The 71,564-nt window shown below is 43.8% G+C and overlaps 3 protein-coding genes and 1 long non-coding RNA gene across 7 annotated transcripts; all 4 read right to left on the bottom strand.

The window, feature by feature from the left end:
* Positions 1-16,903: 16,903 nt before the first annotated feature.
* On the bottom strand, positions 16,904-19,443 carry LOC124653337 (metal tolerance protein C2). The gene is made up of 9 exons (XM_047192405.1): positions 19,019-19,443; positions 18,892-18,931; positions 18,530-18,606; positions 18,077-18,165; positions 17,890-17,959; positions 17,736-17,774; positions 17,487-17,637; positions 17,307-17,396; positions 16,904-17,218 (listed from the first exon to the last, which is right to left on the bottom strand). Exons 1-9 carry the CDS (start codon positions 19,441-19,443, stop codon positions 17,117-17,119), a joined length of 1,083 nt encoding a protein of 360 aa, XP_047048361.1. The 3' UTR covers positions 16,904-17,116.
* Positions 19,444-30,663: 11,220 nt separating this feature from the next.
* Positions 30,664-31,634, bottom strand: LOC124658473. The gene is made up of 3 exons (XR_006989206.1): positions 31,400-31,634; positions 30,987-31,082; positions 30,664-30,883 (listed from the first exon to the last, which is right to left on the bottom strand). It is a non-coding gene; the product is annotated as an uncharacterized LOC124658473 (long non-coding RNA).
* A 455-nt stretch (positions 31,635-32,089) lies between these two features.
* Positions 32,090-37,522, bottom strand: LOC124658145 (L10-interacting MYB domain-containing protein-like). 4 transcript variants are annotated; one of them, XR_006989030.1, is made up of 6 exons: positions 37,290-37,522; positions 37,050-37,189; positions 33,988-34,307; positions 33,843-33,915; positions 33,223-33,758; positions 32,090-32,399 (listed from the first exon to the last, which is right to left on the bottom strand). XR_006989030.1 is itself a non-coding variant. In XM_047196566.1 (6 exons), exons 3-5 carry the CDS (start codon positions 34,303-34,305, stop codon positions 33,224-33,226), a joined length of 912 nt encoding a protein of 303 aa, XP_047052522.1. In that variant the 5' UTR covers positions 34,306-34,307; positions 37,050-37,189; positions 37,290-37,522; the 3' UTR covers positions 32,090-32,399; position 33,223. The 4 variants fall into 4 exon arrangements, 2 of the variants coding, with proteins under 2 accessions (XP_047052522.1, XP_047052523.1); XM_047196566.1 differs by having other exon boundaries at positions 33,223-33,744; XM_047196567.1 differs by having other exon boundaries at positions 32,090-32,395; positions 33,223-33,744.
* An 8,180-nt stretch (positions 37,523-45,702) lies between these two features.
* LOC124656107 (E3 ubiquitin-protein ligase WAV3-like) lies at positions 45,703-47,454 on the bottom strand. The gene has a single exon (XM_047194911.1). It carries the CDS (start codon positions 47,452-47,454, stop codon positions 45,703-45,705), a length of 1,752 nt encoding a protein of 583 aa, XP_047050867.1.
* Between the last annotated feature and the right edge of the window lie 24,110 nt (positions 47,455-71,564).

Genomic DNA, 71,564 nt, shown 5'->3' with positions numbered 1-71,564 from the left:
CTATTCAAATAAAATATAAAACAAAAATGTGTGTCAAAATAAAAATTCACTTATTTTTATCTTTATTAATTATGTCTTTCTAATTGTTTAAAACACAATTTGAATTAAATAATTAGTGAAGTTTAAAAATTAAATTTTAACTATTCAGTAACTAAGTAAAATGTTAAGATTAATTTTCTTTATCATAATTGCATCCACTTAAATATTAGTGGTATTTCATAAACCCTAATTTGCAAATTACTATCTTTCAATTGCTTTAATTGATAATTAAGTAAGAAAATACTAAAGGCTAATATTGTTTTGGTAATTGAAAAATTGTTTATTTAAACATCTTTAGTTACCAAGTTAAGTATTTAAAAAACCTAATAACAATTGTTAAACCCTAGTTTTTAATTAAACCCTAAATAGTGATTATCTGAATTAGTGAATCTTTAAAATTAATAAAATTCTAATATCATTATTAATTATGTTTAAAAGTAATTAGTGATCACACCTCCATTGTTAATTATTAGTTTAGGAGTTGTACCATGATTTAGAAACCCTAGTTTCAAATTGAGTAAGACCTGGATCCCATTATTTCATGTGATCATTCCACCTTAGAACCAACTCTAAAACCCTAGATATGTGTCACATATGATCATGGGAGATTTACTTGACATATAGAACCCTAATTAGCAACAATTGAATACATGCTTAGGATCCACTAGCATAAAACCAAGTCACATGAGATTATCATTTCATGTTCCTATTCTTAATTAAAACCTATATGATTCACTAGTATCACCTAGGTATAAACCCTAACTTGTTACCACATGTTAGCACCATTGATCATCAATCCTATATATCACACCATTAGGATCAACCTCAACCATCAAACCCTAGTAGAACCATAATGATAAACCCTAGTACCAATCTTGTGTAGCAAATCACATCACATGTTCCTATCCAACTAAACCTTACTTAGGAGATGATAAACCACTTAGCTTAGAAACTATTAGAGATTATTTGGTAAAGCAAATATGAAGTCATAGTAAACCCTAACTCATAGCAACACCTTGATAACCATCCTTTGATATGACGCTTAGGAGAAACCATAGTAATAAACCTACTAATACTTGCTATATGTAGATCACTTCTACTTAAGCACCAACCAGTCCTATTAATAAACCCTAATAGCACTTAGCTCCTATTTAAAGTAGTTCATATTCTTATTTTAACCTGTTCTTCAAAAGTTATTCTTTTGAAGTACAAATGTCAATCAAACCTTAGAAGCCCTATCCTTCTTTGAAGTACTTATTAATTCTTAATTAACATGTTCTTCAAAAGTTATTCTTTTGAAGTATAGTATAAGTAATCATCAACCATGTTCCGAAGAACTTAAAATTGAAAATTGTTCTTTACATATTATTCCACCACTATTATTTATGTGTATAATTATTATGATGTCTTATATCACTTGGATATGATGCTAATATAACCAAACCCTAATAAGAACCTTGTTTGAGAACCATTCTAAAAGTGCAACCAACCCTAAAGAAATCTTTACAACTCATACATCCTAAATCATCGAGGTTAGGTTACGCTCGGGACGATTGCATCTCATATTATGCATTATAGCATCTTTGCCAGTTCTTTAAACATTGTCCTTACCGGACGATGATGGTATTTCAGAATTTGGAGTTCTCACGTATCGAAGCTTTTGCCCGCATAATCTTGCAGTCAAGAAAGGCAAGTTCATCGCTTGCTCATGTCATTTGATTATTTGTATCAAACTATATGCAAAGTACTATACTTATCACTCATGCATTGAAAAGCAAAGTATTATTTTACAATTATGAATATGACTATGTGGTGGGCAATGGAACCATGGTATGTGTTGATATGGTGGAGGTTCCATTGCATGGGTACTACTCATCTAGGACTAAGTACCAATGCCGTCCAGTTGATTCTAGCGCCGTACATATCGCGTTATCCATAAGATCTATAATGGCCTGCGGGAAGTCAGCTGTATCTTTTCCCTTCGCACGCCAACGGATTGGTAGAGCCGGTGGGGTGCTGGAGGCACTCGCCGCAATAGGTTGGGATAGCCTTTTAAATCCCCATCCATTAGTGATGATAAGCTCTACGATCTATGATGGATTGTCCGGAGTACACCATGAGTAAAGCCGTATTATCGGGGAAGTCTACCGGAGGTGTACGGTTGGACAAAAGGGTGGGTTTGCGGGGTCGCGGAGAAGGCGGTGATTGGCTTGGATCTTATACTCGGGCCTCACACCAAAGGAAGTGTGGACGGGGACATACTCTCGGCCGGCAACATGGTTAAGATCTCTTGTGGGGTAAAGTAACGCACCTCTGCAGAGGGTATCAAGAATTGTGACCGTCACTCCCTGTTCCGGGAAGGGAACTGCGAACGCGGCAGGAAAGGAACTCCACGAAGTTCTAGTCAACCTGTGAAGACTGACGGGCATAGTTTTCAGAATAAAATAAACCTTTTGAAGAAATGTTTATTAAAAACTTGCATTGGCCTATGACTTTATGGTCTATGGCTGTAGCTAGTGCATGATACACATATTTCCTAATATGAACTTGCTAAGTACGCTCGTACTCATTCTATCCCATTTGAACCCCCTTCTTAGATCAAGGCATAGAAGGAGAAACTACCGTGGAACTCGAAGACAGAGGAGTCAACTGCAACAAGAAGAAGAATCCAATCAAAGAAGTCAATGGAGTCAACTTCTGCATCTGTTATAATGGAAACCTAGACTAGTAATAGAAGGGAACCTTTCCCTAATCCTAGCACCTAAGTAGCTAGATTTCTATAGCAAGCCAATTAGCTCTTAAGCTTGAGTTAGCAATAAGATAGACTACGAGTCGTTCTTCTGGAGCTTTATTTGAAGTTTTACCTCACTGTAAAGTAGGAGGTTGTGTTGATCTTATGTAAACAGATTGTGTATCCTTCTATAGACATACCTTGGACTCGCATATGTTTCTGTTGTACCACTCTGATAGATGTAATATGAGTGGAACGGTGTTTCACTTGTGTTATGTCAACGACTTGTGTACTACACCATGCAGTGGTACACTGGGTCACCGCACACAGGACCCCCAGACTAGTCGAGAACCTGGACCATGAATTTCGACGGGTCCAAGAGAGTAGAAGGAGCTGGCGCAGGAGTAGTACTTATATCACCTGAAGGCGACAAGTTGAAGTACATCCTTCGGATGACGTTCCCTAACGCATCTAACAATGAAGCGAGAATATGAAGCCCTCATACACGGGATGAAGATGGCGAAAGCTTGCGGTGCAACTCGACTAAAAATCTTTGGCGACTCACAATTGGTGGCTCAGCAAGTTATGAACCAATGTGATGCGATCAATGATAGCATGGTAGCATACAAGGAGGTGTATAATGAACTCGAGAAGCTATTTGATGGATGCGAGGTAAATCACATCGATAGATTGAGCAACGATGAAGCCGACGTCCTCGCAAACATCGGGTCGCAATGCCTCCCAATCCCGCCGGGAGTATTTTGGGAAGAAATAGCGGAGAGATCTACGAAGCCAAAAAAGGGGCAGAAAAAGCAAAAGAAGAGAAAACTTCGACACCCCTCAAGAAACCACGGAGGATGAAGAGGAACAAGAGCTTGTGATGATGGTACAGGTTCCTTGGATGCAAGCATATATATCATACATCCTCAGGAAAGAAATACCCAATGATCCAGTTGAGGCAAGGCGAGTAATTCGACGCTCTAAAGCCTTCACGGTGATCAAAGGAGAATTGTACAAGCGAAGTATTTCAGGCGTCCTGCAAAGGTATGTCACACCCGAAGAAGGAAGAATAATTCTGAAGGATGTACACGAAGGAATATGCGGCCACCACGCGAGTAGTCGAGCCATTGCAGCCAAGGTTTTTCGGGCAGGATTCTACCGGTTGACAGCAATCGAGGACGCCAAAGAAATAGTAAGGACTTGCGATGCGTGTCAAAGGTTTGCCGCAAAACCTCACTCTCCAGCAGCCAGAACTAACACCAATACCATTGTCGTGGCCCTTTGCACAATGGGGACTCGATATGGTGGGCAAGTTACACAAATCATGGCCAGGAGGAAAGGAATACATGCTAGTAGTCAGTCGACAAATTTACAAAGTGGATAGAAGCGAAGCCGATAAATTCACCAGACGGAGCATCCGCAGTAAAATTCATAAAAGGCCTCGTCTTCAGATTTGGAGTGCCCCACAGCATCGTCACGGACAATGGCAGTAACTTCACCTCCCACGAATTCAAATATTATTGCGAAGAAGTGGGTATCAAGCTGCACTTTGCGTCAGTTGCACATCCTCAAACCAATGGGCAAGTCGAGAAAGCCAATGGCATCATCTGCAATGGCATCAAGAAACGCTTGTTAGGACCACTGGAGAAAGCTCGATATACCTGGCCAGAAGAACTACCAAGTGTGTTGTGGAGCATCCGAACAACACCAAATACAGCGACACAGGAGACCCCGTTTTTCCTGGTCCATGGAGCAGAGGCAGTATTACCAATAGAAATAGAGCACGACTCCCCCGGAGTCACAGAGTATAATGAAGAAACTTCCAGGATAGCATTGGAAGACGACGTAGACGCACTCGACGAAGCTCGAGATGAAGTATTATCAAGGGTAACCAAATACCAACAGGACTTGAAGAATTATCACAGTCGACGTTAGCGGCCAAGATCTTTTCAGGTGGGAGACCTAGTTCTTCGGCTCACGCAAAAAAGTCATGAAAAACTCGAGTCACCATGGCTTGGCCCTTACATTGTCACGGAAGTAATCGGAGGAGGAGCATACAGGATAAAGGACAAGAAGACAGGGGTAGAGGAGCAAAACCCCTGGAACGTGGCGCAACTCAGGCGGTTCTACGCCTAGAGCTAAAACATAGTCCTTGTAAAACTTCAATGTACTGAAACGCCCGCGAGTTTTCAGACGCACTCTTTTCCTTTTTCGGGTCACCGAGTGGGGCCGGGAAAGGTTTTTAATGAGGCGGGCTCGCGGTGCTGCAATATAATAAAGATAGTGTCAATATAACTTTTCTTTATCGACATGCTCAAAATCCCCAACCCGACGAATTTCAATATAGTTCCTCGAAAAAAGAAAAGCCTTGCCTTGGTATTAAAATACCTCGTGAGTCAATAAAAATACAAAATAGTACTCAACAAAGAAGCTCGGGGGCTGATATTCGCCAAAACTACATATTGAATAAATGCCTTGGTTCAAAACCTCGCATTATACAAATACAGTGAATAGCCACCGAAAACACTCGGGGGCTAGACAAATATAGAAATATGATGTTTGCTTCACAATATAATCACAATCATGATTTACAAGGAAGAATTGTCTACCAAAGGAAAATAATTAGTCATGATTCAATATATCATCAAGGGTAATTCTGTTTTCTTCAGGAGCAGCGCCAAGAAAATCAGCATAATGACCATCTGCAAAAAAGTCGGCATCCATCCGAAGAAGGTCTTCAATCATTTCTTCGGCTATAGGCAAAACCTTTGTGTTAATACGATCGACACCAACTCTTCGGCGCCGTACCTTCTCGTGAACTTTCGCAACAACTTGGGTCAGGTCAAGCTTTGAGTGGCAGATCTGAAGCATGATAAGGGCAAATCTGGCGCCAGCTACCGGTTGAGCTTTGACAAAGTCATGGATCCTGTGGGCATCCTTAAATTTCTCCATTAACTCGGGAAGAGTTTTTGGTTGAACGTTCCGAGGAAACATGGAGTTATAAACCATAGACAGGGTCTTGGTACAGAAGTCAAGGAAGTCGCGAGTTTGAGAGGCACGATCCTGAAATCTGACAATCTGGCGGGTCCTCTCTGGGGTGGCCCAAAACAGAGAACCATGATCAAGGGAAAGGTTAACAAGGAGGTTTGTCCTAGTATTTACCCTTTCCTCTTCGGCAACAGCATCAGTAAAGGAACCTATTAAAACAAAGGAGCAGAAAACTTTAAGAGACGTAGCATGAAGACGGAAGATAGTGAGGATGAAACCAGCATACCCGACATATCCGCACTGGCTTCATTCATTAACTCGAGCATGAAATTTTCTCGAGTAGTCGCCTTTTCAGCCTCGGAAGCAGCAATTTCCCTAGCAGCCACGGCCTCGTGAGCTTGCTGAAGTGCAATTTTTTTGGCTTCAAGTGACTTACGAGAATTTTCCATCATCACAAGTGTTTGCTTCTTCGCATACTGAAGTTGCTGCCGAAGTTCATCCAATTCTTGCGGCAAGGTATCTTCGACAGGTGTAGTATCAGCAAGAGCTCTCCTTAAGCGAGAAGAAGAAGGCGAAATATTGGAAGGAGCGGAAGATGGAGTATAGTTATCAAATACCAACTGAAATTTAGTAAAACAAGACAATATCAATCAACAAGCAAAGATAGAGTTTTCATTAATCTTTCGGGATAGTTACAAAGACCTTACAGTGGAGCTAAAGAAGTACGTATCGCCAAATAATTACTTTGGCGACAAGAGCAAAAGAAACAGAGAAAGAAAAAACAAGAAGGCATGCAACTAGACCTCCGGCCTCGATGAGCTAGGAGTCGAAGCTGGCTTGATCCCGAGATATGCCAAGATTTTCTTCTTGTTGGGCTTGGCTGCCTTAATCAGCGACTTCCATTTCGTTTGCTCTATTTGATCGGTGTCGCCAACTTTCATCCAATCAACAGTCTGTTGGCTATCAGCAACCAGGGAAACAGTGCTTTCGACAGCAATCTTCATGTTTTCCTGACGCATCTTTAGTCCAAGGTCTTCCGATGAATTGAAGCTCTTGGCAAGGGCAAGGAAAGACGGGGGCTCCTCTTTCTTCGGGAAGAAGTAGGGGAATAGCGTCAACAATCCTGCACTAGCATTTGCCACGCCTTCACGAATTTCGGACCCATGAAGCTCCAGATAAGAAAGTGCGTCAAGGAGAGGGTCATTGTCGGGATTCTCCAGATCAAAACCTTGGTTTGTTTGGGCTGCCACAGAAAACAAAACATTAATCAAAAAACAAGAAACAGGAAGTCCACTAAAAAAGAGAAAGGATCGATAATATTACTTTCAGTACGTCGACTTTGTGATTTCAGACGCTTGAGGATCCCCTGCTCACGAGCAGCTTGTGCAGCTTTATGCTCGTTTAAAGCAGATTCAGCATCCTTAAGTCTTTTCTGCAGTTCCTCGACACTAGCAGCTTTTGCTCGGCTTCATCAGCCTCGGCTTTAGCTTCGCTAGCAACAAGTTCGGCTTTCTTGCGAGCCGCCTCACTTTGCTCCAGCTTTTGAGCAAGTGCGTCGGCACGTTTATTGGCCTCTACAAGTTTCTCTGTCGAGATAAAAAAAGGAGGAAAGATCAAAAAATTGCGACAAACAACAGGAGCAAAAAGTCAGAAAGAACGGCAAGTATAAAGGTTGTTACCTTCAGTTCTGCTGGCATACTCACGGTACCCAATGAATTGGGATCCGATGCGGATAAGATCTTTGATCATGGGCTGTCAAAGAAGAACAAAGCAAGAGAAACATCGGCATGAAAAAAGAGTGAAGGCGTGAAAAAGCAAAATAGAGGAAATATAGATATCGAAAAACTTACATCATCCAAGAGCAAGGTCGAAGAGCTGCCCAATTGAGGGACAGATTCAAGACTTGTTTCAATCCTTGTCCTTTTTGGTGAAGGAGCAAGGGGGCTTGATGGTGGAGTAGTGGTGACGACGTTTTGTTGAGGATGCGAGGATTCTTCTCCTTCAACTAGCGTGTCTGAGGCAAGTACAGTATGTGACGTGCTTGTCCGAGGAGCCACATCAACAGTTGGTACTTCTTCCTCGTCATCACTGTTGATTAAAAATCGACAGCATAAAAAGCAAGACAAGATAAACATTTCGAGTACAAAAATACGGAGAAGTAAAAATGACTTACGAGCTGACGAGGGATGCGAGATATGGATCATAAGTTGCCTTTTGCTGTGAAGGATCAACTTCTTCGGCTTTGGAAGTGCCGGAATCTTCGGCGTTACTCCTCTTCCTTTTCCTTTTTGGAGAAACAGCGGGAGGAGGAGATTGGACCGACGTAGTGTCCTCGGAAGATCCCGCAGACTTTCGAGAATCCACGGGATCATTCACAAAAGACGGAGCTTCTTGATTGTCATCAGTGACAATGCCCCTTTCTTCGACTTCTCCATCCTCGGGAAGAGGAGGAAGGGAAGCCATAGTAGGATGGTTCTGCAGGAAAATAGCGACAAAAGAAAAATTAGAGAGATATCAATACAATGAGATGCAGGAAAGCTCGGAACAAGATAAAAATTCGAGAAGACAAAATACCTCGGGGAGAGGATTGGCGGAGCTCGTATGGTTCCACGCGGCAAGAGGAGGGAATAGGATCCTTCTTGTTCGGCGAGGAAATTCTTCGAATCAGCTTCTCCAAGTCCTTCACGTAAAGATCATTGGAGAGCCTATTGGCGTCATTTTTACCAAGATACGTCCAAAGGGGATTTTTGCGAGCCCGAAGAGGCTGCACTCTAATCCTAAGAAAGTAGGCAGTGATTTGAACACCGGACAGCCTCTTTGCCTCGAGTATTTTGAAGTCGATGAATACGAGACATAAGTGCTTCGTCGCCTTTTTCTCTTCTTCGGAAGCTTCAAGCATCCCGGGAGCGGCGGCGTTGAATTTTGGCACTTCCGTCGAAAGGGATTATGTTGTGTTCCACAGAATTGGCACTTTCTTCGTGTATGTAGAGCCACCTTTTGCGCCATCCTTGAACAGAATCAGGAAATTTGACGTCGAAGTAATCAACGTCAGTTCGGACACAGATAACAACGCCGCCTATGTTATAGGTGGCGTTGTGGGAGCCATTGCGGCGGAGGCAGAAAATGCGTTTCCACAGAGCCCAGTTAGGAGGGATTCCAAGGAAGCATTCACACATCATGATAAAAATGGAAATATGGAGGATGGAATTGGGGGTCAGCTGGTGCAGTTGAATCCCATAAACAAAAAGAAGGCCGCGGAGGAAATCGTGCATTGGGGTAGAAAGGCCGCGGATGAGGTGATCAACGAAACTAACCCGGTACTCCATTGGAGGGTTTGGGTAGCTTTCTTCGCTGGGAAAGCGGATGGCGTCCTCTTTCTTCATCAGGCCAAGCCTCTTCAGCATGTTGACGTCTTGGTTGGAGATTTTAGATCTCTGCCACTCAAGATCTTCAGCGGCCATATTGGACTCCGGAGTACTGTGGCGAGTGAGTCGCGTGCGCGGTGGCATCAACGGCACTGGAAAAGCAACGTTCGTGCGTGCGGAAGATCAAAGAGAGTTGGGCGCAGGGGAAGTTTTTGCAAAGAGGAACAGATGTGCGGCGCAAGCGAAGGAGTGAACCGAGGTTGAAGAAAGGTTTATATAGGAATCGGGCGAAGCAATGCACCGTTGGATGAAGAAATCGTGTGGTGAAAAAAGATCTTATAGGTAAAAGGGTAAAAAGGTATTTTTACTGAGATGGAATAGAACAGGCTTTACCGTACGTGCGCCAGAAAAGCGGAGGACGTGTGTCCCCCACTTGCACGACGTGTCAACGTGGTGGAAACAATGGACCCACAAGGCAGAAAAATCCCGACTATTAATAGAGATGAAGTGAATTTGACTAAGGGAAGCGTGCCGACAAGAAAAATAAAAGAAGATTGGCGACAGGAGAAGTTATTTGAATACTTCGGGAGCCTTTGGTTAAATACAAGTTTTTGCCCAAATGCTCGGGGGCTACTTCGATAAAAGTAAAATTTCGAGTATGGCAATATAGAAATTGTGGGAGCCTACAACCAAGCACAAGTTCTTGGCTGTAGCCTCGGGGGCTACTCCCATCGGGAGCGCTGTTCGCGCACCCGAGAGATGAAAAGAAGATCATATCGGGAAATAATGACAATATAGCTACAAGATGGACTAAAATGTTGAGCCTACAACCAAGCACAAGTTCTTGGCTGTAGCCTCGGGGGCTACTCCCATCGGGAACGCTGTTCGCGTGCCCGATGAAATTAAAAAAGAAAAAAAGAAAGAAAAGCAAGAGAGTATATTTCGAGTTAAAATTAACTCCACATATACTCCCATCGGGAGAGCAATATAAGTCATATTTGACTCGATAAAATGTGCCATTCCAACAGCCGGAAAAGCACTCGACAATATATTCTCGTAACGCCAAAGTTGCGATCAATTTCCGAATGCCGCAAATTTGCGAAGGTAAGACCCCGCATCCGTTCGCTGGGCGTGGCATCGCCGAAGACTGCGCTCTGCTACTTTTATCCGTATCAGCAGATACGAAGAAAAATCCTAACGGACGCGTTAGGTACTCGATAAATTTGACCGGGACTCGACGAATGGTAAGACCTTAAGCGGCACCTGTCGAGGTTTGCACCAGTATCCCGAGATCATGTCCAGGGACGTGATCTTGAAGTAGGTTTTTGCGGATTGCCACTAGAGCAGTTAACTAGTACCTGATCCGTCAGATGAACTAGCCCCAATTACTATTATCCCTGTACAATATAGAATTTCGTATGAAGAAATATAAAAAAGTTAAAGCTCTCGAATAAAAATAAACAGTGGAGATTTTCCCTGACTCTACGATTCAAGTAAAATCTCGGGGGCTACTGACATAGGCATCCCAAATGGGCCTCGCCGAAGATAGTACCCGGGGTTTATTGAAGGCCCACTACCCGAAGAATAAGAAGATTCGGGAGCCCAAGATGTATTAAGGAAAGTTAGAGTTGTAATAGGAAGTGCTATTTGTAATCTGGCGGGATGAGTTGGAAACCGTCCCGGACTCTGTAACTTGTACAAAACGAAACCCTCGGCTCCACCTCCTATATAAAGGGGGAGTCGAGGGACGAAGAGATCATCGAATCATTGTCTACAAACCCTAGTTTTCATAATCGTCGAGTACTTTTCGGCTGAAACCTTCGAGATCTACTTGCCCTCTACTTCCAACTAAACCCTAGCCTACAATCCATAGGCATTGATAAGCTAGGGTGCCCTGTTAGTTGGGGCGAAGACCTGTTCGCAATTATCATATTTTTTCAACGTTGTAATGAAAATCTTCCTCTCCTGTCTGGAAACTGCCATGTGTCGCCACCACATTGAATTGTATGAGTTGTGCACGTCTAGGGCAAGTTGTTGTATGAGTGGAACACACTTTACAAGATTTTGTATGCAGGTTCGAAACACAGGAGAAGCATGGAATTTTTTGACCGCCAGCTAGGGTACCCTGTTAGTTGGGGCGAAGACCTGTTCGCAATTATCATATTTTTTCAACGTTGCAATGAAAATCTTCCTCTCCTGTCTGGAAACTGCCATGTGTCGCCATCACATTGAATTGTATGAGTTGTGCACGTCTAGGGCAAGTTGTTGTATGAGTGGAACACACTTTACAAGATTTTGTATGAAAATGCACATAGAGTGCAATGAAAATCTTCCTCTCATGTCTGGAAACTGCCATGTGTCGCCACCACATTGAATTGTATGAGTTGTGCACGTCTAGAACAAGTTGTTGTATGAGTGGAACACACTTTACAAGATTTTGTATGAAAATGCACATAGAGTGCAAGTTCCTGTACTTGTGGTGCAATAACCTCTTGATTGAAACTAGTGTGTCAACGGGAGAACTGTTGGATGCCAATGGCGTGTTACGGAGCTTTATATAGGGTTAGAGATGCAGCCAAGGAAGCTGCCTCGTCGCCAACAAGTGGCCTTCTGGAGTAGGTGGAGGAGGCGAACAGGCTCCACATGTCTAAATGAAATCCAGTAGGCAATTTGGTGGGAACACACTACACACGAGCTTAGAGCATGTCTAACAGACCCTTTAAATTTCTGCCCCGTATAACACGAGTAGATGGCCCTGTATTCGATTTTGATCTGCCGAAAACTCGTCCGGCTAGCAGACCCCGTATCCCTAAACTCTAAAAGGGTATATTCCTAGAATATGCCAAACAATTTTTTCCCTCTTCTTCCTCCTCCGGCCGACGACAAAAGCACGGCCTCACTGCTAGCCTTGGTTGCAGCTATGCGCGGTGAATTGGCAGTCAAGGTCCATGTGTATTGCCATATAGATTTCTAATTTCACTTCCCACGGAGAGAAACCACTGTAGGCCGAAGCCACCAAATAGATTGAGTCAGAGATGCATCTATGTCGCTGCAGAGTGTTGAGCACATAACCAAATCGAGTTGATGCGGACGCACTCGCAGCCAACGAGGACCATGCGAGCCGATGCGGACGCGCTCGCGGCCGACGTGCGGCGCCTGCGGGACGGGTGGCTGAGGCACGCGACCAGGCGGAGGACGACGCTGCCAAGGACGCGCTCGTCGCCATGGCGGCCGAGGCCGTCTTGGAGTTCCTGGCAGGGAGATGGACGGCGGCGGGTCCCGGAGGCGGACGCGGACAGGGCCGACGCGATCCACACGGCCGCCACGGCGAGACTGTAGATCGACGACGGCGTGCAGTTGCGATTTTCTGAAAGTTCAGCGCGCCACGAGTGAGGGGTTGGTCCTGTATTCAGCCTCTCGCCCCGCACAAGTAGGGGGCTAAGAGCCGCCCCGTATCCAAAACTAGGAAAAATCGACGCGGGGGCCTGTTTTACGGGCCTGCTAGACGGTCGGGTAGAGCCCAACCCCGTATTTCGGCGGTTATTATACGGGTTTGGCCCTTTTAAGGGGTCTGTTAGATATGCTCTTAGCTTCCCGCCCGTCTATGGCAAGGATCAAAATGGAACAAATTTGGAAACCGTAGCTGATATAGTGCACACGGTTAGGTTTAATTCTAATGATTTCATCGAAATCGTGTAGGATTTTTATCGATAAAAGGAATATATTAATATCGAGAGATACCAATTACACCCAGCCTCTGCAACAACGCACCACCCTAATGGCACTACGGATGCACACAGCCAAAAAAACAAAAAAACGCGAAATTGTGTAGGATAGTTTAGTGACAATCTATTTATGTTTTTAGTGTGCAATGTCTCCATGAAAGATCATGCCTAGACCACGGGCATACGGTCAAAATCGTTAGCTTCCACACGGCACAAGAAAAAATCCTACCATGAGCGGAAGGGGACCTTAAAAAGTTTGATATACTTATATTAGTGTACACCCTTGGGAGCCTTCTTCTTTTCTACTTACCATGATCGAGTCCATTGATTTCTGTTTGAAGTTAACATTTTCCTCGTAATGCACGTCTTGATATTGCCTTTGTGTGTGTTGCAACATAATTTGCATCAGTGCCCGACTGACGGTGTATATGCACCGACTTCTAAATTAGTTGATGCAGCTTTGGCTTAATTTGGTTTAGTTGCGTATATATAGACCTTTTTTGTGTGTAGGTTCGCTTATTTTAGAAAAATATTGGATCAAACAATTTCTAAACGGAAGGAATACTTGATTTTTCTTTTGAACCTTCATTTTTATAGTCCCGTTAAAATTTATTGTTTTAGATAAATGGAGAGCATATGCACCCAAGATCAAATCTGAATTTCTGATTCACATCCTTAGTACTAGCATCAACAAAATCAAGAACCGATACTATGTAACCATCAAGATCTGTTGCCGAGCGACCATTTTGGCAATACCACCAGTCGGCTTTATCTTCCTTTTTTTCGTGAACGGCTTTATCTCATAGTCGTCGTTGCGGAGAGAGATACCAGTGAACTTTTTTTTATATAGAGAAGGCACCAACATGCCTGACTTCAAATTCATAAATCCCCATACAACCAACAATATGTTGGGCCACGTCCCTCCACATGGAGGTGTGTTGGCAACCCAACATCAGCCCAGAAAATCCAACACGTATCAACCGGTGATCGAGGCTCGCATCTAACGGTTGTGCTGCCTCCTTGAGAGGTAGATAAGGAGAAAACCCTAACCACCCTTAGTGGCTGTAAATGTGAGAGCAAGAGCAAGTCAGAACGTGGTTGCTGTTGTGAGAGGGTGAGAGAACACACTAGAATACCATAACCAAGTGAGAAGAGAGGAAGAAGAAGGGGAGGCGGTCTATGTCCACATTTCTGAGATCTGACTGGTCTGTCTTCAAGCTGGTGTTTGGAGGCTCAAAAGTTTTTGGATCGGCTCCAAACTCGATGGGCTTGTTCCTTACTCTGAGTACTTCGATCTGGATAGCTGGTTTGAGATTTGGGTTAGAGGAGAATCAGATTTGAGAGTGGTGAAGTCAGTATGGACTGCTGCAGTTTCAGACAGAGTAGTTTTGGGAGACAAACAGTTTGGGCAGGCAAATGGTGTCCGATTGAGCTGATTTTTTTCATATGTTGAAAACTCATATGTCTGCTTGTCTGCCAAGTTTGGTGCTAATTGGATCTACGGTTTAAGAGCAGCTTGATGATTACGGAAGAGCACTGCCTTGTTGTATCTTGCCCCGTGGTTGCTGTTGTTGTTGCCGGTGGGAAACGAGGTGAAGTGGGTTGCAATCTCTAGATGTTCTAGAGAATACTTGCGTGGACCGGTTTTTCCCTTCTCAAGTTGAGGAGGTTTTCCACTTAAATTCTTGTGTCACTTGTGCGTGTGCTTGTGTTTGTTCTATTGGTTGAACCTATCCTCGAAGTTTATCTTGAATTTCACACATGCATAGTAAGGAGGTGGTTTTGCTTTGTGCGCCCCTACCCCAACACAATACATACATGAGACGTTGATGGTGTTACCGGCTTACAATTATATTACATAGAAGATTGAAGAACAACATCATAGCCTACAATAACAAATACAACAAGCTAAACATGGTAGAAAGGTTGTCGAGGTGTTGCCACATCCCATCCCTATAAATACCGAAAACACGTCGAACCACGTCGAACCATCTTTTTGAGCATACTTCCACTAGACAATGACCAAAATGATTAAGAGACACCAAGAGAACTAACATAGACAAGGGATCTAGATCAACGCCTACAAGAAGGTGACAACACCTGAAGCCGTGTCGCCCCAAGGGAGCAACGCCATGGCTGAAGGGACATGAGTCATAACCAAGACTTACAAATTCAGTGGTAGAACTTGGGAGGATGTTTGCGGGGCTGCCAATTAATCCATGACAATCGTGTAAGGTTTATAATGGTAGCCCCATCGTGTATTGAGGACAGGAGGCTACCCATTGATGTCAAATGGTACAAATCATTGTCCTACGACTTTGTACCGAGGCCCGGAGACTACTATCCAATATCAACCAATACAGATCATGGTCCCGTGACTTTCTGCCATCAGATATTACGTCTACTTTATGCTAGAAACATCAATTTAATACCATAGGGTGTCCATGTCTACTATACACTTGTTTGACCGCCGCCTCGTGCTCGAGTTTTCGAAAACCATTCGCGATTCTAACTTCAAGCATATCATATTCAACTTGCGACTGTCAGACCACAGCGGCGGTTTAGAGTTTTCAGAAGAAGGAGAGTTAAAACCCTCTTCCTTGTTGTAAGTGTGATCGGGTTTATCCCCTGCGAGTTGTAACAATAGTAGAGGGCCATTGCCCCCTCCCGACTCGAGAAAACAAATACTTAATAGTACCTTGTTAATATGCTTAAATTTTAAATATTGTCCAACTTTAGGTACAATTTACCGTCTTAGCCCACTCATCCTGCTTGACCCCTGCCCTAGGAACCGAAAGATAAAGAAGGCGAGGAAAGTACCGTTCTTCTATCCTAGTTCATACACATGGTACTTCCCTTGAGCATCCTCAGTTGGGTCAATAGTCAGACCATTGAGTGCTAGCCAACCTATAATGCCCCACTTGAATTTTCTAGTGTCGTTTGGTACCAGATTTTTTATATCCGCAAAATATACAAATGTTGATGCATTTTTATGGTGCTTTTCAAATGAAGCTCGTAGTTTAAATACCCGCTTTGGCCAACGACTAAAGTTTGCATGACTTTTGTGTGTGGCTCTTTCTAGGAAAACACTTGTAATCGGGCGACCGATCGCGCCGCGTGTGATCGGTGGCTCTCGCTCATGCTCACGTATCGCGCCCTCACGTCGCTTTCCAAAACCGTTCCATTTACTTTAATGCTTTCATGTTGCTCTATGACTACATTCTGCACCTAGTTTTTCCAGTCCCTGACCATCCGAGCCACCCACGCTGTTATTCTAGCCCGCTTCTCTCTCTCTTCTTACCATGCAATTCTCGCATGGGTTGGACCCACAGTTGTACTACAGTTAACTAACGATAGTTCATTATGTACTAGCGAGATTGGCTGCAAATGACATGTAGCTAGCAGGACCAAACCAAACCATGCGTAGCTAGCATTAGGGCAGTGCTGCAGGCAACGCTGAGACCATGAAAACGATCTGGCCTATGTCACCTGACGAAGCGCAAAAGACGGAAGAAACCAAATCAGACTCCTAAATTGTATCAACTCCGCCACTGTTGGTACTGCTTGCTTGTCCGAAAGAGCTCCCGTGGGTGAAGATGCAATCTATTCATGGGGGGCGGCTGCCCCCACCCCACTCTGTTATGCAAACTACTTCGTTGACTACCCTCAGAAAATTTGCAAAAATGAAAGGTTGCATTTCTCAGACGCACACTCTTCTAAACAATTAGTATAGTGCCATTTTGACATGTCGACAGTACTTACACGGCCCGAAGCTGAAGTTTGTACCAACTTGATCCGACACTTACGTTTCTCCAACAAAAGGAGATTTTAGTAAATAACCAAATATAACACTGGGGCTAGAGGAGTAACATATAAAAAATCCATATAAAAGTAAAAATTGTGCTGTAGCCTCTAGAGTACACTCAAAACACCAGGTTTATTCTACTAGCGATCTTCGTGTCACATTTTTCATCCTTTCGCAGCTGTTCCACCACTATAAATAGGTTTCATGTCCAGTCTACTGTGTTCAACGTTCAGCAAGCATTGCCCAGATGAATGATCTGCAGTTTCAGCATAATATTGTTTTAAAGCTACCGATCTCCATAATCAGAGTAAGATTCACAATACTTCCCACAGGAAAAACCGTTTCCATTTCACAACACCAGCTGCCACAACTGATCAGTTACACTAGCACAAATAAACAAAAGGCAGCTCCAGGATTTTCTTGGTCTATTCTACCACGTATATGAATCTACACTAGAGAGCATCTATGACCCTTCAGTTTGGATGGTCAGATCTTGTATTCCCAGATCCTCATACAATCCATGAACGTATTTGAGCACTGACTGATCATCACCGCCATTCTTCACCTATACACACAACCACCACTTCAAGATTCAGATGTTCCAGTATTACTATCAACAAGTTGGCTTAATTAACCGAGAAATATCATCTTACCTGAACTGAGAGGCAACCGACAGCATGGCCAGGTACAAGCTCCCAAAATCGACCCTGGGATAGCCCAGAGACATCCTCGTAAGCTGTAATCTGGAGAACAATAGCCATGTCAGATGTGTCATAACGCCGTCCAAGGTTCTGGAATTGCTGAAGTGAATGTCTACTAAAGTGTTTGTTTACCTGTCTGCCACACTTGATGAAGGCTGAAGGTGCTACATTGCCAGGTGCGATTTGCAACAGGATATTGCCAGTAGCTTTGAACAGAGGCAGAACAAGCATGAACACTGCGACCGAGACAATTCCCAGGCACAGCACCTCTGCATTCTCAACCCTAAAGTAGAAGCACACGATATAAGACAAGTGTTCAGACAAAAGCAATCATGGTAAACATAAAGAGCACACAAAAAACTCTCTAAAGGATCTATTTACCCCAATGACAGAAACCAAGAAGCTAGTATCAAGCCTGCACTGGGAGAGAGAGAGAGAGAGATACCAAATGTCAGTTCAAATAAATGGGTACCAAGACAAAGACACAAAGATATTTGATGGAAGGATGCATCACGCCCAGTTGTACATATGCTACCTCCGTACTGAATCTGCCAGAACATGCAAACAGATGGAGTGATGATTCATATCCTCTGCTTTCCTGTAAACTGAAAGTTAACAGACAATGATATGTCCATTGATCAGTCAATGTTTCAATTCTGGTACTACTAAAGAAGGAAAAATGTGTTCCCTGGTGTTTCTGGCAGAAGCAGTTACTTGCATACCTATGTTAACACGAGCATAGCTCCGAAAGAACCAAACACCAAGTAAATTGACGAAAAGGTTTGTGACAGCAGAGACAATGAGGTAATGCCTGCAATATATTTTTAAGAGAGAAAATATTAGGACAACAGACTGTTTAGATTGATAGGTCATGGCATTCACAGAAAAAGAAAAGATTGATAGGCCATGAGTGAAGAAAATTTGTGGATGACGCATGGAACTAAGGGATTGCCAAACAGTTGTCAGTTTGAGAACACAATTCAGTTATCCACAACTATGAACTGTACCAAGCTAATACGATCACACTAATACATACAATGACTGGATTCGCATGAATAACACGACCGATTTCACAATTTTTTCCTCCTAAGAAAGATGAGCACATCCGATAACCAACATAGGAAACAAATTGGGACAGAATGATCCACCGACATAAAAAAAGAATTGGTGCTTACTTGTGCTCAGATTCATCCTGCATAAACGAGTGCAGAGCTTCAACGGCCAAGGAGAAGGAGAGGAAGAGCAGGAACAGCTGTCTACCATATGGAGGTGGTCAAAATGTTAGCAATGCAAGAGCCAGTGAGGTGCTACCAAATTACTAGCACACACAACAACGAGAGGATATTAAAAGAAAACAAGGGCTGGATTTGACCGAGGTATATGTTATCATGTTTGCACTATACTCTTCCTAGTATCATCATTCAGTTTCAGATGGACTAGACAACAGAGGGCATGCAATTTGGACTTTGGGCAGGGTGCAGTAGGTCCGTTGAGAGAAAGATTGTTAAAAGAGGCACAGGTTGAGAAGGAAGCTTACGGCATTCGTGAAGGCAGCCAGGACCTCCAGTCTTTTATACCTGCAGCATGATCGAATGATGTATGAAATTAAACGAATTAATCTAGCTAGTGATCTGTAGCAAGGAGAAAGCAAGTGAGTAACCCACCCGTAGGTGTAGAGGGAATCTGGCTTGGTCCGGGAGGCGGCCATGGCGAACAGGGAGAAGCTGAGCAGGCCGCAGCCGAAGGTCAAATGGAAGGCATCGGACACGAGGCCGACGCGGCCCGTGAGGAGGCCGACGGCGAGCTCGACGGCGGAGTAGGCGGCGTTGAGGGCGAGGAGGAGCGCGAGGCGGCGCATGGGGCGGGTGGCGAGCCAGCGGAAGCGGAAGTCGGCGTTGGCCGGGGCGGCGGCGGCGTGGAGCGGGAAGGGCGAGTAGGGTACGGGCATGGAGATGGAGGAGTCGGAGCGCGCGAGGCCGGGGCGGGGCGAGGAGGCGGAGGAGAGGGAGAAGTGGCGGGAGTAGGCGAGGCGGCGGTCGCCGCTGCCGACGACGCCGTAGTTGGGGTTCCACGCCTTGGGGTCCCCCATGACTGCCGGAGACGAAACAGAGAAAGAACAGATCTCTGCTTCGGCTTTGCTTTGCTGGGTATGGAACTCGACTTGGACATGTTAGCAAAGGCCCACCAGCAGCCATGATTCTACTCATCTCGGTTTTTTTTTATCAATATCTCTACCTACTATATATATATACTAATAAAGGAGCTAACGTTTCCTTGGTTTCGTCTGTACCTGTTTCTGTCGTCCGCCTGGTTCGTTCGTCCACCCGTTCGGTAAATTTCGCGTCGTTAGCAGCTCACCATATCGTATTAGGTCTGGTCTCCCGGCCCTCGTTAAAAAAGGAGTCAGGAAGAAAAGTATATATAAACACTCTGTTGATACACCGCTCGATCATCAGCGTATTCATCGAATTTAGCTAATCGCGATCCGATCAAGGCGCTGCCGATCGACTTTGGAAGTTCTGGAGAGGGCAGGACACGGCTAGGTTTCGTGGCTGATCGTCGGCGTTCTGCCGATCTTGAGATGAGATGCCGTCGCACCTCCCCACGTCGGCGTACTTCTTCATCTGTCGAGGACGTCGAGTGCGCCGGCATGAGCCTCCACGCAGTTTGACGTAGAGACTGGAGGAGGTGGGTTCCACCACGGCGGCGCCGCTTTTCTCCAAGACTTCCTGGCAGAGAAGGCGGCCGAGGTGATGCACATGGCCTCCATTGCCGGCACCAATCGGGGGTGGCTGCTGTCACGGGATCGAGTCGGCGCCGCGCCTGCAGCCATGCCTAGCTAGCGAGCCGTCGAGGTCGCTGTCTTCGTGGATCGACATCACCTTCGCCCTGTGATTTTGGCGGAGATCACTCGGAAGCGTGGTGCAGGTGTAAGACGATTTGCTGGTTCGTATTGTATATCGCTGTAGTCTGTAGAGCGCTTCAAATTTCTAATGATCGATCACGTCAAAGCACTAGCTGTGTGAAGCGGCTCCACGGACTGCGTTCGATCGAGAGCCTCGACCGTGGATTGCTCGAGGTTCTCAAAGAGGCAATCAGGCAAGAATCAACTCCACGGGCTGATCAAAGTAATAGACCAGATGCAGCGTCTGCTTGACTGTCCAATGCACAAAACTGGTTGCTTTACGTATAGCGTACTAATCGGTTGCTCTGCAAACATTGGGAGCTTCCTCGTGAATTAGCCTTGCGCTACGCCGGCCGTCACTTGATGAGGCTGGATACGAGCCAGCTCGGGCTGGGCTCGAGCCGAGCCAGTCTTTAGCTCGCTGCAAAACAGCTCGGCTCGGGCTGGCTCGTTTCTCCCACGAGCTGGAAAAGTGAGCTCGGCTCGAGCTTTACCAAAACTCGAGCTGGCTCGGGCTGGCTCGCGAGCCAAGCATCATTGGACACTGCCAGGTGGGCCCTTGGTTGCAGCACGGATGAAGATGATGGAATCCTTGATGCGCTGATGACCAAGCAAATTGGGGGAAGCGTGGGCAGCGGTGGAGGCCGGCGTCGCGTGGGCAGGAGCGGCGGAGGCCGGCGTCGCGTGGGCAGGAGCGACGGAGGCCAGCGTCGCGTGGGCAGCGGCGGCCGGCAGGCGTCGCGTGGGCAGGAGCGGCGGAGGCCGGCGTCGCGTGGGCAAGGGCGGCGACATCGCATGGGCAGCGGCGGCGGCAGGCATCGCCTGGGAGAGATCGGAGAGCGAGAGGACTGGTCGTGTCCTACCTTTTCGTATGGATCAGATAATATGCCACAATCAACACCCCATCTTACTTTCTTTACTCGGGAAAAAAAACATCACGAGCTAACGGGCTGGCTCGGGCCGAGCCGGGCGAGCTTTTAGCCCGCTACGGGCCAGAAAAGTAGGCTCGACTCGGGCTGCATCTAACACGGGCCGAGCCCAAAACGAGCCGAGCCAGGAAAAGCTCGGCCCGAACGTCCAGCACTTACTTGCTCCTGGTACTCACCTCAGTCGCGGAGGACACATTGTCCACAACACTGCTAAATCACCTGTTAATACTTGATGCTTCTATAATTTACCTTCAAATCTAATTGGATTGCATATGGCCTGATCTCAGAGTTTACACCGATGGTAAAGGCAAACATCACATCTTTGCAGATATGAGCTCAAAACATATACTATGCATTTGGATTCTGCAGTCTGCAAGAAATCATATATAGACGGGATGGACAAAATTTTAAATCGGCAGTTAATTTCTTCATTGTCATTGGACAAGCTAGCTGGTAGTGGTGGATGTCTCTGCCTGCTTAACCTTGAGGGATGCGCTGGCCCGGCTTAAAGAATCTGAATTTGCTGCAGCCCCCTATGCAGTCGAGTTAGAGACTGTGCTGCTTCTTCATGTAAAGAACTGAATATATTTCTGAATGTATTAGTTACGTCAAAAATACAAGTTTCAGGTATGCCTCCCAACAAAATGTTGCTTTCCTTCTTACAACCCGTATGCAGTTATTTTTTGTACATATTGTGATCATTGTTCTTTTGAAGAGTAAATTCTTACCCTGTGGATAATTATTTATTGGCTAGCTCAATTATATGTTGCTTTCTGGTTAGATGTGCCATTTTCTCAATCATGTTTATTGATATAATTGTTTTGAACTCTAGATAAAACTGTAATAGTGCTGCTCCTCTGAGCTCAATTCCTTGATTTTTTAAGCATCGACCTTTGTTCGGGTAGATCACCATCGTAACAAGTGGAGTAGTAGAATTAAATTGTGGAGATGGAACATGTACCAAGTTTAAATTAAAATATGGGCGGTGCCTTACAAGTTCCGCGGTATTATAAGTCGATAAAGCGGCGATCTCGTAGACTCATCTTCTCCGGATTAACCATGTCTATAATGAATAGGAAAAAAAAAACGTGATCACCTTCATCGATGGTGGATTGGTGGAACATATGAAAAGTGTAGTCATAAATGATTCGCTCGAGTGTTTGTATTTTTCGTTTCCTGGTGCAACGCACGGGCATTTTTCCTAGACTCTACCTAATAATAAAGGGAGAACCGTTTCCGCGGTTTGGTCCGTTTAGTTTCCGTTGTCCGTTCCTGGTGTTTTGCTTCGTCCGTTGAGCGTGAGAACGTATCGTTTTTTTTCGTACGAGCTCTGGTCTCCGTTCTGGGTTCGGGAAAGAGTTCGGATGGCGGCCAAGCCATCAGCAACATATGAGCCAAAAACTGATCCGACTATCAATCCACGTAAGTGCAGAGTCATCGGCCACCTCCTCGGACTATGGAGCTCCACGCCGGCCAGCAGCGACGAACGACGGCTCCGTCATTGGCAGGACCGCAGGAGCAACGGAACAGCTCGCCGTGGACCCCCTGCTCCCGAAATCCTGGACGTCCGGCGGCCAAGCCCCATCCCCGATCGATGCCTTGGTTTTGCCCGCCCGGACTAGCTCGCCGCGCGCCCGACGGAGCTCCGGCCACTCCTTGCTTTGCTACTGACGCCGCCGCGAGCTTCACCATTGATGCCACCATGCGGACGAGCGGCTGTGGGAGTAGGCGGACGACGTCAACCATGGGAAACTCACGAGAACATCGTCTCCGGTGGCTGCCCAGGCGGACTACGTCCGCGCGGCTTACGCCGATCCAAGGAGGGCAAGGCGCAAGAAGCAGCCAAGTCCCTGGCCAAGGATAGAAGTGGCCACGATTGCAAACTGGAAAACCCATACCAAATCAGCATTGGTGGTGCTGTCACGGTAAACACAAGAGTGCGGTGGCGATTAGCTGATGTGGTGGTGGCAACCGTGCCATATGTTTCTTTGGTTTTCTATCTGCGTCCGACTTTGGTCTGTGCATTAGCTACACAACTTGACCTGGTTGTGCTGCACTAGCAGCACCAGCGGTGACCTGCATATCGAGTTTTCTGCGGTGGTTGAAGCTGACGTAGAAGCAGGACATAAGACATTCAGATAGACTAAGAGAGCAAATAATATAGAGATAAATTGATTTCCTATGAGGTGTGAGAAGATAGGAAAGAAGATGTGGTGCAGAAAAGAAGATGAACGGATTGATTCCATCCAGCAGCTATTAACTGCAATGGACACTTTGGGTTCTTGTGTAAGTATGATATTGTTAGAAAGCGCACCCACCTAACCTGGGATTTGGATCTTTAGTAACAGTTTTATTAAGCCGACATATAGTTCAAACTTTAACATAAATTTGATCAAAAAACATTATATATGTCATGAAAATTATAATATCAGATCCGTGTTTAAAAACCTATCCATTAGTATATCTTTATGACATGTAATTTATATTTGTTGACCAAATAGTAAAATTTTTATGACATATAGTTTATAGTTGTTGACCAAATTTATAATAAAATTTTAAATTATGTGGCGTCTGTATAATTGACAGGGGAGGACATGCAAATATTTACACCGAAAAGTATATTTAGTGTTTAAAAGGTGAGAAATTCAGTCTACATAAAAGAATTATACCTGACTTAGATGTCACAAATTTATCTATATTTATATGTATTTATACACCAAAACAAGTATACATAAATTTGTGACAATTAACTCGGGAAAAAAGTAGGAAAAACGACATAAAAAATCTAAGTCGTTACCAAAGATGAAAGTGTTCAAGCTACATTAATTATGCACAAGTGATATTATAAATTCTGGAAGAATTAGAGGTATGAGTTTTCACTAGCCACATTTCTCTCCCGATGCAACGCACGGGCAAATTTCCTAGTCTCTTATAAAGTAAAATCTTATTATCGAATCATTTAATTTGTCTATCTAAGCATGCAGCCTATCCACGTCACTCCATATTGAGAGCCATCCGATTTCGATAATCTGTCCGTCCAATTTCCTTGCCTCAGTTGTCAGGTGCATGTGGTCCCACCTGCACATTTTCTCAGCATATCTCCCCTGGTGGACGGAAGCAAGCGAGCAGTCACATCCTCTGGGCTTCAAATCGACTTCTCTTCTTCTTCGAAGTAATCACACGACTCTTTTCTATAAATCCAACCGCTGCCGACTCTCCTATCCTCTCTATCCACTCAACCAAAGAATCTCTTCCGCCTCCAACATCAACATCCTGCCAATTAGAGATCACGGCCGGTGACGCCTTTGTGTTGCATGCCCATGCACCAGCGAGGCACGGCTGCCAGGCCAGTCACTATTCGATCCCGGCCGGCCACTAACTCTTACCAGTCTTACTCGCGCATATGCGACTATTCCTCTTCTTCCCGGGCATATCCCAACCGCCTTGACGATTGATTTATCTTCTTGGAGGACGTAGGTCATCGATGCACAAGTCTGATTAATGGGCATCTCCCACGACATGTGGCTGCCGACATCTCCAATGACCAGTGGTAGCTGGTCAAAATTGATATGGCATCTGCATGCCACCTAACATGTATGCCAAGTTTTTGGTGAATAAGTCTGATTTGATTGAAGATGTATTCCTGATTTGCCAGCAAATCCGGAATTATCAGGTATCATTCCTTCTCTTTACATGTAAAAATTCTAATTTCTTTGTCTGTTATATTTTGAAAGCCTGCGTCATTGCTCTAAAAGAACCATTCCTTTATGTTAGGCATCGAAAAACAGGGATCAGTATCAGGATGTTCCATGATTCTGTAAAAAGGAAAAAAAACATTTAAGAGAAAAAGAGGCCACCATACTATTTTTCTATAGATAGATATTTTTGATGGTATGTTGGATGTGTTATCTGAAGACTCGCCGGTCAGGTTATTATTTGTTTCTTCTTTTTTGTATTTTCTGTCAACTAACATATCTTTTGGCAGGAAGTGTTTTTTTTCCTCATACACACGCTCCAATACATTTAGGCATGCAACAGCTAGGTGCATGTTAATCTGGCCACGAGGATCTAATGTTATCCGGAGTACTATATGCTAATAGTGATCACTGTCAATTTGGTATAGTTTGCACATCTATTGTAAGCTTAATCTGTAGCTTTGGTAAGCAAATGCTCGATTTTATACCAATATGACTAATTTTATCCTAACACCCTCTCTTAAATGTTCTATAGTTGGCGTTATCGTTTTCTTTGCTCAGTTTTTCATGTCATAGCCTCATACCGTAGGTGCTTTTCTTTAATCTTTATAAATAATTTTTTACATGATTTGTTTTCCAGCTAGGTGGAACAACTACATGTTACCATATATTACCCGATTTAATATGTAGTCCTCTTACGTATGTAAATAGTGGGTCTTGATAAAGTGCTTATTATTTACCGACTTACTTGATCTAGACCATCACGGTTTTGGTCGAACTCCCAAAGACCCGGTGATGAAGAGTTGAATGCCTCTACTAATGTAAATCACATTCTATATTTCCTGTTGTAGGCAACCTTTTCTAGAAAAAAATGCACCATGAATACCCGCCGCAACGCGCGGGTTATCTTCTACTACCTCCGTTTCAAGGAATAAGGCGTCCTCGTTTTACGAGCTTTTTGTTTGACCAAGAATTATTTTAAATAGATAAAAAATTGTTTGTATGAAATTAACATCATTAAAAAATGCTTTTCAGTACGAATCCAACGATATTATATACATATAATATAATCAAGATTTTGTTGCTCAACTTTTATGGTCAAAGTTCGTCTTAAAATACGCGTGCGCCTTATTCCTTGAAACGGAGGTAGTAGTTTCTATAAAAAAAAACAGAGCATCTCTAGTAAATTTTCAAAAATTTGAATCCCTAAAGGTGTTTTAGGGAGAGGAGAGGGATGATTTAAATGTCGTCATCTTGATTCCCTAAATTGCCCCCCCCCCCCCTAAACTTTTTTGTGTGTGTACATCTTGCATACAACGAAGTGTACACATAATTTCAAGTTGAACATCCATTTTCAAACAACATACTTCATGAAACAACATAGTTCTCTTCTCACATGGCATCCAAAGCAATCATATAAACCTTGTGGACAAAGTGCAGAGTTTGGTAAAAACAGAAAGCGTAGATCATATGTTTTGTTGTTTACTAAATTATTACTTCCATTTTCATTGTATTGTACATAATTGCCACTGTTTTTTTGGTAATTTTGATTATGCATCTATATCTGCTCTAGTTCACCTAATGGTTCCGGTCTTGAGGGAGAGAGGTGGCTTTGTGGCTCACAACCATCAAATCACAGTCACCAAACCAACACTCAGCGCTCCATGTTGACTCCATATTTAGCGGTAAAGTATTGTCCCCCATTAGTTCATCTAATCGTCTTTTATCTACTGCCGCTAACCCGATTGCTCCCGTAAATACCCCCCTAGCACCTTCCTCTACTCTCCACCGCTTGCATGATTTCGTATATTTTACTGGGAAGTAGGCTTCTTTTAATAACTATTTAATCTTGAAAATGTTTGTTAACACATAGTATATATTTTTCACTGCTTCGGGCCAGGCTAGGCTTGGCCTAGCTTTTCCATGCCGGGCTTTATTAAGCTAGGAATGCCGAGATTTAGTCACGATCACCAGCAAACCCGAGAAAGAGCAGTCCTGAAATACTGGCATCAACAAGGGATGTAACCTAGGCAAGAGAATCCACCAATTTTTGCGCATGCAAGCTTATGCCACATGACACATATGCATAATTTGGCATGAAAAATTTTATTTATTTGCGTAACTTCTCCAAATCCAGCTAATGACTCCTACCTTGGATGCTCTGAGGCTGATCCGTGACTGAATTTGTTTGTGAAAAATTGTATGTTGTTCATTTCTGTGCGAATCGACTATTGGCAAATTAGAAAACAACTGTTGAAAAATATGGTAGTGAAAAACCTAGTTGTAATAAAATACAGTACAGTAAAATTGCAAAACTCCGGTAGTTTATTCTTGCAAATTGACGACTAGGGGAACCTCGAGAGCGAAGACCATTATCCTGAAAGTACAAGACTGATGATAAATGTAGAAGAACGAAAGCAAACTAAACCTTATGAAAAAGCGTTGTTGATGAATGTAGAAAAGCAGGGAATTCAGAGTCGAGTACGCTGCACCGCCCAGACCCTTCCCATGGTTTCCAGAGGTGGTCGTGCCAATGTTAGCTCATGCCGGACAGCAGGGCCATTAATAGTCACACCCTTTGTTAATAGTATGCAGTACATTATTTCCTTGTGCAGATCAATATACAGTTTTTTATGTGGCAGATCAATATACAGTTTAAACCGTGCAAAAATTGCAGATGTGTTTGGTTTGGATAGATTTTTTCACCACGACTTTTTTTAGTTTTGTATCTTCTGAACCGTGTTCCCAACTTGTTCTCATTGTTCAGAAAGGAAACTGAACGTCATGCAGTTTAGTACTTTGGTTAGTGAAATATGCAAACTATGTCATGAAAAGCAATATACATACACCACGTTGCTCATGCTCCTGTATATCTGGGTCTGTCAAGTAGCATTCTCCAAATTTTGTTTTTTATGTATATGAGATAAAACGTGACTAATTTTTGGTCCTTGACTTGTACCATTTCACTTAAACTCTTTGGTAAACATATTTACTCATATGGTATTCTCTTAGCAGAACAACATGCTTCAATATTTGAAACCCGACTATACCTACTCCTATCATAAACTTTTTTTAAAACAGTACCAATTTGTTTATTGTTTCTTGCTCTTACACACTATTTAACTAAAATATATAGAGCTCTTTTACGGTGATTGGCACGGAACCGGAGTTCCGTCCGGGTTCCGTCTATTTCAATTTTTCTTAACCGTTGATTAAATCAGTCATAATCTTGGTGTAATCTTTATAATACTTTAACCATTCTGAGCGTACGTTGGAGCGGTCAAAATTGATCGTGGCCATCATCAATTCATCAAAATAGAAAAAAGAGACGCTAGTAAAAATAGGTCATCGACCATCCTTGTATCCTCTCGCCGTGGCCTTCCTCCTATGAGCGCCAGCGCCGCCACCGCCGCCGCCCAGTCCATCCTTGTATCCCAGGTCAGCCCCTACCTGACGAGCGCGGCCCCCTTCTCATCAGCGAGATCCCGTCTGCCGCACAGCTAGGTCTAACAATGTCCCCTCCTCATCAGCGTGATCCCCGGCCAAGCTCGCCCGGATGGCCACGCCTCCCAGGACGTCACTCCACGACCTCCGCTCAGTCCTCTCCATCTTTGTTCGCCGTGCGTCAAGTCTCATGATTCCCCACCGCGATTGCTCCCCAGCGCCCTCTTCCCCGTCTGCACTGCTCCGCCACCGCGGGGCCGCGGGGGACGTCCGCTCGTCTTCCAGCTCGTCCCAGAGCTCTACGCCGCCTCAGGGGCCTGCTTCCTCGACCTCTAGGCCCCTGCACCTCAGCGTCTGTGGACCTCCCCTATCGTCACCAACGGGAAGCAGCTCCGCCCGTGTTGGTCTTGCCGCACGTGGTCAACCGAGCCGCTGCAGCCAAGCCACAATTTCAGTCCTCTGAATCAATCTAACAAAGAATTATTTCAGTATCAGCTGCAGCAATATAAAGGTGTTGTACCCAACTTTGTTTCTGGAGATTTTCCTGTTTTACATTACAATGGGTTTTTTTTAGAATGACATTACAATGCTGCTATTGATATCATTCAGTCTGTAAAAATTATATTTCTGTGGTTCTTGCTTTTGTGGGATCTCACTGTCAAAATTCTTTCAGTATTAAGGGAAAATTATATGGAAAAGTGAAGAGCTTATGCTAATTTTTGTTGCTGGTAATGTAGATAAGGTTGGCGGTTATGACTGTAGAGACAAAGAAATTGTTTCAACTTTTATTATTCTGAAAATATGCTACTACATCCTATAGGGCTACCGAGGGTGAAGGGACTACAAAACCTGGAAGGCTGAAAACATGATAATGAGGTCTATCAAAAAAGATGCCTAATAAATGCGTGAAAGTCTCTTTCTTGTCCAGTTTGTTTATACTACTTGACTAAAATAATATCATGGGATGCAACAATGTAAGCTGGCTCTAATATTTTGTGCTCTCCTTGTCTACTTTCCATTGGTGTGGCTGGCCATAGTTGCATACCTAATGCAGATGCAACAGGGTAAATGGTTTAGTGCATAATATTATGCTAAATTTTAGATTTTGAACCAGATTGCCAAGAGTTGGCTTTTATTTGATTTGGTGGCCATCTATATCTCATACATCTTGATTCTCAGTTTTTTTTGTGATCCAGCTTAGTGAATAACAGATAGCTTAGTGAGCTACTTCATCTACTTCAGCAAGTAGAATCTCTCCAGGTTTTGGTAAGGCCGAAGGTTCAGAATAAGGAATTTAATCTATCCATAAGTAAGCTTCACCAGAAGTGTTGTCTATTCAGTCTCTGAAGCCTCTCTACACAGTGATGTATTTAGTAGTTTCCACATTAAAGTTGTATCTTACTCTGTACAAAATGGTAGTGGCCAGGGTAAACTACTACTAGTATTGTTCCTCGCTAATGCAAAGGTGGGGTTTTTTTACCATCATACATTTCATTATGGTTATGTTCATGTTGGCTCAGAGATCCCCTTTTCAAAATGAAGGTTAATGTTCCATGGATGGATGGATACTCTGCAGTCTCGTGGTGGTCAACATTTGATGGTGCCCTGGAGGCTGGAGCAGCTGCAGCTCCTCTTCAGCACAACAGGGGCGCTCCTGCGCTATCATGATCAAAACTAATACAGGAAAGAGAAGCGTGCGTTGCGTCAAACTTGTGTAGGGACAGAAGAAGTATTTATCTTTCACATCTAGTATTGCAATCCTGGCTTGCGATTTATAATGCAACATTTAGAAATGGAGCCATGTCCCTGATTCTACAGTATGCAAATTCAGAAAAGATAAATGTGGTCCATAATTGTTGCTTCTGGTTCTCCTAGAAAACATTCATCTCGATGTCTGCTTTCTAAAACATCAGAGGTAGTTAGACCCTGGACGTTTTTTGGTGGTTGCTTTTATCGAACCAAAAGATCAGATCGGAAAATTAGATGCTACTGAGCTACTCCCTGGACGAGTCTCCATATATCTACATTTTGGCAACAGCAGTACCACAGAATGCGTGATGGTCGGTATGGTAGTTAGCTCGTTGGCATGACAACATGAATCAATCACCACTTTTATTATTCTTGCTAGCTGCAGGAACACTTCTCCTACTTTGTTCACTCAAGTGAAGAATATACAGGACACTGATATTTGGGTATAAATTTGAACTGAACTAAAGGAACCTGTGCAATACAGTTTTGCCGAGGCTTATCTGCAACCTGTACTACCAATGAACAAATAGTAGACAAAGGAGTAGGATATGAGCATAAAAGGTTCCAAGATATGTCATAAATTTTTTAAAAAACACATAATCTTTGTTCACGGCAAAGCACACTAGAAAACACATAATCATCCGAAGTAAATTTCACTGAGCAAATATTTTTTCCTGACTCTACCAAAGACACGTGTGGACTCGGTCATGACGATGAACTATCTTCCTCCTATCCACTCTGGGCAACATCGAGGTAGCCAAAGGGGCAACATCAGCATTCCACGCATCATCTTCGTACGGGCGTATCCTGGCCAAAAGAATAGAAATGTATTAAAGGGTTCAATTGACTCTGCACCTAATAAGGGTGAGCTGCTTCCAAGCTGCGAATGAAAGAATAAGGTCAAAATTACCTGTATCGGATTCAGTAGCAAGGTCAACTAAGAAGCTTTCTTGTAGGAGGCCAGAACATTCAGTGTTCCTTTCACTGCTGGGTCAATCAACTCCACCTTAAATTTAAGACATTGGTCAGAGTTGCTAGTAGTATTTTTTATAAGCAGCAACTTTCACCAATTGGATAGAGACAACCAGATACTAAAGGAACACAATATGCGCGTTGAGTCCCAGTAAAAATCTAGTTTTATTTCCTATTTGAATTAAGAATTGTAGTCTTGCAATGAGAAATCTCTGCATAAATAGCTTCCACATTTTAACCATATGAGAAATAACTGGCTGGAAGCTTTCTGCCTTTCTGGTGCTATCTCTTGATGCAAACAATGCCTACGTAATTGACAAGTGCACACTGAAAAAAATACTCTGAACTTACTGAAAACATTCTCTGAACCTGCTGAGCACCAAGACGACGGAGGAGGCCATCAGGATCTTCACCGAGGGCCTCAAACCTGTGAGGGTCATGCGGAAGATGGGCTCGTCCACCACCGACTCTGGGTCGGACGATGACGTAGAGCTCGACTCCTCCGAGGAGTCCACCGCGCGCGTCGGCAGTGGCACCGGCTGCCGCCGCCACGGGCACCCATCGAGATTCGACAGCGACATCACTTGATTTCCGCTCCTTCCTCGCCTAGCTCTGGTGGCCGACAGCCACCCAGGTCCCCCGCCGCCGCCGCTCCTCCCCTCGTCGGCCACGTCCGAACGACGCCGCCACTTCCCTATGTCGCTGCCCCCTCCCCTCCGTCGCGGACTCCATCTACCACAGCCGGCTGAGTGATGCAGCCCCAAAAGAACCCGGGGATCTCCGGGGAGAGACCACCATCTGAGAGAGTAAGGGCTCGTTTGGTTGTAATGGGCCCAAAACACAGGGAACTACATCCCCCACGTCAATTTCCCTGTGCGCTCGGGAATCACAGGTTTCCTCTCCGGTTCGGGAACGTCAAGGCTTGCCATTTGGACAGAACTGGCAGGGAACGGACGGGAATGGACTGGAACATTCGAAATTCGAAAATAAGGCCAAAAGAGTACGTTTTTTCACATGAAATTTGAAATTCAGGCATACAAATTAATACAGAAATATCAAGAAATACTTATAATTCGAAATACACAACATATTCAACCAATCTTTACATCTCCAGGCAGAATTAATTAAAAAGGTAGAAAGTCTTGCAACAAATCTTACAAAAAGAAACATCTTGCAACAATAATTAATACATGTCAATTATCTAAATTGCACCAAGCCAGATAGCATCAATCAAACTTGAGTTGCATAGAAGTTTTTAACATGAAATCGAAGAAAACAGTTCGCTGGGGACATGTCCATGAGCTTTTCTGCATGGCTTTCTTCTACTCCTCCTCTGGTGGATCATCCCTGTCTTCAAAATATATTGAAAACAAATAGTCAATAGAAGCCTCTGCTAAAATAATCCTCAAGCTAAATATGAAGCTATATATGGACAAACTACAGTTTTACAATTCATTTAGTTCCTGGTGGGCATGAGAGAGCCAGGCATATTTGGCATGTCACTAATCGTCTGAACATTCAGAAACAAATATAGTCTGAAGTGATATACATCTATATATTCTTTGTCGACAGAGAAATGTACGAACATATCCATGTGACAACACAACTGGTCATGAAGAGTTGTTAAACTACAGTTACATATAAGTGTAGGCATACAGTAAGCATGTGAACAAAAATCTAATCTACAAGTAAGCACCAACGATACAAAAATCTAATCTACAAGTAGTCATGTATGTAAACTGGAAAAGGTAACAATGCATGTCCTGAATCTATTTTGCAAGTTTAACTCCACGAAGTCGCATGGGAAGCAAAGTGAAAACCAACAGAGGACTGAATAGCAACCATACTAGCAATGATACAGAGGCTATGAACTAGCAGCCAATGTTTACCGGGTAAAGGTGCCAATATAGTACAGTACTACAATGAAATATAGTTGTAAGTAAATAAAGAGTGCACAGTGTGCCAATATAGTGCCGCTGCCAATGTTAAGCTCTGCCAACCAACAAGGAGTAAATAAGTATAAAAGACACATGATTTCAGTCAAAGCATAAAACACACCTAGCAAGTATTACTAGAGCTGCATATCAGCTCCAAGCAACATCATGTAAGATCAGATCAAAACAACAGCTAATATGATCTTAATGTGCAGCACAAACAAGTTTTAGAATTCGCACCTTATGCTTTCTCCATCGCCGAGATTTCTTCTTTCAACCAAAAAGTCCGAAGGATTGGGTCCTTTGTATTGAGAAAAATCTCTCGATTGAGCTGGCATTTGAAAAGCCGCAGCGCCTTTGACTTCTCTGCAATTGAAAGTTCCTCTTCCTCTATTGTTTCTAGTGCTGCCACACAACTTGCAATGGTGAACTGGTCTTTTTGCTTCGGTTCCTTCATTTCTTCGACAAATGTCTGACTTTGTTGCTTTTTAAAGTCCACGTAGTCTTCAAGTACTTGAGCTATCTGACTCTGTTTCCTTTTCTTCTTCACAGGCTCATCTACTTTCTGTCCAGAGCTAGCACTTGTTGTCGGTTCAGCCTCTTGACCATGCATATTAGACGACTGACCAGCATCATGAGTGGTAGAGAAGGGATTTACCATTCCATGTTGATTTGTAGACGAGTCGGTGGGCGAAACAACATCACTTGTAAGGTCCACACTAGGAATTGATAGAAAGTTCAGATCTCCTGTAGCAATACTACCTGCTCCATGCAAACTAGGTAAGCACAAGATAAACTAGATAAACACACGATAAACTAGAAAGTAATTATATTTTATAGAGTGGCACAAGAAACTATACCTTCATAGAGTGAAGCCAGTATAGGGAACAACAAAAATGGCTTTCCTTCATACCTCTTCACCCTTGGATAGTCCTATGAAAAAGCATGGTCAGCATCAATATGTTGCATAAAACAAAAGCTGCATTGGAATGCAATAATTTTTACCTTCTTCAGTTTTTCCCAGATTATTGGCTCGGCAATTATCATATTCAGCGAATCATCCCAGCCTGTACCACTCTGTTTTCGAGCATCTCGAACTGCTTTGTAATTTGCTTTCATGTCCTTTTCTTTCTCCTGGATCTGCTGCTTTGTGAACTGAGCAGATGGAAACTTGAGATTGAATTTTGATACGATGCTCTTCCACCCTTCTGCTACCCAACCATTCTGACCTCTGTAGACTGGAACATTGTGCTCTACTAGTAGCTCGGCTAAACCTCTCTCATAGGAATGGGACCAAGATGCTCTTGATGTTTCTTTTACCATAGCTACAATATTAAACCAGCAAATGATACAACATAGTCAAATAACACACAACTAATAACAATATGGTCTTGTATAACACAAACAAATAACACACAACTAACATCCAGAGGTTCAACAAGAGAATACAGCCAAAGGTTCGACAATAGAAAATAAATTACACATCTGAATACAGCCAAATGATCATGTCCAACTAATTGTTATAATCAGCCCACATCTGAAGCGCAATCTGATCTCTAAGATTATTTCCATTATTTAAGTCCGCTTGATGTTGGTGGTGGGCATCTTGGTGGTGGGCATCATCTCCCTCCGGAACGTCAACATATGTTTCTGGTGGAATAAGTGGTGGTTGGTGATCCAACCAGTCCTCATCTCCATTCTGACATCTAATGATGTTATGAAATACAATACATGCAGCATGGATCCTAATTTGAGATTCGATAGGATAATGATTGCCCACTTTCAAAAGAGGAAAGCGCTTCTTCAAAACTCCGATGGCCCTTTCAATATAGTTTCGAAGAAGTGCATGTCGGTGGTTGAAGAGTTCTTCTTTGTTAGCATAACCAGTTTCATTACGCCGACGCCTCCTAAATTCGCCGAGATGGTACCGGACTCCTGGATACGGGGCAAGAAAAGAGGATGTGTTTCCATAACCACCATCTACAAGATAGAACTTTCCAGCAGGCACCTCAAACCCCTTGCTGATAGCAGAACGAAGAACTCCCGCATCTGATGCAGACCCTTCCCACCCGCATGAAATGAATGTGAAGTTCAGATCAAAGTCACAGGCGACCATCATGTTTTGAGAAAGGGTTCCTTTTCTATTCCTATATGGTGCGGCTATTTCTTCAGCAATAGTTATGGGGATATGTGTTCCATCGATTGCCCCAATGCAATTCTGCATATTAAAAAACAGAAAACGTGGTATTTTAGAAAATAGTTGTGGACAAGTCTGAAAAGATTGATGAAGTAGATATATGTATAGTGGTTAACCTGAAAGTAAGGCCAGAACCGTGGGTTGGACATTATCTTTGGGTGAGGCTGGAGAGAAGTTGGAACCTTCACAAATCTCTGGACTAAAAGTGGAATCAAGTTGATAATTTCATTCAGCTTCCTATGGACTGTTTCAGCACTATGTTGAAACTTTTTTTGCAAATCTTGATTGGTAGCATTGTGGGAGATCATATACATGAACATTCCCAACTGCTCATCAACATCTACTCTTGTTGTGCCTTCCAATAGACGCTCTCTCTTAAGATAATCCGAGACAGCTCTGAAAATTTCAGGCTCCATCCGGAATTCAACCTTAGACCAACTCTCATGTCCTTCTAATATTTCCTTAACCAGCTGAGCACCGGATAAAGAAGATGTGTGGACTGGACGCTTTTCCTCATAGAGAGAAGAGTATAGAGCAGGAAGCAAAACTAAGAAGAGTTCATCGTCATCTTCCTCTTCTTGCAACATGAACTTCCTAATTCTATCCATTCTAGAATCCATCACTAGCAAGTCGACTGCAATGTATAAAAGCATGTAATAAAGCATTACACACTGTGTTAATAAAGCATGTAATAAATCATGCAATGTGGTTATCAAGTTAATTCTAAACCAGTGGCTGGTATAAAAGCATGTAATAAAGCATTAAAAACTACCATATTTTTTTCAGACATCAAATTCATAAAAGAAACTTTGGTATCTGGCTAAAAAGGTTAGAATGTACATTCCTTAACTGTTACCAGATCAGTGCAAATTCCATATGTAAATGCTAGTTGCATAAATCACGGTTTTCGCCAAAAATAATATTAATTATACCAAGCTACATGGCAAAAGAGCCACATTAATTCCAGTGCAAAGCAGTCAAACTAGCACTGTAGCAACAGCAAGTTGGTCTTTCCCCATGTAAAGAAACTGGCAAGCCTAGAGAGAGAGAGCTACAACTATCCAACCTTTGAAGAACTAGACAATGTAGGAGTATTTCCAGGTATAAATGCATAATTAATAATACAACTACTGCAGCAATAATTTTGATCTAAGAAAGGATCATAACTGTAACCACTGCAGAAAAAATCTAAACTAAAAGGCAATAACACTAGTAGTACTGCCTTGCACAGCTTGCAGCAGCTGGGTTGAGGAGTGCCTGCCCATGGTGGCCATTGCAGGCATGGAAACAACTACCCTTTCGAGAAGGACACGAAAATAAATAAGTACAAATATCACTAGATGAACCAAGTATTAAACTGAAACCAACAATAAGGGACAGAAACTGTATATTCATGACATCCAATATTAGTCATTGGCTAAGCTTAACATCAGTTCACCTTCACAGTATCAGTAGAAAATGGAAGGAGACAACATGTTGTCAAAAAAAAAGGAAATGCTGCATATTATTTACAGATACACACAATCTACACCAGGAGCGACACCATTAGCAGGCACCTGTTAAATTAGAGAATGCTACCAATCTACAACCTTTTTTCCCAGGGATAAAAAACTAAATTTACAGGAATGGTGCAAGTTTGTATACTGTTGAAAGGACATAGTGGATCATGTCAAAATAAAGTGGATCATGTACTCTGTTGCAACGTGGTACGTTTAGATATAGATATGGACAAGTACTAAATACTTTGCAAAGCAGATAATAATAGGTAGAGCTGAACTGTTTGAGACGAAATACTAGCTTGCTCTTTTGAGTTCTGTGAAGTGTGGTGGCGTGAGGTGCGTAGAATAGGAAAAGAATGAATGATTTATACCTGCAGTACTGAACCACGTTGAGCCGTTGGCCGAATAGATGGAGCAGCAGCCAGCACTAAGATGAAATCACCTCTGTACTTGTCGCCGCCCGCCGTCCCGTCCTTGCTCCCTCCGTGCCGTCCTTGCTTCCCCACAACAACTGCAAGATCGGGAGGAGTTAGTAATTAGCACGCCGGCCCTTCGTCGTCGGATCTGGGGAGAAAAACAAGTGGTAGGAGGAGAAGTAGGAGAGGGCAAACCTTCAGCAGGAGATTGAGCCGGCGACGAGGAAGGCGATCAGATCTTGGATGAGGAAAACAACCCGATCTGAGCTCTCTCCAGTTGCCGCCGGAGAAGATCTTGGAGAGGGGAGAGGGGAGATGCGAGAGAGGTAGAGGATCTCGTCCGGTTCGAGATCTCGTCCGGTCGCCGTCGAAGGAAGGAGCGTCGCCGGAGGAAGGAGCGCCGCCTCCCTGTCACGAGAGCCAGACGAGGAATGAGATCCACGACTCTCGACTCGCGGAATGGACGCCCAGGGAAAAGACGCGGAAGGGCCGGGCTTCCTCTCCTCGTGGGCTGCCAAACGGCGCGGTAAGTTGACCCGGGCCAATTCGGCCCGGGGTTTTCTGGGCCAGGGAAAGGACGGGGAAACCCCAGGGAATCGTTGTAACCAAACGAGGCCGGAAAGGACGGGGAAACCCCAGGGAATCGTTGTAACCAAACGAGGCCTAAGAGAGAGGATGATCTGAGAGGGAGAGACACGATGAATGGTGAAGGACGAGAAAGATGTTTCTCAACTGTGAGAGATATGATTAATTTGCTTGAGATATGTGCGTAAATGTCAACTGTTTGTTGCTTTAAGATTCGTGAATTCTCATCAGATGTTTCGGCCGCTCCAAAGGATGCTCGTTTTGTATGATGTTCGTAAAATGTATTAGAGGTTCCGGTCCCACTTTTATGGTTCCGTTAGTTTGGTTCCGTCTTTTTTCTACCGTTAGATCGGGGTGGTTGAACGGTTATTAAAAATGCCAATCACTCTAAAACTTGTAAAATATATATACCACAAGAAAAGTTTATTTTTTTTATCAAAACTTAATTTAAACTAGAAAAAATAGGAAACAAAAGCATGCCTATATTCACAATCATGAATCATGTAATTGCTTTTTAGGAATAAAAGGTATGTATGAACCCTAATTGTTCCTCAAAGAAACTTGAGGATCTTGCGGTGATTGCCATGTAGTAGAAGTAATTATATTTGTGGTAACAAAATCGTAGATTGCATACGATGTGTTCTTGTGGATTATGTGACGACACAAACCATGTCGTGTTGCTCCGTAGCAAGTAGCAACACATTTTAAATAATGTATTTACCGTCGCAACGCACAGATAATTTTCCTAGTTCTAATAGAAGTGCAAAACTCTGCTACTTTAATTTATTAACAGTTTTCCTAATAAACAGCTAGCTGTTTTGCAATTGGCAAACAGCCACTTTTTACACCGTAGGATTTGATCACCGATCTTGGAGCTGCTCTGTCCCCGTGGGGTCCTCGTGAGTTAAGTGCGTAGTTTCTTTTCTGGTTCTTTCTTTTCATTATCTGTCTAAAGCTCTTGACCTGTCTCTTCCGCTGTCTCTTCCTGCTTCTTTGTCCTGTGTCCGACAGAGGCAGAGGCATGGCAGAGAAATCCGCGCTGACATCACATCCTCCTTTGCTGGCTTCAGAGGGGAAGGTTGCTGTGGGGCCGCCGCGTCCTACTCGGACGGTGGCGGATGGGGTAGTTGCCGTGGTGATGCTGCGTCCTGCTCGGCCATCGTCGGATGGTGACACCGAATCCACCTCTGCTTCCCACGTCCTTCTCCGTCCAATGGGAAAGAGGTTGGAGTTTCGCGAGCACGAAAGACATGTGCACCGCCGGCGAGATTGGTATCTTTTGTCTCCCTTTTGTCCTCTGTCATGTCTTTATTTTTTGGCTTTTGAGGTATATGTGCTGATGCAGTGGTGGAGATGATGGGTTGGCTTCATCACAAGGCATGTGTTTGCTGTTTTTTTTTTTGTTGTTGCAGATTTCGTTGTTTGCAATAGTCTCTTGATGCACTTACACCATGTCTCTTAATCTGCGGAGACATAAACTCGTCGACATGAACTCTTTTAGAGGCGTTGTTTTGCGTTGCAGATTGAAGTGTTTTAGAGCAACACAAATTGTCTCTTGGTGTCAGTGTGTCCTTCAGTTCTGTCTATCAGTGGTACTAGTAGTTCGGAGAGGAGGGGAGGACATAGATGATTGTTTACTTGTTGGTTTGGAACTAGAAAGCTTAGCAACTTCTCATTAAATTCAGCATGGTGCTTCCCTAAATTGTTGCGAACTATTCGATTTTTTACGCATTGTTATTTGTCATCTGCACTCTTTCCTTTTTCAATCTCTTCAACCTATATCAGACTATGAGGGCCACACATTAGTTTTGCACGCATAGGACTTCAGATATTTTGATAACTGCTTGCAAACTTTGGGAACACTACATGAGGATCTTAAACGGGGTGATGGTGTAAAATATTCAGAGCTCACTAAATTTTACAATCACTATTATGTGCAGTTCGCCAATTTAAGCAGTGCATACTGTTTCTGTCTTTTGCTGAAACATGTGCAGCTAGACAGGCCACTGGTCGAGTTCTCTGTTGAAGAATAGAGGATCAGATCGATCATTGTTGCGGTCTCCAGCCGGGTCCTCTGTTTCCTACAGATTTACGACATTCAGTTAACTTCCATTGACGCCTATCTCCTGGAACATGATTACCCACGTTTCCTAATCCGTGACATCAGCCTATCGTGGATAATTTAAGGGTATAGTTTTTTAATGGGGGCAAAAAGAGAGTGACGGTGAGACAATTTGAGAGGGTTTGGTGTGGAGTCGCAATAGTGTCTCTTTCGTCAACCTATCAATCTCTCTTTCGTTAGTGTCAGTCCCACAAATTCTCTTTCTTCATTCATCTTCTATTTCTCTATATTTCTTCATTTAGCATTGTTTCCTTACCTTCATTGTGTCTTATTATTATCAGTACCTCGGTTCTTCAGTGTCTATTATTGATTTTGTCAGTCCTAAGTATCAGTATTATTTGTCCTATGTCTTCATTCCTCTTATTTTTCTTCTCTCAGTCTTCTCTAAGTTAGTTCATTCCTCTTATTTCACTTATTCCTGTGTATCTCAGTATGTTTTCTAAACTATTATCCATTTTCATGTTTATCATTCCTTTATTCCTCATTTTCAAAACAAGTATTTCTTCTTTCTTCAATATTTGTCACTATTTTTTCAGTTTCTTCTTTTCGAAATTTTAGGCCATCATTTATATTTCTTCAGTCCTTGCTATTTAGTTCTTCCTTGGTTTAGTTTAGTATCAGTCAATCAGTTTCAATGAATACTTTAGTTTTTTCAATTCTTTTTTCTTCAGTCTCACTTTTTCTATTCCCTACGTTTCTTGGTCCCTTAGTTTTTTTCTTTAAGTTATTCAGTTTTTAGTCCTATTTTTGAGCTTCAGTACTTCATTGTGTCAGTCCCTCAGTTAACTGGATTTCCCTGTCTGAAAGTTTGTGCAGCGTCATTCTTTTGTCTCTCAGTTAAAAGTTGGCTTTTATCAGTATTTATCTTTAGTCATACTTCATTTTGCCTTTTTTTTTCTTTATGCTCAGTCTTCTCTGTGTCCTCAGTCTTGAAGACCTTCATTTTTTCAATATAGTTTTCATTACTTCAGTATTTCAGTTTTTAGTCCTATTTTTGAGGTCGAGTACTTCATTGTCTCAGTCCCTAAGATTGAGTATTTAAAGTAATTATTAGGAAATACGGAAGCAAGATACTACACTTGTGCTGATGGTATGATTGCATTTAAGACCTGGCTCAGAAAGTTTGCACCAGAAAATGAACCCAAGTTAGGGTTCGACATGCTCATACCGTTTCACATGATGGAGGTTACTGGTTATTTCATTATTTATATTTCAGTTCTCCATGTTTTTTAGGTTGTTCTTCTGTCATCATTATTTGACATTTCAAAAATGTCTCTCTTAGTAATTTTGTCACTCCATCAATCTATGTTTACGGTCCCTTTGTGTTACTAGAAGTCCAAGTCGTGGTAGTACTTGTTCTAGTCGATGTAGCTTCAGACATCAGTATGTTTAGTTTTGTACTGTCCAATGGATGTTTTTAGTAGGCACATGTCTGTGTTCTTCTAGTTACCTGAAGAATGAGCTCCTCGAGTACTAATATGGCACTCATCAGTCTTGAACGTATCGATGTTTGAATTAATTTTAGTAGTGGCACACCCGCGTGGATGTGTTCTCATAGTTATCTCAAATCTGAGTTCCTCGAGTTTTTATTTAGGATTCAGTAGTTTCGAATGGATTCATCTTTGAATTAGTTTTAGAGTAAGGATCCTGCTTACTGATCCATTGAAAATTGGATACGTGCCATTGCGAGACTCAACACCTATGCCCAGATTATCCAGCTGGTGGACCTACGGAGCATGATTTTTGGTACACAACCCACACATGACCTGACTTATTCTTCTAACCTCATTCAAGTCTCTCTTTCGTCACTCCATCAATCTCTCTAATTTGCATACTGCATCAATGAAGCACACCATTTTCCTCCATGGTTCAAATTGTAACCTTTTTCGCACCACTTTCTGTTTTGCAATCATTTGCCTAAACGAAATAAAATATGCTAGAATGAATACAATTTTTTTCTGTTTACAACTTTGTCTACTCAGTTCACTACATTTGACGTAGATGCTACTTCGCCGCATGGTTTTTGATTCTCCATCCCCTGTTCTTGTACATATGCTTGTTGTTTTTTCTTCGCCCTTTCTGTTGTCTTCTTAGCTGGAGAATCTGTTGCTGGAATCAAATAAAAAGCATTAATTGTAAATTATTTTTCTCAAGAAAGAAGTTTTTTTTTTCACTAGCTGGCGCATGTCTTACCTCCATTTATAGGTCTTCATTTCCCAGTTCTTGGTTTCGGTAAGTTGAACACTAGACGTTTGTTTGGCCAGTTTTTTAATGTGTGTTGAGTGCTCCCATAGTGGCTGCATTTTAAGTTTCTTTGATTCAGCATGTGTCTAAATAAAAATTTGTTGCTGTGGTGAATTTGTAAAACAATATGATTGTGAGTTTTTAATCATCAGATATGGTTTTGTAGAAGTTGCTCTGGTTTTCTTGAATTTCTTTTCTCCTCATATACAAGTTTCCAGACTGTCAATGGGTTTAGCAACCACACGAAAAATTCAGACATGTGAAAAAATTCAGGTGGAAACACGCCCATGTTTTCTTAGCTGATTTTTTCAATTCTTTTTTCTTCAGTCTCACTTTTTCTATTCCCTACGTTTCTTGGTCCCTTAGTTTTTTTCTTTAAGTTATTCAGTTTTTAGTCCTATTTTTGAGCTTCAGTACTTCATTGTGTCAGTCCCTCAGTTAACTGGATTTCCCTGTCTGAAAGTTTGTGCAGCGTCATTCTTTTGTCTCTCAGTTAAAAGTTGGCTTTTATCAGTATTTATCTTTAGTCATACTTCATTTTGCCTTTTTTTTTTCTTTATGCTCAGTCTTCTCTGTGTCCTCAGTCTTGAAGACCTTCATTTTTTCAATATAGTTTTCATTACTTCAGTATTTCAGTTTTTAGTCCTATTTTTGAGGTCGAGTACTTCATTGTCTCAGTCCCTAAGATTGAGTATTTAAAGTAATTATTAGGAAATACAGAAGCAAGATACTTAGCTGGTTTTTTCAATTCTTTTTTCTTCAGTCTCACTTTTTCTATTCCCTACGTTTCTTGGTCCCTTAGTTTTTTTCTTTAAGTTATTCAGTTTTTAGTCCTATTTTTGAGCTTCAGTACTTCATTGTGTCAGTCCCTCAGTTAACTGGATTTCCCTGTCTGAAAGTTTGTGCAGCGTCATTCTTTTGTCTCTCAGTTAAAAGTTGGCTTTTATCAGTATTTATCTTTAGTCATACTTCATTTTGCCTTTTTTTTTCTTTATGCTCAGTCTTCTCTGTGTCCTCAGTCTTGAAGACCTTCATTTTTTCAATATAGTTTTCATTACTTCAGTATTTCAGTTTTTAGTCCTATTTTTGAGGTCGAGTACTTCATTGTCTCAGTCCCTAAGATTGAGTATTTAAAGTAATTATTAGGAAATACGGAAGCAAGATACTACACTTGTGCTGATGGTATGATTGCATTTAAGACCTGGCTCAGAAAGTTTGCACCAGAAAATGAACCCAAGTTAGGGTTCGACATGCTCATACCGTTTCACATGATGGAGGTTACTGGTTATTTTATTATTTATATTTCAGTTCTCCATGTTTTTTAGGTTGTTCTTCTGTCATCATTATTTGACATTTCAAAAATGTCTCTCTTAGTAATTTTGTCACTCCATCAATCTATGTTTACGGTCCCTTTGTGTTACTAGAAGTCCAAGTCGTGGTAGTACTTGTTCTAGTCGATGTAGCTTCAGACATCAGTATGTTTAGTTTTGTACTGTCCAATGGATGTTTTTAGTAGGCACATGTCTGTGTTCTTCTAGTTACCTGAAGAATGAGCTCCTCGAGTACTAATATGGCACTCATCAGTCTTGAACGTATCGATGTTTGAATTAATTTTAGTAGTGGCACACCCGCGTGGATGTGTTCTCATAGTTATCTCAAATCTGAGTTCCTCGAGTTTTTATTTAGGATTCAGTAGTTTCGAATGGATTCATCTTTGAATTAGTTTTAGAGTAAGGATCCTGCTTACTGATCCATTGAAAATTGGATACGTGCCATTGCGAGACTCAACACCTATGCCCAGATTATCCAGCTGGTGGACCTACGGAGCATGATTTTTGGTACACAACCCACACATGACCTGACTTATTCTTCTAACCTCATTCAAGTCTCTCTTTCGTCACTCCATCAATCTCTCTAATTTGCATACTGCATCAATGAAGCACACCATTTTCCTCCATGGTTCAAATTGTAACCTTTTTCGCACCACTTTCTGTTTTGCAATCATTTGCCTAAACGAAATAAAATATGCTAGAATGAATACAATTTTTTTCTGTTTACAACTTTGTCTACTCAGTTCACTACATTTGACGTAGATGCTACTTCGCCGCATGGTTTTTGATTCTCCATCCCCTGTTCTTGTACATATGCTTGTTGTTTTTTCTTCGCCCTTTCTGTTGTCTTCTTAGCTGGAGAATCTGTTGCTGGAATCAAATAAAAAGCATTAATTGTAAATTATTTTTCTCAAGAAAGAAGTTTTTTTTTTCACTAGCTGGCGCATGTCTTACCTCCATTTATAGGTCTTCATTTCCCAGTTCTTGGTTTCGGTAAGTTGAACACTAGACGTTTGTTTGGCCAGTTTTTTAATGTGTGTTGAGTGCTCCCATAGTGGCTGCATTTTAAGTTTCTTTGATTCAGCATGTGTCTAAATAAAAATTTGTTGCTGTGGTGAATTTGTAAAACAATATGATTGTGAGTTTTTAATCATCAGATATGGTTTTGTAGAAGTTGCTCTGGTTTTCTTGAATTTCTTTTCTCCTCATATACAAGTTTCCAGACTGTCAATGGGTTTAGCAACCACACGAAAAATTCAGACATGTGAAAAAATTCAGGTGGAAACACGCCCATGTTTTCTTAGCTGATTTTTTCCGGCTGCTTGGGACTAATTTCAGCACTGAAGTATTTTTTGTGCATTGTAAGGATTCAAAAGGTAATTTGTTTGGAATCATTTAAGAATCATCAAATGATGCGGTTGAGCCAGTCAGTTTTGTATGAGTTCATTGTATGAACTAAATCTCCTTTGTATGCTGCAGATAAAAACAAGTGTGGGGCATACCTGGGGATCAATTGTTTCTTCAGTTTCAGGTATGTCATACTAAACAACTTGCTTGCCCTTACTTTTGTCTGATTCGTCCATATAAGATCTGAATTCTCGCCCTACTTTTGCTGGAGTCCTTCGATCTCAACCGCCATGGCAGGAGCAGTGGGGAAAGCATGTGGAGTTGCTCGGTGTGGTGAATGATGTGCGGATAGTTTTCTTGCTGGAGACGATGATCGTTTGCTGGGCTTTTTTCCCTCTAGCGTCATATGTAGTAGGCTTTTTTAGTTGTAAATTTTGTGGCCTGTACAACTGAAGACTCAGGGGAAACCATCCCAAACTGAAACGAGGACTCAAAACTCAACGTCCGAAACTGAGTTTTTGTGGGCGGAGGGAAAATGTAAGAATCGGCCTGGAACTGAGGATGCGAAAATGTGACTGTTGGAACAGACTAAAAACAGACAGTTTTCTCATTGTTACTGATTGTATTTGAGTCTTACAGCTGTCAAGTTTCTATTCGTTTTGAAAATCTGTCTGTTCTTGAATTGCAAAACAGGCATCTGTTGAGTAGTCACTCCCATTATTAAAACTTGAAATTCTTATTATTCTTGCAAATTGACAACTAGAAAAACCTGGAGGATGAAGGCAAGTATCCTGAAAGTACAAGACTGACGATGAATGTAGAACATCAAAATCGAACTAGACCTTATTATATGCTAAGAATCCAAATTGTGTGATGATGAATGTGAAAAGAAATTAAGCAGGGTTTTGTATCTAAAGGATGGCGATCATAACGCAAGCGCGAAGATTTTCCTAGCAGTTGGACGTCCACCTCTCTCTCTTCACTTGAGACGTAGAAAGCGGTGGCATTTCCTCATCAAGTTCATGGCGAGAGACGGGGGCGGCGGCGTCGTCGACGTAGAAAACTGTTGCTGCTGCTGCTTCTGACGAGCCTTCACCGACATGCCTAACATTTTACGCATTGCCGGAGTCGAGTACCCTCCACCCCCCAGACCCTTGCCATAGTTCCCAGAGGTGGTCGTGCGCTGCTGCCAATGCGAGCTCATGCCGGACAGCAGGGACGCGCGGCCGCCTGACGTGTGGTACCTCGTCGGGTGCCCCACGCGCTCGCTCAGCTCGTCCAGCTCCATCGCGAGCCCGGCGCAGATGGCGTCGCCGGTCGCGCCCAGTGCCATGCCCCGGTGACGGAGTATCTGCGACGCCTCGGCGTGCTCCCCGCGTTCCGCCGCGGCGCGCGCGGCCGCGATGTCCTCCGCCGCCTCCACGCGCAGACGTTCCCGCTCCACCTCCATCGACGGCTCCACCTCCGCCGCCTCCAACGGCCTCTTCACGACCGCGTCCTCGCCAGCTACGTCCACCGACTGCCCTGTGGCGGCGTCTCGGTAGGCGCAGCTCACCTTCAGCAGCGTCGTGACGTCGACGTCTTGGGCGACTCTTGGCACATCCACGAGCAGCAGGAAGCGTCTCTCCTCGTCGGCGTACAGCTCGCCGACGTCAACAGTGACGGCGCGGCCCTCGGCGTCGACGTGGTTCTTGTAGCGTCCGGACTTGACGGAGCGGACGCGGACGCCCGGGCAGACGCACTCGACGGAGACGCGCGCCTCCTGCGCGGCGACCGAGAGGAGGCCGCCGATGCACTGCGCGAACGAGTCCTGGATGACGGCCTCGTTCTCGATGAAGGAGAAGGTTCCGCCGGTAGCCTCCGCGATGGTGTGCATAGCCGCCGAGTCGTGGTCCTTGCCGAAGCCGAACGCGTGGACCGGCGTCGAGTGGCCGGCGCCGGAGCGCACCAAGGATGACGGCAGGAGCGCGTTGTAGTCGGTGGCCCCTGCCGCACTGTAACGCAGGGTGCAGTTGTCTTGGCCGTCGGAGAGGAGGATGATGGCAGAGACGGCGTTCTTGCACCGGCGGCCGGTGATCACTTTGGCGGCTTCGCGGAGCCCCTCCTTGATGTTGGTCCCGCCGTTGGCGACGAGGGACTCGACGGCGCGCTCGGACGAGGCCCTCCCGGCGTCGGACATGCGCGCGAGCCGGGTGAGGCGGCGGGCGGTGGTGGAGAAGGAGACGAGGCTGAGGCGGTCGTCGGGGCCCAGCTTGTCGATGACGAAGCCCATGGCCTGCTTCAGCAGGTTAATCTTGGGGCCCATCATGCTGCCGCTGACGTCGAGCACCATGACGAGGTCGAGCGGCGCGCGCGGGGCCTTGGCGGCCTCGACAGCCAAAGCGGGAGCCTTGGCGTGCACGAGCACCGCGAAGCCGTCGCGGGTGGCGTCTTTCGCGACGGCCGGGTACTGGCAGTGCGTCTTGAGGACCATCACCCCGCCGCCAGCCGCCGTCGTCGCCTGGTTGTTGCCGTGGGGCGGCGGCATCTCCAGCGGTTCGTCGTCGTCGAAGAGCAGCGCGTGCGTGGGCGTGACGCCCGGCACGTCGCGCCAGGACGTGTGGCAGAGAGGGCAGGCGGTCCGGTGGTTGACGCAGCGGAGGTGGAAGGTGTGGGAGCACTCGGCCGTGAAGGTGGCGTGGCCGCGGCCCATGTCGCCATGACAGACGGCGCAAGAGATCTTCAACTTCATACTATGAAACAGGCTCTGGAGAATTTGCTGCACTTCCGAAGTTCCGATCTCCTTGGATGAAACTTGTACGGCGGAGTATATCAATCTAAACAGTCCGTGAGATTTAAAGGCAGGGAAACCCTTAACAGCAAGCAGAATCCCTGATTCTATGGGGCTAATTAGTTGCAATCCCTAATTATATGCTTGTATATTTGGATAGTGATTAACGTTCTTAGCTTGGAGGGCAAGCAAATTTAACTGTAATCTTTGGGTATGTCGGTTCGCACGCGAATGTGAGCCGCGAAAAATAGGCACGCAGCCTGGCCGAGCTATTCCATCGCGACATTTCTATGGCAAAATTGCCTGCATCGGACGGATGTGGAAGACGTACTCTTCATGGCTACCTAGCTAGCTAGCTCGATCGCTCGATTCGCTCCAATCAGCAACCAAACATGCAGAGTTTAGAACAAGCCGAGGACCGGATGGCGTCAACTTAACCAAGGAAGACCTCAACTTAACCAAGGATGATCTGCTTGCCTTTCTTTCAGATTTCCACAACCATCGCGTTATTTAGATGGCCTCAATTCAGCTTAGACCATCTCCAGTCACGTTCCCAATTTAGGGCGCGCTGGACAAAAAAAACGTTCCCAACTGCGTCCCCCAAACCCATTTTGGTCCAGCGCGACTTGATACGGTGTCCGGCGCCTCGAGCCCGTCCCCGCCCCACAGGGGACGCTCCGGGCACGCTGGACACAACGAAAAGCGAGGCGAGGCGTGGCGGGACCGATGCGTCAGCGGTTCGAAAGCCTAAAACTCCGTCGCCTACCTTTAGTCAAGCGATGTTAATGGCGTCCCAGTTTTCCCAGGCGACGCAGGCGTGCATGGCCGCGTGGCCATCCGCGCCGGCGTTATTGCGTGCAACCACCCGCTGCCGCCGCTGTACATTAAGAGGCCCTGCGGTCATCCCAATCTCTCGCCGCTCCTAAATCTTCTCCTCGCCACCCCCAGATCTTCTCCTCGCCGTTCCAAGCAATGTCGTCGTCCTACCGCAAGATCGCCGCGGCGAACGGCTTCGGCCGCGGCAGCCTCACCGTGAAGGAGGCGTGGGCGCTGTACCACGCGGGATATCCCGTCCCGCCGGACATGCGCCTGCCAAGCAGCGGCGGCTGGAAGATGGCTGTAAACGGCATAGGCGTTCCGCCACCGCCGACGCCGGGCACGGTGCGCTGGAAGGATGCCATCAGGGCCTGGTGGGCTGAACTCGACGCCGAGGACCGGGCCGATCCGACCTGGGCGGCCAAAAACAACGACGCCTGGTGGGGCACCTACTTCCAGGCGAAGTACGACATGGAGATGCACAACACCACCGGCCTCGTCGGCGGGCCGAACAGCCGGAACAGGGAAGGGCGCGCCCTGTTCTGGGGCGTTCTGGGGCGCACCCTGCAGAACATCATCCACGACATCCACAACGGCGCTCCAAGGTTGGAGGCGCCGTCCTCACCGCGACTGTCTCCCACAGCGCAATGGCAGCCGAGGAGGACGTCGTCCTCCAACTCTTCCTCCTCAGGACCGGCCTGATCGATGCCATCCTCGTCGTACCGCTCCGCGCCCTACACCATCCCCAATCGCGTGGTGAAGGAGGAGCCAGCGACGCCCGTCAATCCGACGCGCGGCGGCAGCAGCAGCGGCAGCTGGCGTCAACAAGAGAGGCGCGGCGGCGCCCTCCTCATCCCGAAGCCAGAGGTGAAGGAGGAGCGAGACGACGAGGAAGCGTCGAAGACGGCGCTGCTGGCAGAGTACGAGCGGCAGCAGCGGCTCATCGCCAGCAGCGATGACCCCGAGGACTGCCCAGGGCTGCGAGCGGCGTACTTGGCGTCGCTGAACGACAAGGACACCTGGAGGGGCAACCTCGACACGGAAATCGCCATATCCATCCGCGACACCGGCAAGCCGCTCGTGGACCTCACCGACGACGACGAGGCAGGACCAAGCGGCCTGGTGAAGGACGAGCCCGTTGACGAGCCCGACGAGCGCGTCAAGCAGGAGGTCTTCACCGACGACATGTACAACTTCCACCAGTACTACGACGCATCCCGCCACCGCAAGTACTTCTAGATTAGGGTTAGTTTAAATTTAGTCGAATCTCGTTCGAATCTATGTAATATATGCCAAGTTTAAATGAATTTAATCGAATCTCGCTCAAGTTTAAAATTTCCAAAATTTTGTTTAGGGAACGCGATTGGGAAGCGACGTCCCCCAAACGCGGCATGAAGAAAACACGTTCCCCAAACGGGAGACGGTTTGGGAAACGCGACTGGAGATGCTCTTATATCGCATTAATCCCCGAGACAGATACTCCTTTGGAAATCAAGCACTTCAGGCCCATCTCTCTGGTTCATAGCTTGCCGAAGTTGTTGACAAAAGTCCTTGCTGTCAGACTGCAGACACAGATCCCATTTGTAGCATGCAATCAGGTTTCATTAGGGCACGGGCAATAGCTGAAAATTTTGTGCTGGCGTGAGAATTGGTGTAATGTGCAGAGAAAAGAAAGAAGCCCATGTTTATTTTCTGAAATTAGATTTTCAGAAGGCTTTTGACAGGGCTCCATACTTGTTCTGATGAACGGGCAACTTGGAGAAAGTCTTCGCTTCAAACGAGGTGTTCGATCTCCATACTTGTTTGATAGCATAGCGGATGTTCTTCAACGTCGATCTGTGCTGCTTGGCTTTCGAACAGGGCTCTCTTTTACACCCGCTTGATGTTGATAGCTTTTTCCCAATTCTACAGTACCCCGACGACATTTTAATTCTGCTCAAAGGGGAGTTATCTCAGACTGCTGTAATCAAGCAAAATCTTCAAGCTTTCCTGGTTTGCAATCAATTACCATAAAAACACTTGTGTACCTATCAACGTGGATCGTTAAACAGCGAATGATGGCACTGCTGGAGGTATTCTAGTAGGGTTTAATGTTGATCTCCTGGAGGTTTTATCATGGGAGATCAAAACCTTTTCTATTAGTGCTGTAGTTAAAAATAGGAGACATAATTTGATATTTAGAATTACTACTGTTTATGGTTCTTCCTATGAGGAGAAATAGCAAAAGTTTATCTCTAAACTCCATGAGCTTTTTCTTAACTGGGAGGGACCTGCACTTATTGGTGGAGAGTTTAATTTAGTAAGATTTACTGAAGATAAAAATAATGGCAATGTAGATTTTAGATGGGCAGACAAATTCAATGCATGGATAGAGATGTGGGCTCTAATAGAAATAGGTGTCTCTTGTAGAAATTATACTTGGGGAACAATCAAGAAAATCCTGTCTTGTGTAAACTACATTGGATTTTTTGTACTACCTCCTTTGATGCAAAATTCCATTTAGCTAGTGCTAGAGCTTTATCTAGATCAGGTAGTGATCATACTCCCCTTTTTTGGGATTATGATGAAACTAGAATTCCTAAGAAGGGAGGTTTTAAATTTGAAAAGTGGTGGCTAGTTATCCCACAGAGCTGGTTATAAAAGTCTGGGCTCTAGAGGTTAATAGTAATAACATAGTTGATGTTTGGCAAGCAAAACTTAGAATGTTTTGAAGACTTCAAAAGGTTGGAGCAGTAATTTTGAGGCCGCAGCTAGAAAACAGAAAAAGAGCTGATGTTAGAATATGATGCTCTTGATATTAAATCTGAAACATGTGTACTTTCCACAGTAGAGAGAGAGATGGGAATTTATCTTTAGATAATTAAATAATTTTTGGATTCTTGAGAAAACTAAAGCTAGACAGAGATCTAGAGATAGGAATATTCTAGAAGGAGATAAGAATACTGCTTATTTTCATGTTGTTGCTAATCAAAGAAGGAGGAAAAAGCTAATTCACGTTTTAGATGAACCCGAAGACGAGATGCTTAAAGTAGCTACAGATTATTATAAGGACTTGCTTAAATTTGAAAATAGACCAGATATTAGACTCCAAGAAAATTTCTTCTCAGATGATGAGAAAGTATCCGTGGAAGAAAATATAATGTTAGGAAGTGCCTTTACTGAAGAAGAAGTTAGAGAAGCTGTGTTTGGATCTTATGCTGATAGAGCACCTAGTCCAGATGGCTTGTCCTTTATGTTTTACCAGAAATTCTGGGACATCATTAAAGATGACTTGATAGCTATGGTCAAGGCTTGGTTTAGTGATGATCTAGATTTATATAGATTAAATTTTTCCATGATAACTCTTATTCCAAAAGTGAATGAGGCTAGATTTATGAAGAAATTCAGACCCATTAGTTTATTGAATTGTTCTTTTAAGATTTTTACAAAGGTTTTAACAAATAGATTAGCTAAGATAATAAATACTCTCATTTCCTACTATCAATCTGCCTTTATTAGAGGGAGGTTTATTTTAGAAAGTGTTGTCGCTGCACATGAGGTTATTCATGAGGTACATAGAAAAGGAGATAAGGGGTTAGTGTTGAAGCTTGATTATGAAAAAGCTTACGACAAAGTTAATCTAGATTTTCGCTATGAATTGTTGGAGCTTAGAGGCTTCAATCCTATTTTTCTTCTTTTTCTTAAAAAAATCACCCCAGGGGGATCTGTAGGGGTAAAAGTAAATGATATCGAGGCTGATTTCTGTTTAACAGAAAAAGGACTGAGGCGAGGGGAACCCATCGCCCCTCTCTTGTTCAACTGCATTTTTGATGTTCTCTCTAGAATAATGTTAGTAAAAGGGACCGAAGGAAATTTAATTAGTGGGCTCTGCCCTAATTTCCTTTCAGGGGGTGCTGTCAGCTTGTAGTATGCTGATGATACTTTACTATTCCTAAAAAATGATCCTAGAGTTTCTCTGAATTTGAGGTGGATCCTCACTTGTTTTGAATATATTTCTGGGATGAGGATAAATTTTCATAAAAGTGAGCTTATCCTCATTAATATGGATGTTGTAGAAACCCAATCTTTAATTGACATATTCTAATGTGTCATGGGTAAATTCCCTGTTAAGTATTTGGGAATCCCTCTGCACTATGATAGACTTAGGAGAGAGGACCTGCAAATATTCTCAAAAGAGTCACTGGGTGGAGAGGGAAACTCTTATCCTCTGCTGCCAAAAGAATTCTTATACAAGCTTGCTTAGCTAGTATTCCTATTTATGTGTTTTCCTTTTTCAAACTTCCAAAATGGGCTTTGCATTTAATAGATACACATATGGCTAACTTCATGTGGAATGATGAGAAGGGCAATCATAAGATTGACCTAGCTTATTGGTCTTCCCTCTGCATGAAAAAGGATTTTGGAGGTTTGGGAATTCCCAACTTACAAGATTTAAACATCTGTTTAATTGGTTCTTGGATCAAAAGATACATCCAGAGTGAGGGAGCACTCTAGAGAAAAGTCTTAGATGCTAACTACTACAACACAAAAAAAACCAAATATATTGTCGTGCCATGATCTCCAACCTTCCACCTTCTGGAAGGGAGTTATGTGGGCATCAAAAGCAGTAAAATTTGGATATAAATGGCAAGTTGGTAATGGAAAATCCATAAAGTTTTGGGAGGACATTTGGTTTGGGAATTCTCCTTTAGCTACCCAATATTGGGACTTGTATTTTGTTTCTAACCAACAAAATAAAACCATTTTTGAAATTTGGGGTGGCCATGAGATTAGGGGAAATTTTAGAAGGACTATCACCGAAGATATGATGATTCAGTGGCATGAATTCATGGAGGTGGCTAGATCCATTTCCTTCTCCAATGAAGAGGATCAACTTATCTGACAATACAATTCCTCTGGAGTTTATTCATCTAGTTCCTTATATGCTATGATCAATTTTAGAGGGATTACCCCTGTTTATCTTCCTGTTGTTTGGAAACTCAAGATTCCACATAGAGTTCAAGTTTTCCTCTAGTTTTTCTCCCAGAACAAGATTATGACTAGAGATAACCTTAGAGCAAGAGGAATTCAAAAACCTATGGAACGTGAAATATGCACTGAATTTGAAATTGTGCAGCATCTCATGTTTGAATGTATTGTGGTTGAAGAGGTTTTTGATGTGCATGTGTCCAATTTTGAATCCATTGCTACTAAATGGCTTTGTAACAAAAAAAATTCATGCATTTTAATGTAATTTCCTCTGCTGTCCTCTAGGGCTTATGGTTGATTAGAAATAATCTTGTGTTTAACAAGGTTACTTGGATTAATTTGAAACAGGTGTGCCACCTGGTTTACTTCCTCCTTCGGGATTGGAAGAAACCTTTCAAGGATCTAGAAAATGGAAAAAACGCTCAATTCATGGACCTGCTGATGGCCAATTTGAAAGCTCCACTCTGCCTCCCTATGGGGTGAGATGCCCCTCCTTCGACTGGATATCCTCCTGGAACTCGAGCTTTGAAGGAAGGGCAACACTGACGTATCTCCTAGACAATCCTGGTGAATCTCACAAAATCCATGTGATGATGTGATCCTCAGGAAAAAGTGCAAATTATGAAGAAATGCCTTCGAGAGTCGTTGGTGAAGGAGCAATTCAGATGAACAAAAGGAGCTAAAGGCATTCCTATCCTTTCCCTATTTTCTGGACCTTTTCGAGTTGTAGCTGAGTAGTAGACTTATTCTAAGTTTAATTTTATCTGCACTACTACTGTTGGTTTCGGAGTTAGCTAGTATTTCGGGAGTAGCTGGGATGGCAGCTACTTCCCAAGCGAAACTCTGAAACACAACCAGTTTCGGCTTGTTTTTACTTTCAGTTCTTTCTTGTTTCCTTTTTTATGTCCGATCACCACAACTGATATCATGCCTGTTATTCAAGATTGACAAGCCTCTTGCAGGATGGGTGGCCATTTTAATTTATCTTAGTACACAAGTCGTTGGCATAATACTCACAAAAAACCATTACATGAATATTACACAAATGCGGTGACCCAGCATACCACTGCATGTTGTAGTATACAAGTCGTTGATATGACATTCATGAAGGGGCTTCTTCACAAATATCACATCCCTCAGAGTGGTACAACAGAAACATTGCAGATCATAACACTCCACATATTATTACAAACATGGTTCTTATTTAAGTAAGTCACTACGTTGCTCGGCTCCGAGATGTCTAAGGTAAGACTCTACTCCTCCGCATTTGTGTCATATGCTCCGTAGACTATCCCATAGTCCACACGTTTAACTCCTCCTGAAAGTTATGGGTCCTCGTAGAACAACTCATAGTTCCCTTCTGGTGCTCCGTTGCAGGCCCCCTCTTCATTATCACAGTCTAGCAAGGATGTCGAAAGTAAGTGAGTACAGAGGTACTCAGCAAGTTCAAAAGAGAAAAGGTGTTTGATGCACTAGGTATGACCATTGATCAGAAAATCTCATTTCAATGCATGTTTTGCAAACATTTCTTCAAAAGGTTTATTTTATTCTGAAAACTATGTCCGTCAGTCTTCACAGGTTGACCAGAACTTCACGGAGTTCCTTCCCTGCCGCGTTTGTAATTCCCTTCTCGAAACAGGGAGTGACAAGCCACAATTCAATACACTCTGCAGAGGTACGTTACTTTTCCCATACGAGAACTTATCCTTGTTGCCAACCGGGGGTACTTTCTCGTCCACAAGTCCTTGGTGTGAGGCCCAGTATAAGAATCAAGCCAATCATTGCTTTCTCCGCAACCCTGCGTACCCACCCTTTTGTCCATCCGCACATCCCCGGTAGACTTCTCCCGATCATACGGCTTTACCCACGATGTACTATGGACAATCCATCATAGACGTTAGAGTGCACTCATCCTCAAGGATGGGGATTTAAAGGATTTCCCAACCATTGCAGTGTTCTCGCAAGACCCAGCCTGGCCCTATCAAGTCCGTTGATATGCAGAAGGAAAAAGATACAGTTGACTTCCCCGGAGCCATTATAAATCTCATGGTTAACGCGATATGTACGGCGCTAGAATCACTAGACGACATTGGTGATTAGTCCTAGATGAGTAGAACCCTTGCAATGGAACTTCCACCATCAACATATACCATGGTTCCATTGCCCATCACATAGTCATATTCATAATTGGAAAAGTAACATTTTATTTTCAATGCAGGAGTGATAAGTATATTGCTTTGCGAGTAAATTGATAGAAAATAATCAATATGACATGAGGAAGAGTGAACTTGCCCGGAGACTGCGAGATAGTGCAGTTCGAAGGTTTGGATGGAACCTGGACCTCGGGTTCTGAAAAGAAGCATCATTGTCCGATAAGGACAATGTTATAAAAATTCAAATGATGGATGCATGGTGGATTTATTTTTGGTTGAATCCCTTTCCTCGGAGTATTTTCTTAAGATTTAGGTGATTAAATCTTTATTGGAATATTAATTCCTTGAACAATAATTTAAAACTCTTTAATATTATTTTGATGAGGGTTTTCCTTCAAAATGAAAACATTTGGAATAATAGAATTTTTCTTTTGAAAATATTTAATTCAAAAGAAAAGATTTGGAATAATAGAATTTTTCCTTTTGAAAATATTTAATTCAAAAGAAAAGATTTGGAATAATAGAATTTTCCTTTTGAAAATATTTGATTAACAAATATTTAAAACCATTTGGAATTTTCCTTAATTTTATATCAAAGGAAAATTTTAAATCTTAAATTCCAATTTGGAATTCATTTCAAAATTTCTAGAAATTAAATTTGTGTTGTTTATTTCTTTTCTTATTTTATTCTGGTTGAGAAATATTTTTAATGTATTATTCCAATTTTTCTTGAATTCTTGAAGTTATTCTGGATTTAATTGCAATTTTTAAAGTGGAAGGGTTAAAATTGGTAAGTGAAAGGACAAAAATACCCCCAGGCCCACCTGCTAGGTCAACCCACGGGTTGAACCGGACCAGCCCAGCACGGTCGGCCCACCGGTCTCACTCGTCTCTCTCACTCTCCTCGAACCCTAACCCTAATCGCCCTCTGCTCCCGGGATTCCCCAATCGCCTGTGCTGTCGCCGGCTCGCTCCGGCCATCTCCGGCGGTCCTAGACCACGCCATTGGTCGCGTTCGAAGCGGAGCACGATGGCGCTTCGATCTATCCGCGTTGATCTGGAAAACTCGACCTCCCCTAGTCATGCGCAAGCCCTACTGCGAGGGTTTACGGGTCTGCGTCGATCCTCGTCGAGCGAGCACCCCTGGACGTGCGGGTGCTACTCGCCGGTCTTGCTGGTGGTGGCGTTTGGGCTGGCACTGGCCTGGTCGCGGTTTGGCACCACCGTGACTGTCCTGTGCCACCATGACGCCATGGACGCTGATACGTCTCCAACGTATCTATAATTTCTTATGTTCCATGCTAGTTTTATGACAATACCTACATGTTTTATTCACACTTTATAATGTTTTTATGCATTTTCTGGGACTAACCTATTAACAAGATGCCACAGTGCCGGTTCTGTTTTCTCGCTGTTTTTAATTCCGAAAAGTTGGTTTACAAATATTCTCGGAATTGGACGAAACAAAAGCCCACGGCCCTATTTTCCACGGAGTGTTCCAGAAGTCCGAAGAAGAGTCGAGGAAGGCCAGCAGGGGGCCCACACCATAGGGCGGCGTGGCAGTGGGGCCTCCCGCGCCGACATGTGGGGAGGGAGCCCCCGGATCCCCCGACGCTGCCCCTTCGCCTATTTATTCCTTCGTCTCGGAAAACCCTAGTACCGAGAGCCAAATTACAGAACAGTTCCAGAGACGCCGCCACCATCAACCCCATCTCGGGGGGTTCAGAAGAACTCCTCCGGCACCCTGCCGGAGAGGAGAATCATCACCGGAGGGCTCTACATCACCATGCCCACCTCCGGATTGATGCGTGAGTAGTTCATCCTTGGACTATGGGTCCATAGCAGTAGCTAGATGGTTGCCTTCTCCTATTATGCCATCATGTTTAGATCTTGTGAGCTGCCTATCATGATCAAGATCATCTATTTGTAATGCTACATGTTGTGTTTGTTGGGATCCGATGAATATGGAATACTATGTCAAGTTGATTATTGATCTATCATATATGTGTTATTTATGATCTTGCATGCTCTCCGTTGCTAGTAGAGGCTCTGGCCAAGTTGATACTTGTAACTCCAAGAGGGGGTATTTATGCTAGATAGTGGGTTCATGCCTCCATTGAATCTGGGACAGTGACAGAAAGTTCTAAGGTTGTGGATGTGTTGTTGCCACTAGGGATAAAACATCAATGCTTTGTCTAAGGATATTTGTATTGTTTACATTATGCACAATACTTAATGCAATTGTCTGTTGTTTGCAACTTAATACTGGAAAGGGTGCGGATGCTAACCCGAAGGTGGACTTTTTAGGCATAGATGCATGCTGGATGGCGGTCTATGTTCTTTGTCGTATGCCCTAAGTAAATCTCATAGTAGTCATCATGATATGTATGTGCATTGTTATGCCTTCTCTATTTGTCAATTGCCCTGGTGTTGCGCCGCACTACACTCCTTCACCAACAACCTTCATGTGATCTTCATCTCCTACTGGTTCGATAACCTTGGTTTCTTACTGAGGGAAATCTTGCTGTTGTACTCATCATACCTTCCTCTTGGGGTTCCCAACGGACGTGTGCTTTACCGTCACAAGCAGCTATTTTCCGGCGCCGTTGCCGGGGAGATCAAGACATGCTGCAAGGGGAGTCTCTCATACCCAATCTCTTTACTTTGTTTATTGTCTTGCTTTATTTTATTTTCTGTCTTGTTTGCTTTCTTTATATGAAAAACACACAAAAAATTAGTTACTTGTTTTACTTTATTTAATTCGGTTTTGCTTTATTTATTTTTGCTAAAATGAGTACTCCTGAGAACACTAAGTTGTGTGACTTCACTAGCACAAATAATAATGATTTCATATGCACTCCTATTGCTCCACCTGCTTCTACAACAGAATTTTATGATACTAAACCTGCTTTAGTAAATCGTGTTATGAGAGAGCAATTTTCTGGTGTTAGTACTGATGATGCTGCTGCCCATCTTAATAATTTTGTTGAACTTTGTGAAATGCAAAAGTATAAGGATATAGATGGGGATATTATAAAACTGAAATTGTTCCCTTTCTCCTTGAGAGGAAGAGCTAAAGATTGGTTGCTATCTTTGCCTAAAAATAGTATTAGCTCATGGACTAAATGTAAAGATGCTTTCATTGGAAAATATTATCCTCCTGCTAAAATTATATCTTTGAGAAGTAGCATTATGAGTTTTAAGCAATTGGATAATGAACATGTTGCCCAAGCATGGGAGAGAATGAAATCTTTGGTAAAGAATTGCCCCACCCATGGACTAACTACTTGGATGATCGTCCAAACCTTTTATGCAGGATTAAATTTTTCTTCAAGGAACCTATTGGATTCAATTACTTGGAGGTACTTTTATGTCCATCACTTTGGGTGCTGCCACAAAGCTTCTTGATGATATGATGATCAACTACTCGAATGGCACACTGAAAGGACTCCTCAAGGTAAGAAGGTAAATTCTGTTGAAGAAACCTCTTCCTTGAGTGATAAGATTGATGTTATTATGTCTATGCTTGTTAATGGTAAATCTCATGTTGATCCTAATTTTTTCCTTTAGCTTCATTGGTTTCTCAAGAAGAGCATGTTTATGTGAACTTCATTAAAAATAATAATTTCAACAACAATGCTTATAGGTATAATTTTGGTAACAACAACTATAGGCCATATCCTTCTAATAGTGGTAATGGTTATGTAATTCTTATGGTAATTCTTACAACAATAGTAGGAGTGTACCCTCTAATCTTGAAGTCATGCTTAAAGAATTTATTAGTACACAAACTTCTTTTAACAAATCTATTGAGGAAAAGTTTGGTAAAATTGATGTTCTTGCTTCTAAGGTTGATAGTCTTGCTCGTGATGTTGATCTTTTAAAACTTAAAGTTATGCCTAATGAAGTTAAAGATATTAAGTCATTTGCTACAGCAAATGCTATCCAAGTTCGAATTAATGACAATATTAGAATGATGGCTGAATTGCATGCTATGTGGGAAAGAGAAGAAAAACTTGCTAAAGAAAATAATATAGCTAGAGTTTGGACTATTACCACCACTAGTATTGTTGATGCTTCACATGTTGCTAAACCTCCTATTATCAATGGTAAAATAATTGGTGTTGGCAATGTTTCTACTTCTACTACAAAGCGTGCAAAATTGCCTGAAACTGCTGAAACTGTTTGTGATAAAAGTGCTGAAATTTTTCAAAGTGTTGGGGAAAATGGTCCCATTGCTTTAGATCATAATGGTTTTGATTTTGATAATTGTCATATTTCAAGTTATTAAGTTCTTGCAAAAACTTGCTAGAAGTCGTAATGCTAGTGCTATAAACTTGGCCTTTACAAAGCATATTACAAATGCTCTCATTAAAGCTAGGGAAGAGGAATTAAAACTTGAAGCTTCTATCCCTAGGAAGTTGGAAGATGGTGGGAGCCCATCATTAAAATGAAGGTCAATGATTTTTATTGTAATGCTTTATGTGATCTTGGTGCAAGTATTTCTGTTATGCCTATGAAACTTTATGATATGCTTGACTTGCCACCTTTGGAATGTTGTTATTTGCATGTTAATCTTGCTGATAATTCTATAAAGAAACCTTTGGGGAGAATCGACAATGTTCACAATACGGTTAACAATAACCTTGTCCCCGTTGATTTTGTTGTTTTGGATATTAAATGCAATGCATCTTGTCCTATTGTTTTGGGAAGACCCTTTCTTCAAACCGTTGGTGCTATTATTGATATGAAAGAAGGAAATATTAAATATCAATTCCCTCTTGTTGACGTCAGAAACCCCCTGGCGGGCAGAGACGGGCAACACAGTAGAGCCGGGAACAACTAGGGCTGCGGCTGGCCCCAGTCCCTCAGAGCGACGGCCCACAAAGCCTCCTGGTCGCATGTCCGATGCTATCGCAAGGGCGTGCCACCGACCTATACCTGGTCGGGAAGGTGTGGATGATGCCTCTCTTAGTTTCCTGCATGGCATACACGTAAACATTAAATACGAGCCTCGATCGGCTCTCGAGGTTATCTCGTGAATCGGCTCAAAGAGCCGATCCACCCATGATTCGGACGAGGTGTCCGAATATATGGTGGTCCTGCTTGATCAAGATAAAGCTGATTAGATCTACGACGATTTAGGGTTTTCACCGCATAATCGGATCATCCTACTCACGATTGGGCCTCGCGCACGCGCACGGTGACCGTAAGCCGATCCTAGACAGGGCCTAAAAACCAACACGAGGTTGATCCCCGGAACATCCTTTCTAGGGCTAGCAAACGTCACCCTACACGCCGCTGGATCCTCCAACCCTTTGTAAGGCCTAACTATCGCGGATGTTAAACTAATCCTTGATGAACAAGGAGCAACCGTAACGGATCAGATCTACTAAACTATGATCAAGCGGGGTGCCGCCCCTACACCTAAGATAGGTGTAAGGGCGGCTAGATGTGCAAGGGTCGCATAACGAAAGCATGTAATTCGAAGAACAATGCTAACCCTAACACATCTAAGATAACTACGTTGCTCGCCATCAAAAGGCTTCAGCACGAGCAACGCATGAACAACGGGGATAGGCATTACGCTGCCTAGATCGCAAGATGCGACCTAGGCAGCATGGTGCTTACCGGAGAAACCCTCGAGACGAAGGAGTTGGCGATGCGCCGAGATTTGTTTGTGTTGAACGTTGGTTGTTGTTTATTCCATAAACCCTAGATACATATTTATAGTCCAGGGGACTTTCTAATGTGGGCGTGCACTAAACCGTGCACGAGTAAAACTCTAACTTCTAAACTAAGATGCGATCTAATATGTTACAGATACACGGGCAATTAAGCCCAACTTGATATAAAAGGCCGATTCACGTATTTCTCCTAAATATAATCTTCAAATCCATCTTGATCGCGGCCCACCTCTGACTTGGTCAAATTCTGGTGATAACACATGCCCCCCTGGTTTTGGAAATGAAATTTCCAAAATCATTACGCCTTTCTTTCGTCGGGTCATGTCGTGGCAGGATTGTTGCAGTATCCGTCATCATGATGCCTTGCCCCTTCCGCTTCCACGCGGCCTCGCGAAATTTTCTGCAGGCACCACTTCCTCGGAAACCGCTGTGGCATTGAATTTCTACTATATCCCCTTTTATTTAACCGCTCCGCACAGTTTATTCCCGCATCTTCCTCGCATTAGCACTCCGAAAGTCCTCCTGCGCCACTATGTCCTCTTCCTCCTCTGCTTCATCGGATCTTTCCACCCAGTCCTCTTCGTCTCGTGAGCCGACGCCGGAGCCAAACCCAGCGGAGGTCCACGCAGCCAACATCCGCCGCACCATTGAGGCCGGGGAGGAGTCTAGTCATGACTTCTCCCTCTGGTCGGAGGACGACAAGTCCCTGACCGACGGGGAAAGCGACCTCCGCTTCCTCGCCGACGGGGATACGGAGGAGGAGAGCGACGACGATCGCTTCTCCGGTGACTTCACCTCTCCCGAGGAGGAGGAGGAGGAAGAAGAGGAGGAGGAGGAGGACGGCACCTCCTCCGACGAGCCTCCGGCCAAGCGGTTCTGCCCTTGGCCGGGGAACTTCAGCGACTTCGACAGTGACGACGACGCTGACGAAGAGGACGAGGACAATGAGGGCCCGGTCGGCGGCCATTGGAGCGATGACGAGCCCGCCGGGAGCAGCGCCGACAGCAGCGACGACGGCGACGACGAGGGCAGTGACGACCCGTAGATAGGACATCTAGTATAGGACCAGTAGCAGTAGATGGGGCAATGTACCCCCTAGTACTTCCTTTTGAGAGTAATTGGCTCCTTATGTAAGAAATCTATCAATGAAGAACTTTCCCCAATCTGATTTTGCCGATTTCCTCTGAGCTTATTTTAGCCGATTTCCTCTCATACTGATCTTGCTGATTTGCCCCCCTTTGCCAACACGTAAGGAGCCGATAGCAACGCATCGGCCCTTTAAAATTCACCTTTCCATTCTTCAACTGATGATCTTGAAATCTGGTGGATAATGAAAAATCTTCAGGGAAGTCCTTGAATTCTTCCAACCAAACCTAATGGTCTCCTTTAAACACTCATCATCTTGTGAAGAAGGTTGCAACGAAGATCAGCCGATGGTACCCCAATCGGCTCCTCAATAGAGCATCTACCAGGCCTGTTGCCCCCCGAGTCTCAGCCAAGGCGAAACAGAGACGAGGATACGCAAATTATCTGAATGGACCTGGCCTTGATCATGTCTGTAGGAGCTTCTCACGCAGAGCCAGCCGATTTGGGCTAAATCGGCTCTCAAAAGGAGAGGACCTTCGGGGTGAGTTCCCCCCGAGTTTCTTCAGTCCGTTTCTTGCGCCTTGCTGGTTAGATCGGCTTTCAAAAAACAGAGCATCTATCAGGCCAGCTGCCCCCCGAGTCTCAGTCAAGGCGAAACAGAGACGAGGGCATGCCATTCAGACAAAGGGGCCTAGGCCAGATCAATGTCTGAGAGAACATTCATGTAGAGCCAGCCGATTCCTAGCAAAATCGGCTCTTCAGAGTAGAGAACCTTTAGGGTGAGCTGCCCCCCGAGCTTCTTCAGACCTCCTTAGCCCGATCTGCACATCCATGCTGTTCTTGGTATTGTTCTTGAAGAGAAGATCCGAGCCCTTAAACTACTCCATTGAGGAGTTCTTCCATTAAAATCTCCCTTCGTGCTCCATTGACCCTCTGATCGTAACAGTTATTCCTCTTGAGTCGATGGCCCTACATCGGCTTTTACATCCTTAAGTCGATGTCTGCTGCATCGGCTGTGCTAAAAAAATTTCAAATTTTTTGAATTTTTACGGCCGATTTATGCATCGGCCCCCATACTTTAATACTCATCACCAAAGAATGAGACACTTCTACTCCTTGTGTTTTATCCACCTGGGTGCCCCCCCGAGCCGATTCTGTCAAGAGAATTGATGGTATCGGCTCTGTCAGATTACTGCTTGAACCCGAGCGAGAATGGATGGTGAGGATAATTTTGGCCGATTGCTGGAATCGGCCTCCACGTTGCTTGTTCGATGAAGGTTTTGTAATGTTCCTTCATAAATTTTTGGGGCCGATCACAAGGATCAGCCTCGCCACGTTTGCTCATTGATTTGCTCCAGCTACATGGTTAGGCCGGTGGATAAAACCAGCCCAATCTCTGACTTTATCATGTTGGAGCGCTTGTTGTCGTCCACCTTGAGTGCATCGTGTAAACGTGGAGCACTAAGCTTCGTCGGAAGGACGAGCACCATGTTTGTGCCAGCCGATGTTTCATCATCGGCTTTCCTTTGCTTGGGGCGCCACTCCATTTTCCGTGGACGACCCTCTTCATCCAGGGTTCGGCTGAACCTTCGCAGCCGGATCAGGCCTTGCCTTCCTCAATGTATGCAAGTATGACCTCTCGGCTTCCTCCGAGCCGCGCAATCGCTGAACCACCGGGTTTCGGGAACGGCTGAGCCCATCGGGGCACCACCTTGGCCGGTGGTACTGTCTTCTTCTTCTCCCTCGTCTTCGAATCTTCGAGATCTTTCCACGAGGGGACTCGGCGCGTTTACTTTGTGGCGGGAGAGGCCCTAGGCGCTCGAACACGGACACGTTGGCTGTCTCCTTCTTCTTCGGTTGCATTACGGGCAGTTGCCGATTGTGGGCAATCGGCTCATTCTCGAATCCCGGCGAATGTTCGAAGAAGGGACAGTCCCAGTGCCGATCCATGTCATCTTGCCCCCTTGACCTCCCTCCAGCGTGACGATTGTTTCTATCATGCTGACGGTACCTCCTATCCTCCGCATCAGACCGACAATTACTCTCATCATCTACGTCGTAGCGCCGACGTCGGTCGTACTGCTGCTCATATTTGTTGAGGAGATGCTCGGAGAGTGGATGTTGATACCGCACGCTTCTCACTTCCTCCTCTGTCAGGTACCGTATGTCATCATCTTGGGGCCGGTCGCGTGGATCGGCCTCCTCTTTATCCTTGCCACGGGAGTGGCTGCTTTCTGCTTCATCTTTGCCATGGCGGCTTGCAAGCCCTGCCATGTTGACGCCAAAGGAGAACTACGGCTGGCATATGGAGTGGCTGAGATCCACCATGTTGTCGCCGAGGCAACGAGGCGTGTGTTTTCATTGAGCTCGTTGCCGTGCGCACGGGTCTTCCCAAAGGAGCCGATGAGTTCGGCTTCGAGGGTTGCCTTGATCTCGTGATGTTTCTTCTTGAGCTCATCAGGCAGATCCTCGTACTTGACCGGAGTGCTTTCCGCCATCTCGGACGTAGATGGCGATGTAGTGGATGTCGAAGGTGGTCCCACCGGGCGTGCCAGAATGTGTTGACGTCAGAAACCCCCTGGCGGGCAGAGACGGGCAACACAGTAGAGTCGGGAACAACTAGGGCTGCGGGCTGGCCCGGTCCCTCGGAGCGACGGCCCGCAAAGCCTCCTGGTCGCACGTCCGATGCTATCGCAAGGGCGTGCCACCCGACCTATACCTGGTCGGGGAAGGTGTGGATGATGCCTCGCTTAGTTTCCTGCATGGCATACACGTAAACATTAAATACGAGCCTCGATCGGCTCTCAGGTTATCCTGTGAATCGGCTCAAAGAGCCGATCCACCCATGATTCGGACGAGGTGTTCGAATATATGGTGGTCCTGCTTGATCAAGATAAAGCTGATTAGATCTACGGCGATTTAGGGTTTTCACCGCATAATCGGATCATCCTACTCACGATTGGGCCTCGCGCACGCGCACGGTGACCGTAAGCCGATCCTAGACAGGGCCTAAAAACCAACACGAGGTTGATCCCCGGAACATCCTTTCTAGGGCTAGCAAACGTCACCCTACACGCCGGCTGGATCCTCCAACCCTTTGTAAGGCCTAACTATCGCGGATGTTAAACTAATCCTTGATGAACAAGGAGCAACCGTAACGGATCAGATCTACTAAACTATGATCAAGCGGGGTGCCGCCCCTACACCTAAGATAGGTGTAAGGGCGGCTAGATGTGCAAGGGTCGCATAACGAAAGCATGTAATTCGAAGAACAATGCTAACCCTAACACATCTAAGATAACTACGTTGCTCGCCATCAAAAAGGCTTCAGCACGAGCAACGCATGAACAACGGGGATAGGCATTACGCTGCCTAGATCGCAAGATGCGACCTAGGCAGCATGGTGCTTACCGGAGAAACCCTCGAGACGAAGGAGTTGGCGATGCGCCGAGATTTGTTTGTGTTGAACGTTGGTTGTTGTTTATTCCATAAACCCTAGATACATATTTATAGTCCAGGGGACTTTCTAATGTGGGCGTGCACTAAACCGTGCACGGGTAAAACTCTAACTTCTAAACTAAGATGCGATCTAATATGTTACAGATACACGGGCAATTAAGCCCAACTTGATATAAAAGGCCGATTCACGTATTTCTCCTAAATATAATCTTCAAATCCATCTTGATCGCGGCCCACCTCTGACTTGGTCAAATTCTGGTGATAACACCTCTTAAGAAAGGTATGGAACACTTCCCTAGAAAGAGAATGAAGATGCCTTTTGATTCTATTATTAGAACAAATTATGATGTTGATGCTTCTTCTCTTGATGTTACTTGATTTTCACTTTCTGCGCCTAGCTGAAAGGCGTTAAAGAAAAGTGCTTATGGGAGACAACCCATTATTTTATTTCTGCAAATTTTGTTTTATATTTGAGTCAAGGTGCTTGTTACTACTGTAGCAACACCTTTGTATCTTTATTTTCTTGCTTTGTTGTGCCAAGTAATGTCTTTGATAGAAAGTTGATACTAGATTTGGATTTCTGCGTAGAAACAAATTTTTAGCTGTCACGAATTTGAGTTTTTCTCTCTGTAGAAGAATCTAAAAATTCTGAAACAATTCATGAGTAATCCTCAGATATGTACACAACTTCCATTCAACTGGAGCTTTTCCATCTGAGCATGTTAAATGCCTCGAAAAAATTCTTCTTTACGGACTGTTCTGTTTTGACAGATTCTGCCTTTTATTTCGCATTGCCTCTTTTACTATGTTTGAGTGGGTTTCTTTGCTCCATTAAATTTCAGTAACCTTGGGTAATGTCCAGAAGTGTTGGGAATGATTGTGTCCTTGCTGAACATGTGGATTTTTGATTATGCACTAACCCTCTAATCAGATTGCTTTGTGTTTGGTGTGAAGGAAGTTTTCAAGGATCAAGAGAGGAGATGATATAATATGATCAAGAAGAGTGAAAAGTCTAAGCTTGGGGATGTGCCCCCGTGGTTCATCCCTGAATATTTCGAGAAGACTCAAGCGTCTAAGCTTGGGGATGCCCAAGGCATCCCCTTCTTCATCAACAACTTATCAGGTCACCTCTAGTGGAACTATATTTTAATTTCGTCACATCTTATGTGCTTTACTTGGAGCGTCTGTGTGCTTTTAGTTTCGTTTTGTTATTTTAATTCTCTGAATAAATCGGATCCTAACATGCTTGTGTGGGAGAGAGACATGCTCCGCTTTTTCATTTGAACACTGGTGTTCTTCGTTTTACTTTTAATGTTCATGTCAAAAGCTGAAAGCCGCTGCACTTATTGCTATTTGGTTGGAAACAGAAAATGCTTCATGTGGTAGTTGGTATATTGTCTTGAATAATTTGATACTTGGCAATTGTTTTGAGCTCTCAAGTAGATCATGTTTAAGCTCTTGCATCATGTAGTTTGAACCTATTAGTGGAGAACTACCGTAGAGCTTGTTGAAATTTGGTTTGCATGATTGGTCTCTCTAAGGTCTAGATATTTTCTGGTGAAAGTGTTTGAGCAACAAGAAAAACAGTGTAGAGTCTTATAATGCTTGCAATATGTTCTTATGTAAGTTTTGCTGTACCGGTTTATACTTGTGTTTGCTTCAAACAACCTTGCTAGCCAAAGCCTTGTACTGTGAGGGAATGCTTCTCGTGCATCCAAAACCTTGAGCCAAAACTTATGCCATTTGTGTCCATCATAACTAACTACTATGTGGTATTTTTCTGCCATTCCAAGTAAATACTTCATGTGCTACCTTTAAACAATTCAAAACTTTATTACTCCTTATTTGTGTCAATGTTTTATAGCTCATGAGGAAGTATGTGGTGTTTTATCTTTCAATCTTGTTGGGCGGACTTTCACCAATGGACCAGTGGCATATACATCCGCTTATCCAATAATTTTGCAAAAAGAGCTAGCAACGGGGTGCCCAGCCCCAATTAATTAACTTTCATTAATAATTCTCTTCACATGTTTTGCCCTGAGTTATCAGTAAGCAACTTAATTTTGCAATAGACACTCCTCCATGGTATGTGAAATGTTGGAAGGCACCCGAGGATTCGGTTAGCCATGGCTTGTGAAAGCAAAAGGTTGGGACGAGTGTCATCTATATATAAACTAAAATACATGTGTAAACAAAAGAGAAGAGGGATGATCTACCTTGCTGGTAGAGATAACGTCCTTCATGGGAGCCGCTCTTTGAAAGTCTGTTTGACAAGGGGGTTAGAGTGCCCACTACCATTCGTTGACAACAACAAACACCTCTCAAAACTTTATTTTTATGCTCTCTATATGATTTCAAAACTTTAAAAGCTCTAGCACATGATTTAATCCCTGCTTCCCTCTGCGAAGGGCCTTTCTTTTACTTTATGTTGAGTCAGTTTACCTACTTCTTTCTATCTTAGAAGCAAACACTTGTGTCGACTGTGTGCATTGATTCTTACATGCTTACTTATTGCACTCATCATATTACTTTGTGTTGACAATTATCCATGAGATATACATGTTGAAAGTTGAAGGCAATTGCTGAAACTTAAATCTTCCTTTGTGTTGCTTCAAAACCTTTTATTAAGAATCTATTGCTTTATGCGTTAACTCTTATGCAAGACTTTTTGATGCTTGTCTTGAAAGTACTATTCATGAAAAGTTTTTGCTATATGATTCAGTTGTTTAGTCATTATATTTTTGTTAGCAAACTATAGACCATTGCTTTGAGTCACTTCATTCATCTCATATGCTTTACAATTGTATTGATCAAGATTATGTTGGTAGCATGTCACTTCAGAAATTATTCTTTTTATCGTTTACCTACTCGAGGGCGAGTAGGAACTAAGCTTGGGAATGCTTGATACGTCTCCAACATATCTATAATTTCTTATGTTCCATGCTAGTTTTATTACAATACCTACATGTTTTATTCACACTTTATAATGTTTTTATGCATTTTCTGGGACTAACCTATTAACAAGATGCCACAGTGCCAGTTCTTGTTTTTTGCTGTTTTTGATTTCAGAAAAGTTGGTTTACAAATATTCTCGGAATTGGACGAAACAAAAGCCCACGGCCCTATTTTCCATGGAGTGTTCCAGAAGTCCGAAGAAGAGTCGAGGAAGGCCAGCAGGGGGCCCACACCATAGGGCGGCGCGGCAGTGGGCCCCCCGCGCCGACATGTGGGGAGGGAGCCCCCTGGCTCCCCCGATGCTGCCCCTTCGCCTATTTATTCCTTCGTCTCGGAAAACCCTAGTACCGAGAGCCAAATTACAAGAACAGTTCCAGAGACGCCGCCGCCGTCAACCCCATCTTGGGGGGTTCAAAAGAACTCCTCCGGTACCCTGCCGGAGAGGGGGATCATCACCGGAGGGCTCTACATCACCATGCCCGCCTCCGGATTGATGTGTGAGTAGTTCATCCTTGGACTATGGGTCCATAGCAGTAGCTAGATGGTTGTCTTCTCCTATTATGCCATCATGTTTAGATCTTGTGAGCTGCCTATCATGATCAAGATCATCTATTTGTAATGCTACATGTTGTGTTTGTTGGGATCCGATGAATATGGAATACTATGTCAAGTTGATTATTGATCTATCATATATGTGTTATTTATGATCTTGCATGCTCTCCGTTGCTAGTAGAGGCTCTGGCCAAGTTGATACTTCATACTTGTAACTCCAAGAGGGGGTATTTATGCTAGATAGTGGGTTCATGCCTCCACTGAATCTGGGATAGTGATAGAAAGTTCTAAGGTTGTGGATGTGCTGTTGCCACTAGGGATAAAACATCAATGCTTTGTCTAAGGATATTTGTATTGTTTACATTACGCACAATACTTAATGCAATTGTCTGTTGTTTGTAACTTAATACTAGAAGTGGTGCGGATGCTAACCCGAAGGTGGACTTTTTAGGCATAGATGCATGCTGGATGGCGGTCTATGTTCTTTGTCGTAATGCCCTAAGTAAATCTCATAGTAGTCATCATGATATGTATGTGCATTGTTATGCCTTCTCTATTTGTCAATTGCCCAACTGTAATTTGTTTACCCAACATGTTATTTATCTTATTGGAGAGACACCACTAGTGAACTGTGGACCCCGGTCCATTCTTTTACATCTGAAATACAACCTACGCAATCATTGTTCTCTTTTGTTTTACTGCAAGCAAACATTATTTTCCACACCATACGTTTAATCCTTTGTTTTCAGCAAGCCGGTGAGATTGACAACCTCACTCGTTAAGTTGGGGCAAAGTAGTTTGATTGTGTTGTGCAGGTTCCACGTTGGCACCGGAATCCCTGGTGTTGCGCCGCACTACACTCCTTCACCAACAACCTTCACGTGATCTTCATCTCCTACTGGTTCGATAACCTTGGTTTCTTACTGAGGGAAAAATCGTTGCTGTACTCATCATACCTTCCTCTTGGGGTTACCAATGGACGTGTGCTTTACCGTCACAAGTAGGCGCCTCCAAGCTTCACCAGGTACCCCCTCTTCTACCCGTCTCTGCTCTCCTCTCTCCTTCTTCTCACTTTGATTCTAGCTACTGGTTGGCCTAGTGCTTGTGCTGTTGTTGCCTACTGATCATGCTCTGGTGTGCTTGTGTTCTTCCTATGCCTACTGCTGCTATGCTAGATGCTTGGTTATGCTCATTTACCTGCTATTACTAGCCTACCTATATTTGTTGTTGATTTGTGCTTGATCACATGCTCATTTGATCTCTGTTGCTAGCAGTGGCTATTTGGCTAGTGCTTGTGGTGATTGTTGTGCACTCCTATGTATTGCATCTGCTCCAGACGCTCCATTTGGAACACATCTAGCTAGTGGCTAGGTTACTGGCTCATTTCTTTAGTGATCCTGATGATTATCCTATGCTACTGCAAATATGTATACCTGCTGTAGCTGCTTATCATGTACTGGTGAGCTATTGTTGCATCTAATAGCACATTGACCCTTGTTTAATGCCTATGGTGCCTCTGGTACCCTCCTAGTTGCCTCACTGTGTTGTTGTTGCTCAGTGAGCAATGAATTTGGATGAATTCATGCACTGGGTGGCTACTTGTATCTAGATGAACTGCTTATGGAGTGTTGATTATATGCATGGATTTATAATGTGTATTATCTCCAAGATCAATTGGGAGATTAAAATAGTCTAAACCCATATTGGGTGATGATGACTTATATCTACTGTTCTTGGATGGGTTTGTGGTTGATGTGACCATAGTAGCACTTGCTACTACTTTGGTTGCTCTCACTGTTTGATCAAAATGGTTGGCTTATCTCAATGGAATCATGCGCAGTAGGGAATCATATATATATATATATATGAATGCCACTGTGAACTATTTTGTGAAGAAATCACTAATTACTGATGGTTTAAATAGCTAGGGATGCTAGGTGGTCTCTGTAGCTCCTAATGGCTATGTACTGATCTAGTGGTTTGCCATCTGTGCATCTATTATCTTCTATTTGCACAATATAGCCTTTGGAAAGTATATGTCTCTGGTTGCTCTCTTTCTGCCAGCATTTCTTGGTCTATACCAAGTGATGTTAACCCCTTCATGAGCATCTGCTCATTGATATTGTGTGAGCATGCATAAGTATGGATTGGATCCTCTGGATCTGCTCCAGGTATTGGTTATACCTTTCTCCAGCTCCTAGATGGTTGCTTTTGGTTGATGATTAGCTGTACTGATGGATTTGGTTGTCTGTTCCTTCTCCTCCTAGCTCCTGGATATTCTTGCTTTATGTCACCATGACTACTAGTTGGTTTGGCTTTGGTTTGGTTGGAGAAAATGGATGGTTTGTGAGGTGTGGTTGTGTTCTTGGTGAAGAACAACTATGAACAGATGTTG

Source organism: Lolium rigidum, chromosome 5 (assembly GCF_022539505.1).
Source record: "Lolium rigidum isolate FL_2022 chromosome 5, APGP_CSIRO_Lrig_0.1, whole genome shotgun sequence".
Lineage (NCBI taxonomy): Eukaryota > Viridiplantae > Streptophyta > Magnoliopsida > Poales > Poaceae > Lolium > Lolium rigidum.
Note: the sequence above shows the minus strand (reverse complement) of the source record. Positions and strands in the feature narration are given on the sequence as shown.

Excerpts from the sequence above, each read along its gene's own strand:
- LOC124658145 (XM_047196566.1), bottom strand. The coding sequence starts at position 34,305 with ATGGTAAAAGAAACATCAAGAGCATCTTGGTCCCATTCCTATGAGAGA. Across the intron at positions 33,916-33,987 it reads TCTGGGAAAAACTGAAGAAG|GACTATCCAAGGGTGAAGAG; the intron begins GTAAAAATTATT and ends GCTTTTTCATAG. Across the intron at positions 33,745-33,842 it reads ACTGGCTTCACTCTATGAAG|GTAGTATTGCTACAGGAGAT; the intron begins GTATAGTTTCTT and ends TGCATGGAGCAG.
- LOC124653337 (XM_047192405.1), bottom strand. The coding sequence starts at position 19,443 with ATGGGGGACCCCAAGGCGTGGAACCCCAACTACGGCGTCGTCGGCAGC. Across the intron at positions 18,607-18,891 it reads TGGCTGCCTTCACGAATGCC|CTGTTCCTGCTCTTCCTCTC; the intron begins GTAAGCTTCCTT and ends TATGGTAGACAG. Across the intron at positions 17,219-17,306 it reads TCGGTTGCCTCTCAGTTCAG|GTGAAGAATGGCGGTGATGA; the intron begins GTAAGATGATAT and ends TTGTGTGTATAG.
- LOC124656107 (XM_047194911.1), bottom strand. The coding sequence starts at position 47,454 with ATGAAGTTGAAGATCTCTTGCGCCGTCTGTCATGGCGACATGGGCCGC.